General features: G+C 36.8%; 1 long non-coding RNA gene across 1 annotated transcript; it reads left to right on the top strand.

Moving 5' to 3' along the window:
* The first annotated feature begins 54,587 nt into the window (after nt 1-54,587).
* On the top strand, nt 54,588-70,791 carry LOC116551981. Its single transcript, XR_004269145.1, has 3 exons — nt 54,588-54,598; nt 66,227-66,230; nt 70,713-70,791. It is a non-coding gene; the product is annotated as an uncharacterized LOC116551981 (long non-coding RNA).
* Nucleotides 70,792-72,089: the final 1,298 nt, after the last annotated feature.

Here is a 72,089-nt window from a genome sequence, read left to right as displayed (position 1 = left end):
ATGTGCCTAGGTGATGATCTTTTTGCAATGAATTTCACAGGTGTTTTTGTGCTTCTTATATTTGGCTGTCTAGGTCTGTAGCAAGACTGGGAAGTTTTCCTCAATATTCCCCCAAATCTGTTTTCCAAACTTTAGATTTCTCTTCCTCCTCAGGAACACGAATTATTCTTAGGTTTGTTTGTTTAACATAATCCCATACTTCTTGGAAGCTTTGCTCATATTTTCTTTTTCTTTTCTCTTTTTCATTGTTAGATTGGGCTAATTTGAAGACCTTGTCTTCAAGCTCTGAATTTCTTTCTTCCGCTTGTTCAATTCTATTGCTAAGACTTTCCAGAGCATTTTGCATTTTTATAAGTATGTCTATTATTTTCTGAAATTTTGAATGTTTTTTATTTATTCTATTTCCTTGAATATCTCCCTTCACTTCTTGTATCATTTTCTAGATTTCCTTGCATTGGTCTTCACCTTTCTCTGGTCCCTCCCTGATTAGCTTAGAAACTAACCTCCTGAATTTTTTTTTCAGGTAAATCAGGGATTTCTTCTTGGTTTGGGTCCATTACTGGTGAGTGTGTGATTTTTAGGGGTGTTAAAGAACCTTGTTTTGTCATATTACCATTGGTTTTCTGGTTTTTTTCTCATTTGGGTAGCTTCTGTCAGAGGGAAAGCCTAAGGCTGAAGGCTGCTGTTCAGATTATTTTGTCCCACAGGGGGCTCCCTTGATGTAGTTACTCTCCCTCTTTCCCTATGGATGTGTCTTTCTGAGAGCTGAGCTGTAGTGATTGTTTTCTTGCTTTCAGATCTAGCCACCCAGCAAGTTTACCAGGCTCCAGGCTGGTACTGGGGATTATCTGCACAGAGTCCTGTGATGTAAACTGTCTGTGGGTCTCTCAGCCATGGATAACAGCATCTGTTCTGATGGAAGTGGCAGTGGGGTGAAATGGACTCTGTGAGTATTCTTAGCTTTAGTGGTTTAATGCATTATTTTTGTTCCACTTGGGCTCCATCCAGGAGATGGCACTTTCCAGAGAACATCAACTGTATTAGTATAAGGAGGAACAGGTGGTGGGCAGAGCATTAGAACTCCTGAATATGTGCCCTTTGTCTTTGGAGGGTAGGGAAGGACCATCGGGTAGGGGTAGGGCTAGACGTTTCTGAGCTCAGACTTTCCTTGGGCAGACCTTGCTATGGTTGCTGTTGGGGATGGGGGTGAGGTTCCCAGGTCAATGGAGTTATGATCCCAGGAGGAGTGTGACTATCTTTACTGTGTCATGAATGTTATTAGGGAAGTGGGGGAAAGCCAGCAGTCACAGGCCTCACCCAGCTCCCACACAATCTGAAAGGCGGGTCTCACTCCCACCATACTTCCCCTAACAGCACCAAGTCTGTTTCCAGGCAGTGGGTGAGCAGGGCTGAGAACTAGCTCCAGGCTACCCACCTCCCAGCTGCAAAAGCAAATATGGCTTTCCTTCTTCCTCTGCCTATGGAGTCTGCACACTGTATTCATGCCCTCACCAAGTTCTGGCCAGGAGGCTTCTCAATCCGTTCAAAGTGTTACAAAGCTCTGCTGGAGATTTCCTTCTCCCTGTGGCCTTTTCCCATCACCTCTTGCCACCCTCCCAAAGGACCCCATAAGGCTAGGCAAAAATGGCTTGCTAGGGGACCCACAGAGCTCCCAAGGCTTTTCCTGGGAAACACCTGGGAAGACTTGAAACATCCTGATGTCCAAGCTGTACCCATTCTGGTCATTTAAACCAGAATCTCTGGGATGGAACCTAGGTGATAAAAGTTTTTAAAGCTCCCCACATAATTCTAACAAGTAGCTGAAGCTGATGAGAACTCTTTTAAAGAATAGAAAAGGTGTAAACATGCAAAACAGCTGAAAATCGTGCTGGTTAAAATGTTTGCTTCCAGATTGATTCCTCACTTTTCTTTATTCTCTTCCAGTACCCATGATGCTGTTCAGAAACCATATTACCCAGGGGTTTTCTTGGCCTCTGGCTCCTGGTTGGATTCAGCCAATAACAGGTACCACCTGGACATTGAAGGTGGAAAGGGAGAGATAACAGGTTATTTTTTCCATTTCCTCTGTGTGTTGCCATAATTCTGGCAGTAGTTTTGTTTCTCCATAGCTACATCTTTTTTGGGGTAGCTGTTTATTTATTTCCTTAGCTCTCAATGAGGTTCTGGTCACTCTTTATTTTCCAATGTCCCTTCAGGCCTGGGGTGGCAAAAGTTTGCTGCTGTTGCTAGCTAATGTCTTGGTGCTTCAATATGCATTACTGATTCCTCAGCTCTACACACATCTCTGTAAATTATCCTTTAACTTAAAAGTCACTTCAAAAATCCAGGTGAATATGCTGTTTCCTGTGCAGTCACATGGGGCTCCATGCTCAGAAAGGCCCCATGCTTGGTTTAATGCTCTGCTGTAACAGTCTTGGAATTCTTAATATATTTGAACAAGAGGCCCTGCATTTTCTTCTTTCAGTGGGCCCTGAAAATTATGTCATGATCCTGTTGCCAGGATTCTGACTGATATAAAGCTATCCTTGATAGGGAGGAAATGGCATGAACAAGACTTGAAGCTAAAAAATGCACTTGCTGTATTTGAGGAACATTAAGTGTGTCTGTTTGTGACCTGGCTGGAAAGGACAACCCATCATCACATCTACTGGTAAACTGTGGTATCCAGAAAAAGCCAAAGGTCTCTATTGCAAGACAGCATCACCTGGCTGCAGAGGTACCTAATTTGCCCTAGCATAGGTTGTGGTGTGTGCTGGTTTGGGAGTAGCCAGTTTTGTTTTATTTTTTTTAACTTAGCTTTTTTGAGGTGTAATTGGCTAATAAAATTGTATATATTTAAGGTATATAATGTGATGATTTAACATACACATATGATGTAAGATAATTACCACAATCAGGTTATTTAACACATCTATTACTTCACAGAATTATGATTTGTTTGTGTAGTGACAACACTTGAAATCTACAGCACTCGGAAATTTTCAAGTATACAATACACTACTGTTAACTATAGTCACCTGCTGTACATCAGATCTCCAAAATTTATTCATCTTATAACTGAACATTTGTACCCTTTGACCAACATCTTCTCATTTCCCCCAAATAATAGGATTTTATTCCTTTTTATAACTAAATAATATTTCATCATGTATGTATAAAATTAATTCATCTGTCAACAGACACTTGGTTGTTTCCATGTCTTGAGTGTTGTGAAGAGTTCTGCAATGAACATGGGAGTGCAGATATCTATACCTGACATACTAATTTCATTTTCTTTGGATATATTTCCATGAGTGGGATTGCTTGATCATATGATAGTTCTCTTATTAATTTTTTGAGAAATCTCTAGACTGTTTTCATAATGGTATACCAAGTCACATTCCCATTAACAGTGCACAAAGTTCTCTTTTCTCTACATCTTCATCAGCACTTGTATCGCTTGTCTTTTTTATAGTAGCCATATTAGTAGATGTGAGGTAATACCTCATTGTGGTTTTGATTTGTGATATTGAGCACCTTTTCATGTACCGGCCGGCAATTTGTATTGCTGTTGTTTTGTTTTTCTGCTACTGATTGTATAAGTTCTTTACATATTTTGGATATTAACCCCTTACCAGATATATGGTGTGCAGATATTTTCTTTTATTTTATAGTTGTCCTTTTAAATTAATTGTTTCTTTGCTGTGCAGAAACTTTTCGTTTGATGTATTTTCACCTATTTTTACTTTTGTTGCCTATGTATGCTTTTGGTATCATATCCAAAAAATCATTGCCAAGACCAATGTCAAGAAGCTTTTCTCCTATGTCTTTGTCTATGAATTTTATAGCTGCAGGTCTTATGTTTAAGTTTTTAATCTATTTTGAGTTAATTTTTGTGAGTGGTATTAGATAGGGGTCCAATGTCATTTTTTTATATGTAGACATTCCAGCTTTCTCAACACAACACCATTTGTTGAAAAGACCATTCTTTCCCCTTATTCTCGATATCTTTATCAAGTATTAGTTGACCATATATGCGTAGGTTTATTTCTGGGCTCTCTATTATTCCATTGGCCTATGGATAGGATTTATTCCAGGATAAATATGGAACACATTTATTTTGATTGTTTTTAGTGTCTGATTTTATGCCAGTAAGATATTGCTTTTATTATTTTAGCTTTGTAATACAATTTGAAACCAAGAAGTGTAATGATGCCTCTAGTCTTGTTCTTCCTTCTTGAAATTGCTTTGGGTATTTAGGGTCTTTCATGATTCCATATGAACTTTAATAGGAACTTAAAATTTTTTTTTTCTGCAAAAAACATGTCATTGAAATTTTGATAGGGATTCTGTTAAATCTATAGATAACTTTGGGTAGTATGGGCATTTAAACAATACTAATTATTCCAACCCATGAACATCTTTCCATTTAATTGTGACTTCTTCAATTTCTTCCATTAACATATTATAGTTTTTAGTGTGTAGATATCTCTCACTTCCTTAATTAAATTTATTCCAAAATATGTTATGTTTTGATGCTCTTATAAATGGAATTCTTTTCTTTATATCTTTTTCAGATATTTTTGTCATTAATGTATATAAATGCAACGGATTTTTGCATATTGATTTTGTATCCTGAAACTTTACTGAATTCATTTATTAATTTTAGTTTTAGATATTAAAGTTGCTTGGTATGGTCTTTAGGATTTCCTATATGTAAAGTCATGTTATCTGTAAGCAGAATAATTTTACTTCTTCTTTTCTGATTTGGATGCCTTTTATTTCTTTTCCTTGCCTAATTTCTCTGGCTAGAACTTCCAGTACTATGTCAAATAGAATTGATAAGAGTGAGCACTATTGTACTATTCTTGATCTTAAAGGAAACACTTTCAGTATTTCATAGTTACATATATAATATTATCTATGGGTTTGACATGTATGGCCTTTTATGGTAAGGTGCATTATTTTTATATCCAATTTGTTGAGAGTTTTTATCACAAAAAGATGTTGAATATTATCAATGCTGTTTCTGCATGTATTGAGATAATCATGCTTTTTATCCATCATTTTTTTAATATGGTGTATCCCATTTATAGATTTGTGTACGTTGAAGCATCCTTGCATTATGGGGATAAATCTCACTTAATCATGGTGCATGGTTCTTCTAATGTACTGTTGAATTTGGTTTACTAGTATTTTGTCAAAAAATTTTGCATCTATGTTCACCAAGGATATTGACCTGTACTTTGCTTTTCTTATAATGTCTTTATCTACCTTTGGTATGGGTGTAATGCTGGCCTCATAAAATGAGGTTGGAAGTGTTTCCTCCTCTTCAGTTTTTTAATGATACTTTAAGAACACTGGCATTAAGTATTCCTTAAATTTTGGTAGAACTCACCAGTGAAGCCATATGTTCCTGGGCTTTTCTCTGTTGGGAAGCTTTTGATTACAAGTTCAGTCTTCTTATTTGTTATTGGTCTGTTCAGGCTTTCTACTTTTTTCATGATTCTTATTCAGTCTCCATAGATCATATGTTTCTAAGAATTTATCTATTTCTTCTAGGTTATAAAATTCATTGGTATATAGTTGTTCATAGTGGTCTTTTTTGTATTTTTGTGGTATCACTTGTAATATCTCCTCTTTCATTTGTTCTTTTTATTTATTTGAATCATCCCTTTTTTGGTTAGTCCAGCTAAAGGTGTATCAATTTTGTTTATTTTTGTTAAAACTAACTCTTAGCTTCATTAATCTTTTTCATTGCTTTTCTGTTTTTATTTTATTTATTTTAGCACTAATCTCTATTATTTTCTTTTTTCTGCTAACATTGGGCTTTGTTTGTTCTTGTTTTTCTAGTTCCTTAAGATGTAGTTATTAATTTGATATCTTTCTTTTTTAATGTAGGCATTTATAGCTATAAACTTTCCTTTTATAGCTGCTTTTGCTGTATCCATATGTTTTAGCTTGTTGTGCTTTCAATTTTGTTTATCTCATAATAGTTCTAATTTCCCTTTTGATTTCTTTTTGATCTATTGGTTGTTCAGGAGCATGTTGCTTAATTTCCATGAATTTGTGAATTTTCTAATTTTTCTCTTTTTACTGATTTTTAGTTTGTTATCCTGGTAGTCAGAAAATATACTTGATATGATTTCAGTCTTCTTGAAACATATCATTTATCCTAAATAATGTCCCATAAACACTTGAGAAAAAGGTATACTCTGTTGCTGTTGGATAAAATGTCCTATATCTGTCTGCTAGGTCCATTTATTTACAATCATGTTCAAATCCACTGCTTGCTTATTGATTTTCCTATGTGGTTGATCTATCCATTGTTGAGAGTGGCATATTAAACAATTCAACTATTACTATATTGCTGTTTATTTCTTCCTTCAGTTCTATTAATATTTGTTTTATATAGTTAAGTGCTTTTATGTTTAGTGCAGAAATAGTTATAATTGTTATATACTCTTGATGTGTTGGCACATTTAACATTATATGATGATCTATTATCTCTTGTGACAGTCTGATGTAACAGTTATTTTTTCTAATGTAAGCATAGCCACCCCTGCTTTCTTTTGGTTACCATTTGCATGGAATATTTTTTTTCTATTTTTTCACCTTTCAGCCGATGCATGTTCTTCAAGCTAGAGTGAGTCTCTTGTGGGCAACATATATTTGGATCTTGTTTTTTTTTCATCCATTTAGCTACTCTTTGTCTTTTGATTGAAGAATTTAATTCATTTATATATAAAGTAATTATTGATTGGTAAGAATTTGCTATTGCCATTTTGTTAACTGTTTTCTGACTGTTTTGTAATTCCTTTGTTCCTTTTGTTCTCTCTTGCTGTCTTCCCTTACAATTTGATTAACTTTTGTGGTGACAGGCTTTGATTTCTTTCTCTGACTCTTTTATGTATGTACTACAGGTTTTTTCATTGTGGCTACCAAGAGGCTACAAAAAACATTATACTTATAACAACCAATTTTAAGATGATAACTTCAATTGCATATACAAATTTACTTCCCTTCCACACACATTCCAACTTATTGATGTTACAAGTAAAATTTTAAATATTGTGCATCTGTTAACAAATTATTGCATAGTTTCAAAAATACATTTGTCATTTCACTCTTTTACTAGAAAGTAGTTTATGCACCACAATTAAAATATTACAGAATTCCAAACTATACTTTTTTTGCTTATAAGTTTTGTATATTCATGTTTTTACATTTTTAATTAGCATCCTTTTCTTTTCAGCTTGAAGCACTTCCTTTATTATTTTTTCCTTTTTTTTTTTTTTTTTTTTTAAGAGACAGTCTCACTCTGTTACCCAGGCTGGAGTGTAGTGGCATGATCTCAGCTCACTGAAACCTCTGCCTCCCAGGATCAAGTGATTCTCCTGCCTCAGTCTCTAAGTACCTGGGGATTACAGGCACCGGCCACCATGCCTGGCTTTTTTTTTTTTTTTTTTTTTTTTTTTTTTTTTTTTTTTTTAAGTAGAGACAGAATTTCACTATATTGGCCAGGTTGGTCCCAAATTCCTGACCTTAAGTGATTCACCCACATCAACTTCCCAAAGTGCTGGGATTAAAGGCATGAGCCACCATACTTGGTCATTTTTTTCCTATTATTTTTGAGACTGAGTCTCACTCTGTTTCCCATGTGAAGTGCAGTGGCATGATCACAGCTCATTGTAGCCTCAAACTCCCAAGTTCAAGTAATCCTCCCACCTCAGACTCCCACTGTGCTGGGGCTACAGGCATGAGCCACTGTACCTGGCATCTTTATTATTTCTTGTAAGTCAACTCTAGTGGTATTGAATGCCTCCAGTTTTTGTTTGGTAGAGTCTTTATCTCTTATTTCTGAAGAGCTTTGCCAGATAAAGCACTCTTGGTTGAATTTTTTTGCCCTCATTTCAGCGCTTAGAGCATATCATTCCACTCTGTCCTGGTCTGCAAAGTTTCAGCTCAGAAATTGTCTGATAGTCTTATGGTATCTGGTGAATCAATTTTTTCTTCCTGATTTCAAAATTTTCTCTATCTTTGCCTTTTTGACAACTTAATTATATCACGTCTCAGTGTATTCATTTTCTGGTTCAAACTCTTTGGGGATTTTTGCACCATATAAATATAGATGTCCATTTCCCTCCCTAAATTTAAGGAGTTTTCAGCCATTTCTGGACTCTCAGTTTTTGTCCATTGGTCTATTTGTCTGTTTTTTTCAACAACACCACACTTTCTGGAACACTATAGCTGTATAGTAAGTCTTGATATTGGGTAGTGTCAGTCCTTTAACTTTGTTCTTCTCCTTCAATATTGAGTTGACTGTTTGGGTCTTTTGCCTCTCCGTATAAACTTTAGAATCAGTTTGCCAATATTCACAAAATAACTTGCTGAGATTTTGATTGGGATTGCATTAAACCTATAGGCCAAGTTGAAGAGAATTGATATATTGATAACATTGAGTCTTTCTATTCATGAACATGAAATAGCTCTCCATTTTTAAAGTTTTTTTTAGCATCTTTTATCAGAGTTTAAAGTTTTCTTCATATATATCTTATATATATTTTGTTATATTTATACCTATTTCATTTTGCAGAGTGCTGATATAAATGGCAATGCGTTTTTAATTTCAAATTCCTCTTGTTCATTGCTGGTATATAAGAAAGCAATTGACTTTTGTATACTAACTTTGTATTTTGCAAGATTGCTATAATTTTTTATTATTTCCAGGAGTTTTATGTTGTTGTTGACTCTCAGATTTTTTATGAAAGAAATCATGTTATCTTCAAAAAAAGAAAATTATACTTCTTTAATCTCAATCTCTATAACATTTATTTCCTTTTCTTGTTTAATTGCATTAGCAAGAACCACCAGTACAATGTCAAAAAGAATTGATGGGAGAGGACATGTTTGCCTTATTCCCAATTTTAGTCACTATTAAGTATAATGTTATATATAGGTTTTTGCAGCTATTCTTTACCAAGTTGGGGAAATTCCCACTTTATTCCTAGTTGGCTGAGAATTTTTACAATGGATGGGATTAGATTTTTATCAAATGTTTTTTCTGCACCTGTTAATATTATGATGTTATTTTTTTTCTTTTGCTTGTTGATGTGATAGATTACATTAATCGGTTTTCAAATGTTAAATCAGCCTTGGATACATGTGATACATTCCACTTAGTCATGTTGTATATTTCTTTTTTTTTAATTATTGGATTCAATTTCCTAATGTTTTGTTGAACAGTTTTGCATTTATAAATTTATGAGAGGTATTGGTCTGCAGTTTTCCTTTCTTGTAATGTCTGTATCATTTTTGTCATAGGGTAATGCTGGCCTCATAGAATGAGTATTCCCTATGTTTCTATCCTTAAAAAGAGATTGAAGAAAATTGGTGTAATTTTTTTCTTTTCTTTTTTTTTTTTTTTTTTTTTATGGGGGGATTTTTCTTTTTTTTCCCCATGGTGGGGTACAATGGGGCGATCTCGGCTCACCGCAACCTCCGCCTCCTGGGTTCAGGCAATTCTCCTGCCTCAGCCTCCTGAGTAGCTGGGATTACAGGCACACACCACCATGCCCAGCTAATTTTTTGTATTTTTAGTAGAGATGGGGTTTCACCATGCTGACCAGGATGGTCTCGATCTCTTGACCTCGTGATCCACCTGCCTCGGCCTCCCAAAGTGCTGGGATTACAGGCTTGAGCCACCGCACCCGGCAATTTTTTTCTTAAATATTTGGTAGAATTCACCAGTGAACCCATCTGTCATGGTAGGTTCATGACAGATGGGTCATTTCTTTTTTGGATTATTAATTATTGATTTAATTTAATAGCTATAGATCTATTTAGATTGTCTATGTCTTCATGTTTGGGTTTTGGAAACTTGTGTCTTTCAAAAAAATGGGTCTATTTCATCTAGGTTATCAATTTTGTGGGTATAGAGTTGATAATAATATTTATTTATTATCATTTTAACATCTATGGGGTCTGTAATGATGTTTCCTCTTTCATTTTTGATATAAACATTTGTGTCTTCATTCTTTTTCTCTTAGCCTGGATAGAGGCTTATCAATTGTATTTATCTTTAACAACAACAACAACAACAACAACAACAACAACAGCTTCCAGTCCTTTTCTTCTGGCTTTGCTGGTTTTCTCTGTTGATTTCCTGGTTTTAAATATCACTGATTTCCGCACTAATTGTTTACTATTTCTGCTTACTTTGGATTTAATTTTCTCTTCTTTTCCTCTTTCCTAAGGTGGAGACTTAGATTACTGAATCTTTCCTTTTTCTAATATATGCTTTCAATGCTATAAATTTCCCTCTAAGCACTGCTTTCACTTCATTCCCCAAATTTTGATAAGTTGTAGTTTCATTTTCGTTTAGTTTAAAATATTTTTAAACTTCTCTTGACATTTTTTCTTTGAAGATCTGTTATTTAGAAACATGTTGTTTAATTTCCAAGTATCTGGGGATTTCCCAGCTACCTTTTAGTTAGCAATTTCTAGTTTAATTCCACTGTGGTCTGAGGGCAAACATTTTGTAATTTCTATAATTTTAAATATCTTAAGGTGTGTTTTCAATAGCTCAGAATTTAGTCTATCTTCATAAATGTTCCATGTGAATTTAAGAAAAATGTGTAAACTGTTGTTGTTGGATGTAGTAGTCTATAGATGTCAATTATATACAGTTGACTGATGGTGCTGTTGAGTTAAACTATGTCCTTATTGATTTTTCTGTCTGCTGGATCTGTTCATTTCTGACAGAGTGTTAAAGTCTGTAAGCATAGAGTGAATTCGTCTATTTTTCCTTGCAGTTCTATCAGTTTTTATCTCACATATTTTGACAATCCGTTGTCATACATGTTAAAGTTTTTGTATCTCCTTGGAGAACTGACCTCTTTATTATTATATAATGCCCCTCTTATCCCCGATAATTTTCCTTGCTCTGAAGTCTGCTCTGTCTGAAATTAATATAGCTACTTTTACTTTTTAAATTAGTATTAACATGGTATATCTATCTTCCTTCTTTTACTTTTAATCTTACATGTCTTCGTATTTAAAGCAGAATTCTTGCAGGCAATGTATAGTTGGGTCTTTTTAAATCTACTCTGTCAATCTCTGCCATTTAATTTATTTAGATTATTGACACTTAAAGTGATTATTAATATAGTTGTATTAATATTTACTGTATTTTTACTATTTTCTATCCGTTGCAATTTTTGTTTGTTTTTATTTTTGTTTCCACAGTTTTTCCGCTTGTTGTTTTTATTATTTTATATAATTCCATCTTCTCTCCTTTCTTAGCATGTTAGTCATGCTTTGTCATGCTTCTTTTTTTCTCTTTTAGTGGTCGCCTTAAAGTGTGCAATATGCATCATCCACAACGGATCTAAGCCCACATTAAAAAAAACTCTACACAGCGTCACCAGAGTGCAGTTTTTTTCTTTTTGTTTTTTGAAACAGGGTCTTGCTCTGTCACAAGTTCTTTGTAATAACAGGATATTTCTAATCTTCCCTTTCTCCCTTGCCTCATTGCTGTCATTCATTTCACTTATACATAAACACATCTATACTTATATCTACAAAATTGAATACATTGTTATTATTTTGAACAAATTGTTGTGTTATATTAATTAAAAATAAGTGAAATAAAAGTTTTTATTTTACTTTCACTTATGCATTCCCCTGTACTGTTCCTTTCTTTATGTCAATTGGAGTTTCTGACCTATATAATTTTTCTTCTCTCTAAAGAACTTTTCTTAACGTTTCCTTCAAGGCAGGTATACTTGCAACATATGTCCTTATTTTTGTTTTGCTGAGAAATTATTGATTTCTCTTTCAATTTTGGGAATAGTTTTATAGGGTGCAAAATTCAGCATTGATGGTTTTTTTTCTTTAACTCTTTAAATGTTTCACTCCACTCTCTTCTTGCTTGTATACTTTTTGAGGAGATGGATACAGTTCTTACCTCTGCTCCTCTCTAGGTAAGGTGTTTTTACTAAAAAACACCTTACCTAGAGAGGAGCAGAGGTAAGAACTGTATCCATCTTGGCTTCTTTCAAAAAATTTTAAAACTCTTTGATGCTCTGAAATTGGAATATAAAATGCCCAGATTTCATTTGGCAATTATCCTGCTTAGTGTTCTCTGAGATTCCTGGATCTATGATTTGGCATCTGATATTAATTTAAGAAAATTCTCAGTCATTATTACTTCAAATATTTCTTCTGTTACTTTTCTCTTTCTTCTCCGTCTGGTATTTGCATTACACAAATGGTATACCTTTTTTAGTTGCCCTACAGTTCTTGGATATTCTGTTCTGCTTTTTCAGTCTCTTTTCTCTTTACTTTTCTGTTTGGGGAGTTTCTGTTGTCATATATCTTCAAACTCACAGACTCTTTTCTCAGGAATATCCAGTCTACTAATAAGCCATGAAAGGCATTTTTCATTTTGGTTACAGTATCTTTTTTTTTAATCTCTGGTACATCTTTTTATTCTTTCTTAGAATCTCCATCTCTCTGCTTACATTATCAAACATCTGCTCTTGCATGTTGTCCCCTTTATCCATTAAAGCTCTTAGCATACTAGTAATTATTTGTTTTAATTCCCGGTTAAATGTCAACATTTCTGACGTATGTAACTCTGGTTCTGATGGTTGTCAGTCTTTTCAAATCATACTTATTGCCTTTTTGGATACCTTGTAATTTTTCTGTTAAAAGGTAGACATGATACATGCAGTAAAATGATGTACAGGGTAAACAGGCCTTTAATGATGTGGTAGTAAGGTGAAGGGGTTTTCTATATTCCTGTGATTAGTTCTGTCTTTTAGGGAGCCTGTGCCCCTGAACTATGAGCTTTACTAGTGCTTCTCAGTTTTCTCCCCTCTCCCTGTGAGACAGGGTGGGTAGAAAAAGTTGGAGTTGGGTATCTCTGCTTTTCCATGTGGAAAACGAGTTGGGCATTTCTCTTCCCCTTGGTGGGTAAGAGTCTGGTTAAACCCCAGCAGATTAGGATCTGATAAAATAGTTTCTCCTGAGGGCAGGCCTTGTTACTAAGAACAGACTGTGGAGGTTTCTGTTTGTGGGTGTCTATTCTAGTAAATTGTGATTCTTTGTGTTCCCCTGTTGGTCTTTCCAATTTTGAAGTTTTCCCTATGTCCTCACTCCTCTTACAGATACAAGAAGAGTTGTTGGTTTTTTAGATTCTTCAGCTTTTTACTTGATTTGCTTACTTTAACAAGAATAATAATATCAAGTGTCAGCAAGTGTCAGTGAGAGTAAAAAAATGATGCAATCACTTTAGACAAACAATTTGACAGTTTCTTATAAAGTTGAATATACACTTATCATAGAACCATCAATTTCACTTTTAGGTACTTACCCAAGAAAAATGAAACCTGTGTTCTTACAAAGACCAGTACATAAATGTTCATAGGAGCTTTATTCATAATAAGCAAAAGTTGCGGACAGCCTAAATATAACCTACTGATACATGCAACGCAAATGAATCTCAAAACATGATGCTGTGTGAAAGAAGTAAGAAACAAAAAAGTACATACTTTGTAATTGAATTTATATCAAATTCTACAACAGGCAAAACTAATCTATTGTGGCGTAAAGTAGATCAGTGTTTTCCTCGGGTCTAGGGGAGGGGATTGACTGCAAAGGGACATGAGGTAACTTTCTGGGTGATGTGTATGTTTTATATCCTGATTGTGGTGATGGTAGTTCCCCAGATGTACATATTTGTCAAACTCATCTAAATATATACTTAAATTGGTGCATTTTTCATGTAAATTATACCTCGATAAAGTTGATTTTTTTAAAAAGTAACTTCTCATGGTAACTGAGAAACTATGACAATAATCTAATTCTCCAAACCACTGTGACATTCTCAAATCTAACTTGCCAATGATAAATTAACTCCTTACACTTAAGGAAGACATTTAAGTACCTAGCTTCCTTTATTAATGAACTGAAATAACTTCCCATAATACCATCAGTAAAATAATTACATTCATTTATCTTTCAGACTTATGAAAGAAATGCTACTACTTTCGAATACACTAAGGAACAGAAAAAATTTATATTTAAAGTGTCTGGAGAGTAAATATTTTACAGTATTTATAACATTCCCCAAGTAAATAAAGCATTTAAAAATTACTTTAAATATTTATATTTTATCTATTTTAAATATTTATATTTAAAATATAAAATTACTTCCTTTATATTTAAAATATAAAGGAAGTAATTTTATAGACTGGCCTTTAAACACAAAACACATGAAAAGTTCCAAAGTGTCATCTACATCTTCACTTCTGTTTCTGCTACTGAGTTGTTATAGAAAATTCCTTATATTTTTAAATTTAGAGTTCATGAAATTATACAAATTCTATTCACAGTTTTGTGTGGGTAAAACATATGAGCCTAATGAGAATGATTTTTATTTAAATCATAAAGAATTCAATGAAAAATTATTAACAATAACATATAATATTTTCATGCTATGGAAGAAAAAGGACAACCTAATACTTAAAACATACTCTTAGGTTTTAAAGATTAGCCTCAAAAGATAAGATATTGTTACCATCTTGTGCAAACAAATCTTATTTTTCCTTGGACATATCCTGAGTAGAATACAAACCCTTATGGTACTGTCTAACAGGCTTTGAGATTTTAACACCAAAATAAATTCTTCATTCATAATTGTTATAACAAAACAGCATTCTGTTCAAAAGGAGTCAACTACAAAAAGGGAGGGAGACAGGCTGGGAAACATGGTGAAAACCCATCTCTACAAAAATTAGCTGGCTATAGTGGCACATAACTATATTCCCAGTGACTTAGGAGGCTGAGGTGGGGGATCACCTGAGCCCAGGAGGTCAAGACAGCAATGAGTCACGATTGCACAACTATACTCCAGCCCGGGTGACAGGGTGAAACCCTGTCTCAAAAAAAAAAAAAAAAAAAAAAAAACGAGAGAGAAAGGAAGAAGAAGCAAAAGAGGAGAAAAATCTCACCTAGAATGTCAGTTTCAGGATTATGTTCTAGCGACCTGAATCTGTACATTCATCTGCAGAGACGTGACTTCCACAGTTTGTTTTGTAGATAGCTGTAAAGTAATTACACAAATTACACCAAGTTCTTTCCAGATGAACTGAACACTTAGAACTAGAAAGTGTTGCTAATTTGATCAGATATTAGTTGTGATTCTGAGATTTCGAGAAAATTGCAGAAATATGATTTTTGATATTTTGAGAAAATAATTCTTCTTTAAGTTGTACAATGAGATCTATAGACAAAGTAAACTCTTCTATCCATACGGAATAATGTTATCTCTAAGACTTTTGAATATCTATGTTTGAATTATATATAATCAGGAAACTCAGGGCTTATCTTCCTTTAAAACCTCTCCACTAAAATAGAATGATTTACTGGAAAGTTATTTGCCATATTCCACATCTTCAAAGACAAGATCTTCTTTATTTATGTACTACAAAATGCTCTTTAGAATTTTTCATTGTATTGATATGAATTAATGCCAGTCATTACTACACAAAAGATCAAACTGCAACCTCTACAGAAGTCCAAGTAACAGGACTCACACAGGGAGAGACAGATACACTGATGTGCTCTTCAGTGACTGATGGACTGTGTTTTCTGTTTAAAAAAAAAGTACGATAATTGAACAAGCCCCCAGAGCATTAAAAAAAACTGTAAAAATAAATATAAGGAGAGTAACTAAGAAATTTAAAAATATATAATCAATAAAGATCGGTGAATATGGTAGCATTTCAAGATAAAACTACATTTTCAACTATTTTTAAAATGTTTTCCATTTGGCAGAACCCCAAATGGGCTTTGCCAAGCACTTTTTCTTCTTAATTTTTAAATGCGTATGTATTTCAAGGAAAATTTAATCCATATGTTCTTCTCTCATTTACACAATTTATCAAAATGTTGCTTTGAATGAGCCATTTAATGTCTAAAACTGAAGAACACTTCTTTTTCCCCCCATTACAAGATTTTAGCTTTTCTCTTCCTGAATTAAATACGTGTTCAGTACTACCTACAGAGCTAATTGAAAAATATTCAACTCTGCTTTAATATCCAGAACCAAAGTCTAATAAAATTCAAAATAACAGAAGAGCATATAAAATTCATTGTGATACTATACTTTTAAGCTTTGAGAGCCTCCGTTATTTGCACGGTTCCTATAAATCACAGAATATTAGAACTTAAAGATATCTTAGAAATGACAAATTTTTTTTCTCTCACTTTAAAAACTAGGAAACAGAATCCCCAAAAAGTTAAAGAATATGCCAAATATCAATAAACTAATTAATGGCAGAGCCAAGACATGCATCTTCCCATTGGAGTCACTTCTTTTTTTTTTAAATTTTAATTATGATTTTATTCTATAACATATAAAAGTGTTAGCATAATCCTAGATTATAAAAAAAAAAACAACAGTGGAACTCATTTCTGCATGAAATTTACTTGCCTGTTTCCAACAGCCTGGACAACCAGTGGCTAGGAATCAATGGCCCAATTCACCATGTAATCCTAATCATATCTACCTTTACTATGCCCACAAAGGGAAGTGATGTTTAAAAGAAAAATTAAGTCCAAGTACACTCTTAACCCTTACCAGCAAGATGCTACAGGAAAACAAGCTGATTATGCATAAACTGATAAGAATATTTCTTCTTCCCTTTCTTCTCCTCTCCTTCTTTCTTTTCCTATTTCCAGAGGGGATCATTCTGGGATACACAGAAACCTGGGGCTGGGCATGCCATGAAGTCTGGAGGGGCTCAGTAATCACATGTGCCCATGGGATGGGGTCAAGATACTCCTTTGCTTTAGCCTCAGTCACCAGTGTTGTTAGACACCCTAGTTTCTTCAGGTAGGGGAAAAAGCCCACAAGAATAAAAGACTAATATCCCTAGGGAAATGAAAGAAGAGAAAAGGCTAGGTGTGGTGGCTCCTATCTGTAATCCCAGCACACTGGCAGGCCAAGGCAGGCGGATTACCTGAGGTCAGGAGTTCAAGACCAGCCTGGCCAACTTGGTGAAACCCAGTCTCTACTAAAAATACAAAAAAATTAGCCAGGGGTGGTGGTGCATGCTTGTAATCACAGCTACTCAGGAGGCTGAGGCACAAGAATCACTGGAACCTGGGAGACAGAGGTTGCAGTGAGCTGAAAGCGTGCCATTGTTCTTCAGCCTGGGTGACAAAGAGTGAAATTTAGAAAAGAAATGAAGGAAGGAAGGGAGGTAAAGAGGGAAGGAGTGAAGAAGGGAAGAAAGGGAAGTAGGGAAGGAGGGAGGAAACAGAGAGGATTATGGCTTCCTTTTGTCAGGTCAGGAGGCAGTCATAAACTACAGACCACAAATCACATTCAAAAGAAATTTGTAAGGTCCTGTTACCTTATAACTAACTAATGTTTAGATTGTGTTACTCTGTTTTGTAGCAGTAATTACCAGCAAAATCCTATTCTTTCAAATGTGATATGTAACATGTGTCTGCCTCTTGGGAGTAACAAAGGAAAAAACTGGGAGAAACCAAAATGACATACTGCAGAGCAGCTCAATCACTTTCTTGTGATTTAACCTGCAAAAATTACTTAACCTGTGTCTCAGTTTCCTCATCTAAAAATGTGGAATAATATAGGACCTACCTCATAAGGATTGGCAAAATAATGCACGTAAAGCACTAAAGACAGTGTTTGTGTATAACAAGTGTTCGATAAAGATTATTGTGGTTGCTCCATCATCTTTTTAAATAAAAATAGGAAAACAAGCTGAGTTTCTAGGACTTGTGGTAAATAAAGAAAAAACACACAGGAGGGTAATTTAGGACTGATAAGGACCCCTGAATCTAAGCAATCAAAAAGCTATTATAGATTTGCTGAATTGTGATTCTAAACCCAACTGTATACTCTAAATGAAAAACAAGGACTCAATTAATAGTACTATAGCACATGCCCATGTTACTCATACATGTGACATTTGAAAATGGTCACACTACCCTTTTCTATCATGACATCCAACTGTCAAAAAGAACTTCGTATATTCAAAGATTGGACAGCCATTGGAATCCAATGCAAAACGCTCACAAGTCTCCTTAGAACTCTTGGTTGTAGGAATGGTAGCTTTGGCAATAACCTTAAAGATGTGATACCACTGGGGATCTAGTGAAGTGGAGTTGCTTTTCCTTGGTGGAGTTTTTCTCTTTTGTCTGTGGTATGATTGGTCACACCAGATGTAAATGCATTGGAAAGCACTCTGGCTTGAGGAGTGGGGACTGTGATTGCAGCCTAAGTGCCACTCTGAAGATGACGTTCTATTTCTAGCAGGCTTTTTTCTATGTAAAAATGAGGTTGAATTTGGTGATCATAAATGCCCTACCACTCTAACATTTTACGGACTTATATGGATACAGTTATAAAATAGTGAGTTGGTTTTCCTGTCCATTATTGCTCTAACTTCAGAACTGATTTTTATATAGCACCTTTCTTTGAAAGTTGTAGGCATTGTGTACAGTCAAGAAAATGGTGAGGAATAAATGGTTGAGATAAAATATACTTTAGAGTTGGATCTGGGGGTTGGGCATGGTGGCTCATGCCTGTAATCCCAGCACTTTGGGAGGCCGAGATGTGAGGCTTGCTAGAGAGCAGGAATTGGAGACTAGCCTGTGCAGCATAGTGAGACCTTGTTTCTGCCAACAGCAACAAATGTTAGCTAGGTGTGGTGGCATGCACCTGTAGTTCCAGCTACTTGAGAGGCTGAGATGGGAAGATTGCTTGAGCCTGGGAGGTCAAGGCTTCAGTAAGCTGAGATTGCACCACTGCACTCCACCCTGGGTGACAGAGTAAGAACCTGTCTCAAGAAAACAAAATAAATAAATAAATCAAAGAAAATAGAGTTGGATCTGGGTTCAGATGTGGGCTCTTCCACTTTATTAGTGACTTGATATTGAGAAAATTAATGTATCTGAGTCTATATTTGTTGTCATGAAATATGATTATTTTACCTTCTTCATAGGGTTGCTCAAGGATTAAATGAGAAAGCATAAGCCTCATATTAAGTGCTCTGTAGAAGGGAGCTATGAGAGTGGCAAGAAAGGAAGCAATGAACTCAAACATCTGAAAAGTTCTCGCATCAGAAGAGAAAGACAACCCAGAGGAAACAATGTGTTGGTGCTTGCTGACAGCACTAATGAAGAGTTCCCCTTAGAAGCCTTGGGCTTTACTGAATACTTTCATAGTTGTTGATTTAAATTACATCACACACTTTACCACATTGTATTCACAGTGCTGGACATTTTGGACCTAATGGAAACAAACATATGTTATATTGATCAATAAATGAAAAGTCTCATATTTAAGTGATAAAAATCTTATTTTTAACTGTAAAATGAAGCTTAAAAATTGATGCGTCTGAAATACCTTAAATATTTTTTTTCATAAATAGGAGGGGGTACCTGAGAATATGCCCAAAGAGGTTGATTCTACACTGCACATAGCAGTAGTGAACAAATGCCCTACAATCAGGAGGTCTTCAGAGATGAAAACTTCTCCCTCAATGCAAGGAGACATTAATGATGCAATCTGCATAGTATCTCCAGGCTTGGCCAATGAAGAACCCACTTGACCTTCAGATGAGGGGGTCTGGGAGCTGAGATCTACCTTCAGAGATAATAGGCAATGCAGGACTGCTTTGTTCAAGTTTTCAGTTGACAGAGGAAGTAACGAACCAAGAGATCAGGGGTTACTCTGCCACTACTCTGAGACCTCCCCTTGGTTGTTATTTTTGTTGTCCCAGTCAGTTTCCTATTATTATTATTACAAATAAAATATCTAAAATAATATTTTAAAATAATATGCTTTCTGAAGTAGTCATGAGTAACTGCCTCACACTGAAGCCAGACTTAGATTTGAAGACAAAAATTGCAAAAAGTGGAGAGAAGCACTGTGGAAGAATTAAGGAAGCAGGCTGAGTTCCCAGGGGAACTCAGGAAGAAAGGAGAAAGAATCAGATCTGGGCCAGAGAAGAAATTCTGGGAATCCCAGATACGATGTAGGATCAAGCAAGGAAACTGTTGTATCTCAGATTGTAATAATTCAAGCTTTTCTTTTTTTTCCTCTAGGCTTACAATCTATTTTAAATCTGTACTCTAGTATGTAATAATTCTTTCTTACAACTTTTTCACAGTGCTTTCTGAAAGAATTCATTTTGTGGGTTTGGGGAATGCTGAGAAGTCCAACTCACTAGGAAATAAATTCAACTTAACCAAACTTCCTGGATAACCAATATATGAATTTGTCTTCCAATTCAAGAATGAACAGGGCATTGTTTTACCAATATCATGGTTTTCTGCCTTTGAGAAGAGACTAGGAAGACTTGAGATGAACCAATTCAGAATACTTTAGAGAGGTCTTCAGCTGAAATCTGGAAATCAAAGCAAAAGAGAAGAAAAATAAATAAATAAAAACAAAGTTTGTGAGCTTTGGGAAACAAACAGTTTGGAGTAAAAGCTAATTTGCGAAGGTTTCCATCTGCCCCATGACCACTCCCGTCTCTTCTAGGACCCTCCCACCTCTCCTCATTTTAGTTTTTAGTTGGAAATACTGGAACTGATCATTTTTCAGCCTCAATAAGTCCTTGCTAATTATTTTAACATTTCAGGTTCAGGAAACCCAAACCCAGTGTTTGTTAAGTGCTCTTTGCCTTGATTTGTGTGCCCTCTTATATTTCAAGGGAAGTTGAGTCCATGTGTTTCTGATTCGTTTTTATTTAACTCATCAAGACATTGTTTCATAAAGGCCATTTGATGTCCAAAGATTCTGCTGAAACTTTTGTTTGTGAAACCATAAAGCCAGTAAAATAATACATGATTTATAACAAAAGAACAGAATTAGCAAATCCAGGAATGAACTATTCTTACCTCCATCCTTGATTTGCTTTTATGCAATGCTGGGTCACTTTTCCAGATGTTATCTACATAATATTTTATACAAGATTTGGGGAATTTTATAATAAAATATCATTTTGGAGAGTCTTAAGAGAAAGGCATATTATAAACCAGTATCAAAATAGCTCTCAAATTAAAAGAATGAGTTTTTTTTCCTAGTTTTGAGGTTGATATAGTGACTCTCCTGGGCAAGTACCACAATTCAAAATTAAAATTTCAAATGGCGATTACATGAAACATAATGTTTCTACCTGCAAGCACAATCCTTTTATGGATTTATACCTGGGAAAAGTACTATATTTCCTTCTGGTTTCCTTTTTGAGCCACCAATCCTTTTAATAATTTGCAGAAAGATAATGGGTAGATATTTGTAATAGAGAGAACTTTCTGATTCTGGCTTAAAAGCAGAGATTCTTATTTACTTTTGGAATGCCAAATACTAGAAGCCACCTGTAAATGAAGTGGCAACAAATTTAGCAGGCATCAACAATGAAATTTTTAAATTTTAATTTATTTCAGCTTTCCAGTAGGTGCATTTACCTTCTGTCACTTTCTGGTCTCTGGGTTTTTAAGTGGAAACCCTGATTATTTACAAAGGCAATATAGGACTCAAGAATCAACTTTGTCTAGGATCAATGGCAGAAATCAAGGGACTTTTTGATCAAAATAACAAGGAAGTTGCAGAAAACATCTTCAGGCGAAGTAATAAGGTCTTTCTCTCTGAAGAAAGAACCAATTCAGAATATTTTAGATAGGCCTTCAGCTGAAACCTGGAAATCAAAGCAAAAGAGAAGAAAAAGAAATAAATAAAAGCAAAGTTTGTGAGCTTTGAGAAACAGTTTGGAGTAAAAGCTTGTTCCCCAAACTCACAGACTTTGTATGTATGTGTGTGTGTGTGTGTGTGTGTGTGTGTGTACATCTTCTCTTGATCACCCTATCTCCATGCAGTGGCCTAATAACAGGCAAAGGCCCCAGTTGAACATGGCACGAGGGACACTAGAGCAGACTCTCTGCCCAGGCAGAGAGTCAGCAGACCCATAGCTCCCCATTCCTACTAAGAGGTGTCGTTAGATCAGCTAGATATGGTACAGAAGAGGGGCCCAGTCCCCTCTTCGTCTATCCTTCTATAAGGCTGATATGATAGAGTCTTATGAAAAGAGGGCGAAATAACCTGAGTTTTACTACTAGCTTCTCAGAAGAAGTACACACCAGTGCTGGGCAAACCAGCTGTCCAGTATCAAAATCCTCAGGAGACTTTGTAGCAAGTTGAGATTAGCCACTGCCCCTCCTGTTGAGGTCATAATTAACCCCAGCTGGCTCTTGCCAGGCAAGTTAGAGAAGGTCAGTGGAAAACCCTATCTGTGTTTCCACAAATGGCAAGTGTCAAGACCCGTTAGGAGAGTACCTACTGCTTGCCCAGGAAGTGGGAAGAGGAAACCAGGAAAGGCATAATATCTGTATTAGATCCACGGCAAAAAAACAAAACCAAATCAGCTAGCCTTCTAGGAGCTCACAGCCTAGTGAATGAAGTCAGAAAATAAATAATGACCATGCAACATGGAAAAGGGTCTTGTAGAGGTCTAAGCACCATCAGTGATATCACAAATGAGGTGGTGATCAACTCTGGTGGCAAGAGGGAAAGTTCTTAGAAGCCACCCCAAGAAGTATATGCTTATGATGGGAGCGCAGCCTAGTGAGTGCAGATTGGGAGACAGGCATTCCAGGCAGGGGGAACCACATGTAGGCAAGAGCCCTAATTGCAAACAAGCCAAAATAAGTTTGAAAGAAAAGAAACTTCCAAACTGTCTTACATATCCTGGAAGAGTCAAGTCATGAGAACCTGAAGTTTGACCATATGTAAAAGTTTTTCAAAATTCCACAGACAACGAACAAATGCCAGGTCCTTTTCAAAACTGAAGATTCTTTTAGGAGCTCCTAAAATCATGCACTGACTCTCAAATGTCTACTGTCCCCTTCTAGCTGAGTGGTCAACGTCCTCTTCCAGATTGATTGAGCTGGGACAATATTAGCCCAGCTGTCCTGCCAGTGGGCTTTCCCGACAATCTTTTGGCCAGGGATTGTCTCTGGCTCATCCAGAGTACCCAAAGACCTGAGCGCCACATATATGTTAAGAGGAATATAGAATTCTCTTCCTGTCAGAGCAAAGAACACAGTTCTTGTAACAAACCTCAAAGCTCTGAAACTAAGAAATTCCTTCTTTTTAAGTTTTATCATATTTGTTTATAATTGTTCCTGCTTTGGAACCTCAGATCTTAACACGAGGTGGATTCACAATGCTATTGCCCAGATTCAGACTCTCCAATGTTCTGGGTCACAGAAAAGCTGATATTCTATCTTCCTAAAAAAGTTACACGTTTTTGCCCTAGAAGACTGCACTCTGTTTGTACCAGGGATACCAGTGTGCTGCCATCACCTGCCGATTGACTTCCATAACTACCTGGAACAATCTCTCCTTTACTATCCCTCTTCCTTCCAGCCAGGTGTGAATGAGTTACATTCTTGTAGCTCTGAAAGGCTGCAAGTTCTGAAGTTCCATATTCATAACTCTTAAACTGACAGGAGAGGGTCTCTGCTTTAGCTAATCAGGGATATACACAAAAAGTGGGAATAAAATTTAGAAGCATATAAATAGATTTACTACATGTAAGTCTTAACATGTTTTGAAAATCATGATGCACTTAAATAGATGAATCTGGCTGATTTTAGAGATGATAATTTAGTGAGAGTATGTATCTATGGCTGTATAGAAAATCACCCCAAAACTTAGTAGTATAAAATAATAAAAATCATTTATTATCTTTCAGGTTTCTGTGGCTCAGGAATTTGGGAGTGGGGTAGCTGGGTGGTTTGGGATCTAATGAGGTTACAGGAAGACAGTGGCTGGGATTGGGGTCATCTTGAAGACTTCTTCACTCACACATCTGATACCTGACCCTCTGGCTGGAAAGATTCAGGCAGCTGGCAACTGGAATAACTGGGGCTTCTCTAAGTGATCTTCCTGTCCTCTACATCAGGGCAGCTTTAGGGTATCTGAACTTCTAACATAGCAGCCTGGGCCCCAAAAGTCACATCTCCTAAGAAATATCGTCAGCCAGAAGCTGTATCTTTGCTCCTAACCCAGCCTCAGAAGTGTTACAAGGTTGCCTTCCTTTCATTTTGTTTGGTAGAATTAAGTCACTAAGCCTGACCCATGTTCAGAGGTAGGGTAATTAGATTCCACCTTTTATTGCAGGAGTATTGAAGAATTTGCAGATTATTTTTAGGCAATCACAGAGAAAGTCAGAAAGAGGTAAGTGTCAACTGCAAATGAAAGTCACAAAATTGGCTGGGCACAGTAGTTCACGCCTGTAATCCCAAGACTTTTGGAGGCCAAGGTGGGTGGATCACTTGAGCTTAGGAGTTCGAGACTAACCTGGTCAACATGGCAAAACTCCACCTCTACCAAAAATACAAAAATTAGCTGGATGTGGTGGCACCTATCTGTAATCCCAGCTACTTGAAAGCCTGAGGCAGGAGAATTACTTAGACCTGGAAGGTGGTGGTTACAATGAGCTGGGATCCCTCCACCGCACTCCAGCTCGGTCGAGAGAACAAGACTCCATCTCAACAACAAAAGCAACAACAGCAAAAGAAAGACACAAAGGGCCGGGCGCGGTGGCTCACGCCTGTAATCCCAGCACTTTGGGAGGCCGAGGCGGGTGGATCACGAGGTCAAGAGATCGAGACCATCCTGGTCAACATGGTGAAACCCCGTCTCTACTAAAACTACAAAACATTAGCTGGGCATGGTGGTGCGTGCCTGTAATCCCAGCTACTCAGGAGGCTGAGGCAGGAGAATTGCCTGTACCCAGGAGGCGGAGGTTGCGGTGAGCCGAGATCGCGCCATTGCGCTCCAGCCTGGGTAACAAGAGCGAAACTCCGTCTCAAGAAAAAAAAAAAAAAAAAGACACAAAGAACAAAAGATAATCATAATTTCCATTGACATTTCCTTAAAATTTTTCATGATCAAATTCAGACCTTCCAAATATTCTCAATATGATTTCTACTCTTGTGTAGTTTCTAATTTTTGCTAAATACTTTATATTTTTCTCAGTGACATCATTTTTGTTTTAATTTAATTGGCAAATTTTGTTTTTGCACTTACTATATGCTAGGCATATACTAAAACAATTGGAATACAGAAGCAAATTCATACAGTCCGTTCATTCACAGGAAATTCACAGTTGAATTTATAATTCCATGGACAACTGCAACATTAGACGCATAAACAAGACATAGAGATGAAATAGATATGAGAAAGAAAAACAACCTGATAAAATCATGTCATAGAGTGTCATTCTTTTTTTGCAGACTTGCAAAATGAGACTTTCAATTATGTCTACTTTAAATATGCCATAAGCCATATTATTAATATTAATATGGAAAGTATTCCTGAATATAGTCCTTCAGGGTTAAAGTCAGAAAAAGATTTTCCAAGTTAAAATACAAAAACATAAGCTTAGGACCCCAATCTAGAAATAAATTTTTGAGATGTCATTTGGTTCACCCCCATGCATCCAGGTAGGTTTTCTCAGCCCAGCCCAAATCTATGGAAATCTATCTGCTATTTTCAAGATAGTGCTAATAGAAACAAGTCTTACATTTTATATGACAAAAGATATTTACTATGCTGCAGGAGGTCCCAATGTACCAGCAGGTATGAAAACCCTCAGAGGGAGCAGTTGTCAGAGGAGGAGGTCACAGGGAAGCACTGGGGGAAATCTGCATTCTGAGCCTAGAAGAAGGAAGAATGTCACTGAGGAGACAAAATAATGGTCATCAGGGAATTGGGTTGTAAAGAGGAAAAGAAGAATCAAGACAGTACAATGCCATGACAGCTCAAGAGAGAAGACTTTTCATAAGGAGAGAGGAGACAACCCCATGAATGAGCTATGTAGATCAAGAAAAATGAAGGCTGAGATCAGTGCTACAGAAATCACAGGTAGCACAAGGTGGTGATTGGTGATCTTCACATAGCAGTTTCCATTGAATAGCAAAGCAGCTCAGATCCTCCTAGATTACCCAGCACACTATTTCCAAATAAGTAGCTCTACAATATTATCTGGATTGCATCACTCTTCAGTGCAATTTAACAGCTATGTATTTGAGCATTTTCTGTGTTTCTGGCCACTTTCAGTGGCTCCATACTCCTCACCAGAGATTAAATTCCTTTGCCCAGTATGCATTGCTTTCCAATGTCATTTAGCCTGTCTTAGCAACTATGTCCTCACATGCACACTTTATTTTGCCAAAATGTAATTAGGCCAATAAAAAACGCTTTTCAACAAATTTATTTATAAGGACATATCTAAGTTTTTATTTCTTATGCTGCCAGGGAAGAATTCCAGTGAGGCTAATTCAAAGATTCACTTGCAGTAGGGATGTATGATGGAAATGAGACTGTTTAGATAAATATTTTAGACAAAATTCAGGAAAATAATCTGGTTAAAGAACATCAATAGAGGAGGTAAAGAGCTGACTTCCCAGAAAAGCTTTTAATTGCATTAAAGTTTCTCGGAAAATTGCTTAAGTGTGTATCAGGAATGCTAATTTCATTGCAGAAGAAAGTTGGTTGTGAACTGTCTCACACACAAAAAGTTTTATCCCAGACCAAATTTGGAACCATTTTTCATCTACTGACCCCTTTTTATGGACATTCATGCTTTCTCAATGTCGTCAGAATGTGCTTTGTGTCTGTGATTATCCCTATCTATCAGTTTCTTCCTTGTTCCCTTCTCCTGGTAGTTTTCTTCTCTTCTAAACTACAGTTCCTTTATTGTTCCACTCCTGCTTTTAATTGTTGTAGTTTGTGTGTGTATCTCCTATTTTAACTATAAGTAATCATCATTTTTCCTCTCTGTATATCCATTAGTGTTCAATAAAGGTTGGAATAATAAGTGTATATAATTAAATCATAGCATATAAGATTTTATGATGCAATATTCAATATATTATACTTTAAATTTTTTCACAATTAAAATTAATTACAATAACTGCATTAGTCATGTTAGATTCAGTAGTGAATAACTGAAAACTCAAAATTACAGTGGTTTAACAAGATAGAAATTGATTTTTTTTTCTCTCTCTCATAAAGACAATCTGGAGCTTAGCAGTCCAGAGCTGGTATAGTGACTCCATGGTCCTTTTGTCTTGGCCCTTCTGATGGTGGCTCTATCATCCTCAGTGAGTGGCTTCTTCCTCATGATTCAGGATAGATATTTGATCTTTGGCCTTATTCCTGCCAGCAGGAAAAAGGATAGGAAAAATGGCATACCCTCCCCCAATCTCCTTTTTTGAGACAGGGTCTCATTTTATTGTCCATGCTGGAGTATAGTGATCATAGTTCACTGCAGCATCAACTTCCTGGGCTTGAGGGATCCTCCCATCTTATCCTCCCAAGTAGGTGGGTTTACAGACACACACCACAAAGCCCAGCTAATTTTTAAATTTTTTGTAGAGACAGGGGTCTCACCATGTTGCCCAGGCTGGTCTCCAGCTACTAAACTCAAGTGATCCTCCTGCCTTAGCATCCCAAAGTGCTGGGACTACAGGCATGAGCCACCACAAGTGGCTTCCTTTCTTTTTAAGGACACGTCTCAGAAGTTACATACATCTGATTACATCCCATTAGCCATAACTCAGTCACATATAGCATTCAATAGTAATAGAAACTGAGGAATTGTGCATGGTTTAAAAAATCATGGGTTCTGCTACTAAGGAGGAAGAGAGAACAAATACTGAGAGACAACCAGAAGTCTCCCTTTCTATGGCCCATTCTAATGTTTGTCAAACATTGCTGGTCAATTTCCATTTTCATTTAAATTGGTTTTTCATACTCTAGCATGTTTGTTCTTATTGAGTTCTCAATAAACATCAATAGATTCCACTTTTTTATTTTTATTTTTATTTTTTTGAGATGGAGTTTCACTCTTGTTGCCCAGGCTGGAATGCAATGGCATGATCTCAGCTCACCATAACGTCCGCCTCTTGGGTTCAAGTGCTTCTCCTCCTCAGCCTCCCAAGTAGCTGGGATTACAGGCATGTGCCACTATGCCTGGCTAATTTTGTATTTTTAGTAGAGACAGGGTTTCTCCAAGTTGGTCAGGCTGGTCTCAAACTCCTGACCTCAGGTGATCCGCCTGCCTCAGCCTCCCAAGGTTCTGGATTACAGGCGTAAGCCACCACGCCTGGCAATTCCACTTTTTAATGAAGCAAAATATAAGTTCCAAGTTCTGGCAGATTACATATAATAGATATTATATAGAGATTACATATCATAATTACATACATAGATATTACATATAATCAAGAACGTTGGGGGCATTTTTATGTAAAACATCATGGTCTCCAACTTTTTTGATCATGAACCACCATTAATACATTTTAATCCCCCAATATATTTACACTTATTTATCAATAAGCTTTATAAAATGTACCACTATATTAATATATTATATATATAATAAAACATGCACAAAAATTAAAATTGATGGGATAAGAAATAATCTGTCAAAGTTTGAATATTTTCTTCCTTCACATCAGTTGATATTCTTAAGCAAATGCTGATCTAACAGTTGGTGGATATCCTGACTTATGTTCTTCAGTGATCACATATATCATAATTTCAATTGAGAATTCAGACAAAACCTAACAAAGAAGGCTAGAACAAAATGCTAACAATGTAAGTTGTTATATTGTTATGTCCCACATGGAAAAGAAATAATGATTGTTGCAACCCCCACATTTTGGGTCCAACAAACAAATTAAGCATCTCGACAAAATGTCTGCATTGGAAAACCCATTTGGGTTTTTTTTTCACAACATACTTGACTTTGCTAAAGAGTTCAATATCTGCTTGTTTATGAAGCTTTAATTTTACTACTATTGGGTTACACAGATGGAATAAACAAGGAACACCGCTGCTCTGCTCATTGTGGTCATGAGTTACAGGGCCCTGGAGAAGCGTGTTGAGGTACTGTGGAGTCTTGATTTCAATGTGCTTTGTGTGTACTATGTATGCTTCTATATAACATGTATGTAGATTTGAAAGCTTTTCAAATGAAGCTATAGCTGGACTAGTCACGTTGCATTTCCCTAAGGCCAAAACCTAAAATTGACAGCTTTCACTTTGTGTTACAGAATAAAACCAAACAATCAGGACTAGGCAGACCCCTGCCACACAGCTACTCACTGATATCAATTACTTACCCTAATTATCTTGACAAAGTATACTATTCATTTAAATCTTTCATTTTCTGAGACCATAAAAACAACAGAGACTATAGAAAAAAGTGATCATGCCATCTAGGAATTACTAATATTTAAGATGTTGACTTTTGGTCAGAGTCCAGCACGTATCCAAGGCCTTAAGACTAAAGAGATTTGAAAAGTAGTTTAAAGGAAGTTGAAAATATAGCTTTATAAAGAGAGAGCATTGTCTAAGAGAGATGGTGGGCTCTAAAAATGAAATTCTGACCATGTTATGATAAATAAATGTGGAAATAAGTAACCAGTAAGACTGCCCAAAAATCACCTGATGAGTTTAGATTTTGAAAGAATACATATATAAAGCAAGGAAGGTCATATAACCAAGGACACAAATTGTGAAATGTCTAAGAAAATTGTCAGAATCGTTAATGTGCTCATAAGCCAAAGCTTACAAAAGCAACAAAAGCAATAAAACCAATCATTTCACCTCTGTTTAGATCTCTGATGTGAACGAGAAAGTAAAATGTACAATACTGGAGATGACGGTACAATGCTAATAGATGAGAGAAACAGTTCCATCGAGAAAAATTATCTTCAAAACTTAAAAGTCAAGCATGGGTTAAAAGAGGACACAAATTTCTAGAAAAGAGAGGGCTGCTTAAATGAATCCTACCCTAATTTTCAGAGAATTCTATAGGAATTCCTAGGCATAACTGTGAGGTAACCATTGAAACGAGGACAAACAGAAATATATCAAGAGACAAAACAGATTTGCTTTGGATTTCCAGAAGGTAGGAGATAGGGGGTGTGGAAGTAAATTCTAGAAACAGTAAATAAATAAGTACACATGATGTTATTATCTTGCAAAATTCCAGAGAGGACAATAAAACAGGTGGCTTGTGGACCTCACAAAACAAAATGCTGATTAGTAGGATCTCATGAGTATTCATAATGAAAATTCATTCCAAATGGACTTTTAGTAAGATAAACATTATCTTTTTAGTAAGGTAAATATTTTTTAAGTATGAGGACACAGGATTTCCTTGACTTTAAGATGTAATTTATTATGAGATAATCCATTAATTCAAATATAGATTTTTGGGTTGCAAAAAAGATTTATATTAAGTGTATAATTTATCCTAATTTTAGAATCACTGAAATATAAAAAAGTATCTTAGAATTGAGAAAATACATACACATGTACACAAACACATTTACAGAGTTGATATCATACATTTTATTCACTTGGCATTTTATTGTAGTTCTTGATCCCATGTCATAAAAAATTCTATAAACATAATTTCTAGTGAATCAGTTACATATTACAATTCATTTAATTACTATTTTATTGTTTTGAAATTTTTTATTGTTTTTCTTATAAAATTGCAATTTACTTTTTAGAAATATTTATCTGCATTTATGATTATTTCCTTGGGGTACATTTCCAAAAGTTGAATTATTGAATGAAACAATATACTATGTTTTAAAGATTCTTGATATACAAAGTACCAAAGTACTTCTCAGAAAGGTTGTACCAATTCACATTGCCACCAGCACTTGTTTGAAAGAGGATCCATCTTAATGACATTCAAAATGTTATTTCCTTTTCAAATTATTTGCTGATTTAGCAGGTTGAAATAAAATATAATTTTAATTTGGTCTGAATTTCATTAAGTACATATTTAATATTCAATATTTTTATATGATTATTATTGTTTGTTTCTTCTGTGAATTGTCTGTTCTTGCCTTTTATTCATATTCCTTATCCATTGTTATGTCATCTTTATAATAGGAAAGATATTAACAATTTCTGCCTTATCTGTGGCAATTTTGGTGTTTTTAAAAATTAAACATTTATGTTGTTTTGGTTTAATTCTGTCTGCACTCTTATTTATCTTTTATTAAAAACTTATCCTAAGGAGTATGTGCCTTTTCATTGGAAAGGTTACAAAATTTACCTCAATTCTTATATCTGATATTTGACCTTACCACTAGCATTTTGTTTTTTTTCCTTTTGCTTTTGGGTAATGTCTTGCTATTTTGTGTGTGCCTGTTTTTCTCTGTTTGGTGTTTTGATTGCTTTTATCTTCCATGCTGATTTGGAACATAGACTTTTTTTATATATTTTATTTTGTTGGTGGTTGCTGCTAAGTTTTTCAAATTGTATGTGACCCTATATTTTGTAAAATATCAAATTCATGAATGGAACTAAACCTTTGATTTTCATTATGTGAGATTAGGAATTTGGTATGTTTTTACTCCCCTATCCTTTCCTGCATTTGATTTCTTGTCTTCATTGATATCATCTGGGACTTCAGTCTAGATCATTACTACTAAATTATTACTTTTCTATTTATAACTTTTAGAGTAATTTTACAGTAATTTTCAAAGAAATTATTGTATATATGTATTCAGCTTTGTATGAATGTAACATCACTTATTTTAATTTAAATATATGTTTGTGTGGTTTTGTTACTCACAGTCACTACTAGTCCTTTTATATTAGAGCTTTTCTGTTCCTCAGTCCTTGAGTTTTTAATGTTATTGTCAGGCAGCTGGATTGTAAAAAGGCCGAACAATAGATTGACCAGATGACATTTAACAATGAAACTGGAAAAGTAATGCACTCAGGTTAAAAGATTAAATAAATACAGGATGGAGGAATCTGTTTGGCAATGCTTGTAATGAAAATGGCCAGGAGATTGGAGTTTGTAACCTCAATATAAGCAAACCATTGTAATGTGATAGTTTAAAAAGCAAATGCAAATATGGTGGTCACGTTAAGAAGCACAAATCATAGAACAAAATGATAACAATTCCACTTGAGTAGGTACAAGCCAGGGAATCTTGGTTAGAATGTTAAGCCAGTTTAAGCATCTCAACATTTAAAAACTAGGAAACATCAAAAGGGCGACTAAAATAGAGAAGATTCTGAAAATCATATCATATAAATTTTGACTGAGGGAACTAAAGGCTTGAAACCAGGGGGGAAAATGAGATTTAGGAGCTCTGCCAGTGTTTATGTATTTGAAAAGCTATAACAGAGAATAAAATTAGACTCATTGTTCCTGGAGGCAGATGTAAGGGGATAAATAAAGTTTCAGAGCAAAAGATCGTGATGCAATAGGAGGAAATTTATCATAGTTGGAGCAGTCCAAGATTGGCATGGGCTGCCACAGACACTCTCATAATTTCCATCTTCAGAGAGTAGATGGTATCTTTTGAATATGATGCATAGCCTATATGATATTGGCAAAGAAATGGTTAATTAGAAATATGTTTGGGACAAATATACTACTGGGTATGATTTCCTAGACCTCTTGCTACGCAACGTTCCCCCTTGCCCCCCACCCATAATGCCTCTACTAAAGAGCATGTTGCTCTCACCTGCTTGCTTTCTGTACTACTTCATCTTTGAGGAGAGTTCTACTTTTGCAGGTCAGAGCTCTGGCCTTCTTATATAGAGTTACAAGTTCTGGAAAAGTGGAAGAAAAGTGAGAAATGCTCTTACGTGCTGGCTCGGTTTCCAGAATTGCTTTGTTATTGAGAATACAGGTAAAATGTAAATAGTTTTTAAAGGGTTGCTTGATAACTTTAAAAAGTTGAAAGGATGGAATGGTGTGAGAAAAGAGAGATAGAAAAACCAGGCTTTCAATCAGGCACAGTGACTCACACCTGTAATCCCAGCATTTTGGGATTCTCAGGTGGGTGGATCACCTGAGGTCAGGAGTTCAAGACCAGCCTAGTCAACATGGTGAAACCCTATCTCTACTAAAAATACAAAAAAAATTAGACAGGTGTGGTGATGCACACCTGTAATTCCAGCTACTAGGGAGGCTGAGGCAGGAGAATCACTTGAACCCAGGAGGCAGAGGTTGCAGTGAGCAGAGATCGCACCATTGCATTCCAGCCTGAGCGACAAGAGTGAAACTCCACCTCCAGAAAATGAAAAGAAAGAGAAAAGCCAGGCTTTCTGTCTCAATGTTTGCAGGCTTGGGAGGGTTGGGAAGCTCTGAAGCCTCTAATAAGGAAGAGCAAGAGAGACAAGAAAAGGGGATGAGAAGTTTAGAAGCAGAGTCAGTCCATTGTCCTGAAGTAAGGAAGTATGCTCCCTGCATAGATTGGCTTCAGACAAGAGTCTCATGGGAGAAACAAAAGAGGATCATGAGAAACTAGAAGAGTCTCTGGATATATTTCCATAGGCAAAAAGTCACAAGACTCTTAGTGATGAGGAATCAGAATTTTACATCAGATCTCTTTTCCCACTTTAAATAGCATACAAATGGTTCTATATACTGGTGCTAGAATTAATCATGCAGCACTGTCATTCCGAAGTGTCAATTCACCCCTTCTCTATTAACCATTCTCTGCTTGCATAAAGTCTAACTATGGACTGCTCCAAGGGGTGTGAGTGTGTGTGTGTGTGTGTGTGTGTGTGTGTGTGTTACTTCCCTATTCCAATCAAAATTTGGTTACCCAAAGAAGACAGAAAGGGAAAAGCAACAGTCTCTCCAAATGCTGTCTCATTTTTGTTGTTGTTGTTGGGTGTTGAGATGGTTAATGTTATGTGTCAACTTTGCTAGGTCACATTGCTCAGAAATGTAGCCAAACACTATTCTCGATGTTGCTGTGAGGTTATTTTTAGATAAGATTAACATGTACATCAGTGGACTTAGAGCAAAGCAGATTGCCTCCATAATGTGGGTGGGCCTCATCCAACCAGTTGAAGACCTGAATGGAACAGCAGACTGTATGTGCTCCTTCAGCAGGACAGAATGCTGCCAGCAGGTGGCCTTTGAACCTGAACTGCAATGTTGGCTCTTCTCTGGGTCCCCACCCTGTCCACCCACACTGCAGGTTTTGGACTTGCCAGCTGCCATAACCATGTAAACCAATTCCTTAAATTAAATCTTTTTCTATGTTTATATACATTCTACCAGTTGTGTTTCTCTGGAGAACCCTGACTAATACAACTGTGCTGTACATTGTGGGTATAAAAAGCCTGAATTTGAAAGGAAATCAGGCTACATGAACCCAAAAATACAGCCCCACTCTCATATCTTACATACTTTTCTATCAGTCTCCAGATTCCATACAGAACCATAATATATCGTTTACCATACACAGTGTTTGTATGAGCAGGGTTGTAACTCACCAAAACTGTCAAAATATCTTAATCTCTTCAGAAATTTTGTAATTAGCAAAAATATGCAGGAAAGTATTGTTTAATTGAGTGATGATAATAAAGACATATGTATTAAGTATAGTAGCAAAGAATGTGAATAAATGGATACAGAAAAAAGTTTGGTAACATATAATAGATTTCTCACTGTCCTGTGTAGACTTTTCATTAAGGTAATACTCACCTAAACAGAGAGAATTTTATGTAAGAAGTATTTTGTAGGTTCTTTTAAGAACATAGAGAAGATGATCTGTCCCCAAGAATTCATATTCAAGACAGATTACTTAATGAATGTCATCATTTGGAGACCCCATTCTACACTTGTAAGGAGAGGACACAGTTTTTCTTCTTCCTGTACTTCTTTCAGGTTTTTGTTGTTGTTGTTGTTGTTGTTGTTGTTGTTGTTGTTGTTGTTTTGAGACAGAGTTTCACTCTTGTTGCCAAGGCTGGAGTGCAATGATACAATCTTGGCTCACTGCAACCTCCGCCTTCCCTGGTTCAAACGATTCTCCTGCTTCAGCCTCCCAAGTAGCTGGGATTACAGGCCGCCATGCCCAGCTAGTTTTTCAAAGACTGAAGTCCCTTTCATCTCTTTCTTGCTGTACATTCCATTTAGGTCTAAAGTTTTGCACCTAAAATTGAATGAGCTTTTAAGCTTTATATATGATTCATCATCATCTTTTACAAGAAGAATGATCTTCCAGTTTCTTCCAACTTAAATCAGCAATAGAAGTCCATTCCATGAAAACCCCACTGACATATAAATTGGGATTAATATATTAAAACAGAGTTTGTATTTGAATGATATTGTCAAAATAAAGAACAGAGAGGACAAATGACCATTAGAAGCCATGATGCATATGAAAGGACCTACACTTACTGCTTATACATGCTAGAAAGTTAATAAACGTTGAAGTTCTTTCTTGCTACTCAGTATTCATATTTCCAAGTAAATCCAATTTCAAATCCAGTGTCTCACATAGAGGCACATTAAAATTTAAATTCCCTACAACTTTAATAGGCTTATTTTTAACACTACCAGTGATAATCCCAGCTGACTGAGATTTCCATATAGGTGGGAAGTTGGCTAAGTGGCCTACGAGATCTCTGCCAAATCTGATATTCTTGAGCTTTCTTTTAGGAGCCCACAGTTGGCTGCTGTAAAGCTGGAGCAGCCCGTACACATTCCTGACAGTATTTTCTTTTGATCCTAAATGTATTTTGCATTCACAAACCCATAAGATAATACCTGGGATGAGGCATTAAGGTGTTACCTTATGAGTTTGTGAATGCAAAATATCTTTAATTCCCTGTGGAAATCCTAATCTTGTATCTTCTGTCCTAGAGCTCACATTGTCTATATCAGTTTAGCTAAGGGTATATGGCAGCCGGCAAAGTCATGATGTTTGAAAACCAGGAGAATTAAGACATGCTTAGTTTGTGCATTCAGTAATCTGCTATCTGTTCTCTCTTGTAGGTGCACAGAGGGCAAGGTCTGGGCCCACTTTAATTGCTGGTACAATCCATAATATAGAGCCAGTGGCCTATGTTTGCTTAACAAATATCATCAAGTAATTTGGATGATGATGAGTAACTGTTGTTACCACTTGCCAAAGAATTAAACTACACTTACACTTTCGGTAATTATCTCCCTGCTAAATAGTTCCCAGGTGGACTCAAACATTGCAATTTTAGATGGATTCACACCATAGCAGCGATTACTTAATTATTCTACTGTGAGCAGAGCCTGGTTTTCAAAAGAAACAACTTTCACAACTCATTAGACAAATCTTCTGTCTGCTGTAGGTATTATTACCCAAATAAGTTGAGGACGGAGGTGGGAGTGGGATTCAAAAATTTTTACTGAAGACAGATGGCGCTATAAATACCCTACTTTCCAGAGTCATGGCACTTACATTCGCTTCCTTTTAAATAAAGCAGTTATAGTGCTAATTTACTCCCAAGTATGTAAATAAATTATACGCACATATGCATTACATCAATAACATTTTGGATTGAGGTCTGTGCAATTTCAAAGACAAGATCTACAGCATTGATTAGGATAAGACACAACTGTCATGGACTCAGGCAGGTGGAGTGGGCCATAGACAACCCTACTTCCTTCTCTTTACTTAATACTGGCAACCTCCAAATCCCCTGGATCAATTACACACAATATTGCATAAGAACTTTTTTATTAAGTCTCAGATTAAGTGTCAAATTAGCTGGCAGAAGGGAGTGTGTTAGGGGAAGGGCAGTTCTTGCAGTCTATCAAAGTCACCTCTAATCTTCAAGGAGCAATTCACTTTTACATAAAATTTCTTGCATGAGGATATGTAAAATTTCTTTCTAGAATTTATTAATTCAGTAAGGAATAACATTTGATAAAATGTATACTCTCAAAAAGTGTGGCAAGAAGACAGGTGGCACATCTAGGAATAGATTTAAACTGTACAGGATGGATGTACATAAGCTTCTTCACAAACAGACTGAAGTTTCTGTGGTTTTCCTTTGTCCCATGAGTCTGTAATCCTTTATGATGATTATTTCATTAAAATTTACTGCATGCTAATTTGCATTTTCTCTTTGGAGCTAGTACTTCCTCCATGTTAATGTAACTTTCCCTTTCTCTGGGCTAATCTTGGTTTGATTGAAATAATGTGGAGTCAAAATGATGGCCTGAACATAGAAAACCTTTTATTCCAGAATATGATAAAATTGCTTTCAGGAATCTACAAAGGAACCTCTGAGACAAGGGGAAATGGCAACAGAGAGACCTGCAGGCAAAGGAAATACCCAGTCCACATGAATCACCCTTTTTGTGCCTTTGGCAAGAATATGACCCAGGTGATAGGATTTTGGAAATAGAGCCTTAGAGTGGGCCTTAGAGTGGACCAAAGTGCCTTTACCATGATACTGCACTACTTCCAGAGCCACCTAAGACCCTCCTCTCCATACACATCCTCTTTCCGACCTTACTTCGGGCCATCTATCCACTCTACCCCATGTTCATTCAACTGCACAGTTTTTGTTTTTTTCTGAACCAAGAGCCTCCCAGAATTGATAGGTAATGACTTATCAGGGTTCTTACTGTGTGACTAATCAGGGTTACAGTCTTGCTGAAATTGCAATGTGTTTTTACATGCAAATATAAGAAGAAAAATTAAAGGAATTCTCTAAGTTATCCAGACAAGTTGCAATCAATTCAAATCCGTTAATAAGCATTTTTAAAATCCTGTGTTCCTAATCCAACACTGTGGGAACACAGAACCTGGTTTATAACTCCAAGAGTTTTAAATAAACCAGGTGCAGAATATAACGCCACAAACGTGAAAGTGACAGCAAAATAACTTATATTAGAACATGGTGTTACAGAAGTTGAGAGAAAGGAGATCTAATACACAAGAGATCAAACCAATTGAAGAAATCACAGACTCCTTTTGACCTGATGTGTTCCTGGAAAGCCCTAGACTTCTGTTTACTTCACATGTGAGAAATCTCTGACCTAGTCTGGAGCATGAATAGTTACAGAACATAAATTCTACATTTTATTATTGGGAAATGAGTAGACCCTTTGAGAAATTTTCATTTAATAATTGGAATCTAATGTGGGGCATGGAAGAATAGCTGGTAAACTATTCCAAACTTACTTCAAACCCCAGAATGAAACCAGTGGGCTACCTCCACTGTTCAGTGTGGGTGTGAACAGAGGTATGATCATAGTGGTAAAAACCAATTGGTTTTCTAAAAAGAAACTTTTAGTAGTCAAATTTATTTTTCTTTGTTATTCACTATGAATAAAATGATACTTAACATCACTGCATAGTTTAAATTATTTCCTGGAGTGCAGTTGGGCTTTGTAACTTAGTGATCTCAATTTTAAACTAACTCTTGGGGGTGGGGAGGAGTTGGCACTTCATAGTGAAGCATTTCATCACCTACACTCCCTTGCCCAAAAATAACTATTTATATTTTAGATATAAAAATTCCATTACTTTAGCCTGAGATTGAGTTTCATCATTCCATAGGTTCAGTTAACACACACAAAATGAAAGAATCCAAACAGATATTTGATAAGCTATCTACCATGTATCAAATTCATGCCAGTTGATTGGAAGAATATATTCTGAAATGACTGACAGTTCTTTGAAAATAACAATTTATTACCTGTCACACTGTTAAAGTATGCTTTTAATATACAGAAGTGAAATAATATTGAAAGAAAACTAACTCTAAGCTGAAACAGGAGTTATAATATTCCAAATAGATCCCAGATGACTATGAAAAACATATTTGTCTGGGTAATAATTAAATAAGTGATAAATGGTTATTACATAGATAACAGATTTCAATGCAATATACTATATAAGTGCTCCTATTAACATAAAAACAACACTGAGCTCAGTAACTCAAATGGAATAGATATTTGGAATTCTAAATTTGGAGAGCAATATATAGCAAAAGTTTGGTAATTACTATCAAGAATCTGACTTATTTCCTGTTAAGTCAGTGGATTTACCTCTAAGTTTTAGGCCCATCCATTACAGGAAATTTGTTATAATTGGTTCACTTTGGGTTAAATGGTTGATATTTTTAGCATCTGAAACCTGTTATTTTGTAGCTGAGGTTTATCCTGTTTTCCTATCCTTTCACAAACTTTCCATTTTAAATTACAGAACTTCCATGCTAATTATAAACTTTTATCTTTAAAAGTGGTGCTACCTTTTAATCATTTGCTGTAGTTGTTTTTTGTTTTTGTTTTTTTTTTCCCCTAAAACCTTATAGAAGATGGCACTGTTCTTAATTTTGATCAGGGAATTTTGTAGAAAACAGCAAAAATTCAATATATTACTAATACTCTGGTAAGTCTTGGTCAAAAGCAGAACTTAATGCAAAGCTAAATGTCTAGACATAAGAATTTACACTTGCAATAGACATGTATGTAGAAATGTTTCTCTACAGTAGCAAAGGAAATGAAAGTTCTGATTTTGAACTTGCCATAGAACATACTGAGTGCTCTCTCTCCCTGTATTAAAATTAGTCACAGTCAGGTTGGCTCAGGCAATGAATAAAGCTGGGGTCAGCACACAGGTGAGTCAGTTAATGGTATTCCCTTTGCCTCTTTAGACATCGGCTGTGCTCTTAACTTGAAAATCTGTGCATCTGGCAATAGAAGTTGTAAGTGCAAATTCATCACTGAAGGGGTCTAAACTGCTAAATATATATATAGTCCAGGGATAGTTTTTCACTAACCTTAACCTGAGTGATCAAAAAAAAATTTTTTTTTAAAAACACAGAAATGGAATTGATCATGGGAAACTATATTGACTCTGGTCATTAAAGTATGAGTAAACATAAATAAGAATCATAGTAACAACTATAATTTATTTAGTGCTCCTTAGGACCAGGCATTGTCTACGTATTTCCTCCCTCTTTGTAATGTATGTGTTTTCATCTCCATTTTACAGATGAGAAAACTGAGGCTCAAAGAATTTGTATCATTTGCCCAGTGTTACATAGGAAGTAGTTATGGAACCACAATTTAAATTGGGCATGCCAATGGGTCAGGTGTGGTGGCTCACGCCTGTAATCCCAGCACTTTGGGAGGCCAAAGTGAGTGGATCACTTGAGGCCAGGAGTTTGAGAACAGGCTGGGCAACATGGCGAAACTCCATATCTACTAAAAAATACAAAAATTAGCCAGGTATAATCTCAGCTATTCATGAGGCTGAGACAGGAGAATCGCTCGAACCTGGGAGGCAAAGGTTGCAGCAAGCCAAGATCGTACCACAGCCTAGATGACAGACAAGACTCTGTCTCAAAAAAAAATTAAAATTAGAAAATAAAAATAAATAAAAAATGAAAAATAAAGTGGGCGTGCCTCATCCTAAAGCCTATACAATGATCCAGGGCCCTTGTGAACTCGATCTGTAAACCAAGAACATCAGCATCACCTAAGAAGCTTCTTACGAGCATATTTCCAGGTCCCGGGAGCCAAAGAGTTTTATTCTGTAAACTTAGGGCAAGCCTAGGAATCTGGTGCCTTTTTAATTGTTATTTTTAAACAGTTCCCCAAGTGGTTCTGACCCTGAATAAGGCTTGGAAACCACTTCTTGAAGTGGTTTCCCAATCTCATTCACATCGATAATGGTACTATCTGTACAATTCACAGGCAGAAGTAGACAAGGCTGTTCTCAGGCAGTGGAGACAGGCCTGGAGTCTGGTCATTCTGGTCCTCCCCAGGCCTTACGACTCAACATGACAGCACATTCCTTGCCTTGAGCAAGACTCAGTTTTTTATTTATAAAACTGGAAACATTGGACAGGAAGACCTTTTCTAGCTCTAAAATTCTGTGAACTATCAGAAAAAGTGCATACGATTCTTGGAGGCAGTCTCAGTACAGTTGTGCCTCGGGTTGAGAGTGAATTCCTTCATTTAAGGGCGTTATGATAAAATGCCTGCTCTAGGCTTTCCTATATCCTCCACTTTTTCCGCAGTGCTTCTTCCTGCCCTCACCATAAACACCACATAAAGAGCTTTGCCTAGTGAAACTACTCTGTAAATGTTCTCTTATGAATAAAGCAAGGTCATTTTTATGTAGTTAACCTTAATGAAAGAATGTTTCTAATGGCTTGAGTCTAGGCATTTAGATCAAGAAAGTTAAAAAGTTGTTGATATGAGGAAGAGGGAATTAGCCAGAATACACATTCCTAACTAAGAGTCCATAATGAAGGCCTGAATGGAATTGAGTTATTCCCTCTGCATGCTCTCTCTCTTAGGTATATCCGTGGGTCTTATCACCCAACACAGAAAGCTGAGCATCATCCCAGACACCTGCCTTTTTTTGATCTACCACCTTTAATGAGTCATCAATTATTCTCAACTGAACTACAGGAACAGCCTCCTTATATGTCTCCTGGCCCATAACCTCATCCCTGTTCAGTACAATGCTCAGTTTTCTGGGGGGTAACTTGGCAATACATTATCAAATTCATGATGAATTGCTTCTACTTCTTCAATCAGCAATTAGACTTTTAGGAATATATGTAAGAACATAATTAGAACATACACAAAGATGTATGTGCACAATGATGTTTAACAGAGCATTATGGAAATAATATAAATGTCCAACGATTGTTTCTCGATTGGTATATTTCTATATGCTGAAATACTGCATAGTTAATAAAAATCATCTTGCAGAAAAGAATTGATATGAAAATGTTCAAAACACACCTACTGTTAAGTAAAAGAGCAGGTTATTGAGTAGGTATTTCTAAACACATATATGTGCATATAGATATTTACATATATCAGACACACACATAGAAAAGTGATCAGAAGGATCTACCTCAAAATGTTAACAGCAGTTTTCTGAGTTGTTGGAGCATAAGTACATTGGGGTTTCCATTTTATGCATCCAGTGTATTTTATCTTATAAAAGAAAGTGTATTATTAAAATATATCCACACAGATCTGATTTTGTCAGTTCCTTGGGAGATCCATATTATATTAAGATCAAAGTCCCAGACATGATACCCAAGAGTGGAGCCTCTCAGCTTAGCTCCTGCCTAGCCCCGGCATCCTCAAGGCCTAGGCCCGTTCCATTCACTCTTCTGTATTGTACTCTCAGACCTGCTTCTTCTCTCATAGGCTGTCACTTTGCCCTTGCTGAGTCCTTTCCTCACAATGTCCTCTGCCTTTCTGTGATTAGCAAACTCAAACTGACCTTTCCAAGACCCCCTGAGAGATGCTACCTTGTCCCACTCCTTGGAGGTGGTCACTAGCTCCTCTGGGCTATCTACAAGTATCTCCATGTTTGCATGCACCCCACTTGACTATAGTTTTAGGTTGACTTTTCTTTCTTTCCTCCGATTCCCTAAGAAATTGAGCCCTGAGAAAGCCAGGACCAGGTTGTGATCTCTCCTGCATCAAACACTGAAGGAGGAACATTGTAGAAGCTCAAAAAATATATGTTGGAATGAAGCAAGTGACAGAAATCTAAAGAAAGAATTTCTGTTTCCTATGCATTTTTGAGTTATACTTCAGGTTCACAGACCACTTTGTCTACTTTTATTTACTCCATGTTCTAAACTTTTGGAACCACTGAAATTTGCATGCCCAAACTGTACAAGTTTAAACACCTTGAATAACTAATTTTCATCAATAAACTTATTAAGAATAGTAAAATGGGCCGGGTACAGTGGTGCACACCTGTAATCCCAGCACTTTGGGAAGCCGAGGCTGGTGGATCACGAGGTCAGGATACTGAGGCTATCCTGGCCAACATGGTAAAACTCCGTCTGTATTGAAAATACAAAAATTAGCTGGGCGTGGTGGCATACACCTGTAGTCCCAGCTACTCGGGAGACTGAGGAAGGAGAATCACGTAAACCCAGAAGGTGGAGGTTGCAGTGAGCCGAAATCAGGCCACTGTGCTCCAGCCTGGCGACAGAGTGAGACTCCATCTCCAAAAATAAAAATAAAAAAGTAAAATGACTCACATATACAAAGGTAGGCCAAAAGACAAGAAATAAAAAATAAAGAACAATTTATTTCTACAAGTAAAATAGTTTTGAGGTCTAAATAAAAGTGTGGAACTTGCTATAGTGCATTTGTTCTTGGTTAAATATTTTGATAAGAAATAAAGGGGCCAATTTTATCAGCACTAAATAGTTACAGTTGACATAATAGCCACACATTTTAATATTATATTTTTCTAGGTAAATGTTTTCCTCCTAAACAATGAAAAATCACTTTAACCATGTCAATATTACAATGGTAAAGTAGGTCGAAAAATATCACAAACTGGAAATAAAAATTGTTTTTAGTTTGTTCCCTTTCCCAGAATTTCTCAAAATTGGGATCGAAATATCATCAGCACTTACAAAACTGTTGTATACCATACTTTCATCATCATAATGTGGGTGAATCTTCCTTATAATTACGGTCAATCATTATCATGGTAGCAAATATACCTCAAATCTCTTCCTCTACACTACAGATGTGCATAACTTGATGAGATTGATAATTAAGGAGCAATTGTCTTAATAGTTTTTAAAAAACAAATTATTAACCAATCAGCAGCAGAGCAAGAGACACAAAAGATTTTACTAATAGGATTCATTAAAATGGAATACTGGGCTGACTCTGAAAAAAATTCTCAACTCACGTACTTGCATTATTAAAATAGCTTTTATTAAAATATAGCAACACTCATAAGGTACATTTTATACTGTTACCTTAAAATGTGGGACACACTAGGGAAAGCAGCAGAAGAGAATATGTAAGACCAAGAATGGCAAAAGATGAAATTATCTAGAATTTTTTTCTTTTTTGAGGTATCATAGATCAAACCGGTTTCATTCTTTTAAGGCCTCAATGATATTCTACCAAGCATTAATTTAAAGCCTCAAGCCACCTTGAGTCACTCAATAGAAACAAAAATCTAAGCAGGGGGCAGAGAAGACTAGCAATTTTTAAAGAGAGAAATGTAACTGGAGAGAATAAGATGTGTTTTGTTCCACTAGAAATATGACTCCACTTTCCCAGTCTAACCAGGGTTTGTTTTTTATAATATGAATGATATCACTATCACTCATTAGAATTGTCTACATTTTAATTTGCAAAATAGTTTCTATGTTAATCTTAAATAGTCTGTCTTCTGGACCCACAGAAAGAGTTACAAAAGAAGTCATTTACAGTGGCATAATTAAGGCTTGTGAGAAGCATATTTAGTAATGCGTTGCTGTTCTCCTTCCTATCCAATGGGCTTGTTGGTATATAGATCTACCATTTGATCAGTGCATCTGGCCCCAGGGGCTTCATGGTCTGCAAGCCACAACTTACTAATAAGCACCCTCCAGCTTGTTTGCTAAACAGATCAGTCCTGGCAGGCACCCAAAAACTCCAGTCCTTGAAACTTGGAGCTCTTTAACTTGCATGGCCCATTGTGTGGCAAGCAAGAGAATAAACTATGTACCTCATAAATGCAGAGCAATTATAGATGAGTTAGTAATACAGCTGTGGCTCAAAAGATTGCTTACCTAAACCAAATCGAGGTCTAATTTATTTTTGTATTGTCTTTGTTGAAAACCAAACAAATAGCTCTACAGTGCTTGTATACACAATAATGAAAATGGCTGTGTTTCCCATACAAACAAGATGGCAACTCTGGCTAAAAGAAATCATCCTCAGTAGCTGAAGGTTTTTGCATTATGGTCTGAACCAAGCCATTGCTTGTTGTATTTATCAGATTGTTTGAAGAGATGGGTTAGAATGCTTTCTTTATAGTAGTGCAATGTGTTGGGGGCTGGGCATTGTACAGTACATTCTGCTTTTTGTTATAGATACCAGATAAAATACTGTCAACTTCAAGCACAAGAATGTAAAAATGAAGTGGACAGAAATGGCCAAGTAGCTTGAGTTTGTGTTAATCTGCCAATAATTATGATGCATAAAGTAGACTTCTTTCAGAAAACACTGTTATATGCATATTACTACTTGCCAATTTGTAAATTCTTGTAATACAATAGCAAAACAAAAAAGCAAAAATCAAAAACATTAGGTTTATGGAGGTATCAGTTACCTGGAAATGGCTTAGTAAAATAATAGCATATACTTTTTCCTCCATTACTAATGTTTTCATACACTTTTAGCATCTATCCTGTGATAAGTGCATTAAGTAACAAACCTTACACTCTTGAGAAAGTACTGTGAGAGACTTAGTATCTTCATTTTAGGAAGTCTATAACTTTGAAAATGTCCACACAGATAATTATAGGTAATAAACATTGTAAGATTGGTTCAAAGGAGATAGCATCTAGACATCCTTCTACTGTTTATTCACCACATGACCCTACTGGACCTCAGTAACCTCATCTGTAAAACGGAATAACTTCTTCTGCCTATCTCAGAGGGATGCTGAGCAAGGGAATTAAATTAACAGAGTGTAAGTACTTAGTAATGTGTGGACATTACTTAGTAATGTGCAGACCTCTACACATGCAAACTCTTGTTGCTAAACAGAACAAACTTAGAGGACAATCAAGTACATATTTATATGGCTGTGAACCACTGGACAGATTTCCTTGAAACCAACTGTTAATAATACTAATCAGCTTCATCTGGGGATTGGAATGGGTTTAGGATGTGTAGAGAATTTGTATCATCTCATTTTAACTTCTGATGTGGGAAATGCCCCCAACAACTGGTGCTTTGTAGACTGGCCTGACAGCAGAAAGGAGTAAGGATTGTGCATTTAATGCCAATGCCTATGGCCACCCCTGGGACTGCAGACAAAAGGAAAACATGGGAGAAAAGAGGTTTAAAATTACACTAAGAATGTAAGTTATCCTGGTCCCTGAGCAGTTTTAGGAAAGCTCAGCCTGGGCACGTGCACTGGAGTAGGCAGGACGTGAGGCTCCTGCCTTGGCCTGTCCAGGGCAGCTGTTCTGCTTATATTCAGGCCCACCAGGTGTTTTGTCGTTGTAGTCATTGTGTTTTATTTTTCAAATCCCTGATTTTGTTCTGTAAGTGAAGATATTTGAGATGAAAAGATGACTAGATGCTCCAGTTATCAGCTACAACTTTTGGGGTACCCAATCTGATGTACACAAGTAGGTATCAAGTGGATGAACATTTGGGCTTTTCCCTGACATGTGGTCACTGTTTGCCTTCCTGCTTCTAATCTTAGGTAGTACATTAATCAGCTATTGCTTCAATAATGCTATATAATAAACCCGTCCCAGAATTCATTGACTAGCCAGGTGCAGAGATACACCTGTAATCCAAGCACTTTGGAAGGCTGAAGCAGGATTGCATGAGTCCAGGAGTCTGAGACCAGCCTGGGCAACATAGTGAGACCCCATCTCTGCAAAAAAAATTGAAAATTAAAAAATTTGCCAGGCATGGTGGCATGTGCTTGTAGTCCCAGTTACTTGGGAGGTTGTGTCAGGAGGATCTCTTGAACCCTGGAGGTTGAGGCTGCAGTGAGCCATGATCGCACCAGTACACTTCAGCGTGGGTAACACAGTAAGACCCTGTCTCAAAAAAATTTAATTAATTAAAAAAATATTCACTGGCTTAAAGCAGCAAGCATTTATTTCTCACTAAGGTCTATAGCCAGCTCCAACTTGACCGGACAAGGCTGAACTCCAGGCTCTGGGATCTGAGCTGCAGGTTGGGTATAGATATGTTTCATATATCTTTTATCCTGCTTGGGTCAGTGACTACCAAGGAAATGGCCTTTTCATATAAAATGGCAGAGGCTTACGGCACTAGCCCAGAATGCACACACTAACATTTCCATCCGTATTCCACTGGCCAAAGCAAGTCAAGTGACTAATTCCACATCCATTGAACAATAAAATATGTTTCATTTTTAGTAGAAAGAACTGCAAAATCACAAGACAAAGGGAGTTAGTGAATAATTCTAATAGAGGGAAGGCAGGACAAATTGGAATAATAATCCAGTCTACCACACATTTTATCAAAGGGAGCTTTTATTGTATATAACTAATTTTTAAACACCACTAACAACTTTTACTTACACCTGAAATCATAATTTAAATAATCCATGTGGCTTCAGCACTTGGAACATGGCTAGCTGAAACTGAGATGTGTTATAAGTGTAAAATGCACACCAGATTTTGATGACTTTGTATGTAAGAAAATATTGTAAAATATCTCTCAATAATAAATATAGGGAAGGAAGTCATTGAAAGTGGATGGAGAGAGGACACAGACCCTAGGCTGAAGGGAGAGGAAGCTGGGAACCCTGCATTGGGTTCCCGAGCACCAGGACTCATTCCAGGCCCCAAGCAGTTCCCGGAGAAGGGGTGACTTGAATGAGTGTAGGGTGACCCACTATCACCACAGACATCCGGAGTCCTAGCTGCAGGAGACCCCACAACCCCCACAGATATCTGAGCTGGCAGGGAGAGCTGCCTGGAGAGTTGAAAGGAATAAGACTCCAGCCTGTATGAAATCCAAAGGGTTTGGTGCAGGGCCAGCTGCATAGGAGCAAGGCCAGGGATACCCATCTCCAAGGCTCACCACAATTCTCTAAGTGGCTTTGGCCTTTGTTGACTGTCAGAACTGGAAAGAACAGGACTACCTTGTCCATGGGAGCAAGCCAGCCTAATCTGAGCACACTGTTGTGTCTCCTGGAGTTCTGCCTGGCTACACCTACTTACAACACAGCCTCAGGTGCCCAACTGGGGCACTTCCCAGCAGCCAATGCCATAGCTCCTTTACCAGCAGACCCTGCATAGCCATTGGAGAGTTTCCACAGATGGGCTCCCATCAGTATGCGCTCTCCCGCAGCTTCCCCCACTACTTTGCCAGGGCACACACATGCACATACCACCACCCTGCCATTAGGGCAAGCATGCATGGGCAGCCCCACCACCCTGCCATTGTTGGCTCAAGCATACATCCATAGATCCCACAGTGCCACCACCCTGCTACCACCAGCACACAAGCACGTGGGCCCCACTGCTGTTGCTCTGCTGCAGCCAGTACACATGAACATGGACCCTGCTGCCATCAACTCGATGAAGGGTTTTTGCCAGTAACCTCCCTCCCCTGCCATTGAAGTGTTGTTGCCTGCAGAATGGGGACACCTAGGCTGCCCCTTCAATACAACAGGGCCTTAACCTTCTGGGGCCAGAGAAGAATGAGATGATCCTGGTCTCAGTGCCCAGGGTTAGAGCACACATCTCAGGAGTGATAAACTGAGCCTTGGACCCCTGAAACTGTGCAGAAACAAAGCCAGTCAACTGAATCCAACTTATAACACCAACCGTTAAGGACATCAAAGAATATAAAAACAAAAAACCCCATCCAAAGGACAGCAACTTCAAAGATTAAAAGAATATCAGTTTACGCAGATGAGAATGAACCAGTGCCAAAACTCTGGCAACTCCAAAAGCCAGAGTGCCTTTTTACCTCCAAATGATGGCACTAGCTCCCCAGCAATGGTTTTTAGTCAGGCTGAAAAGGGTGAAATGACAGATGTGGAATTCAGAATCTGGATGGCAATGAAGATTATTGAGATTCAGGAGAAAGTTGAAATCCAATCCAAAAAATCTAAGGAATCCAGTAAAATAATACCAGAGCTGAAAGACGAAACTGCCATTTGAAGAAAGAACTAAACTAATCTGATAGAGCTGAAAAATCCATGACAAGACTTTCATAATACAATTGGAAGCTTTAATAGCAGAATAGACCAAGCTGAGGATAGAATCTCAGAGTTTGAAAACTGGTTCTTCAAGTCAACTCAGTCAGATAAAAATAAAGAAAAAAAGAATGAACAAAACCTCTGAGAAATATGGAATTATATAAAGAAACAAAACCTGTTACCCACTGGTGTCCCTGAAAGAAGGGGCAAGAGAGCAAGCAACATGGATAACATATTTAAGGATATTGTCCACAAAAATTTCCCCAAGCTCGCAAGAGAGGTCGAAATTCAAATTCAGGAAATTCAGAGAACTCCTGCAAGATTCTACATAAGATGACTATCTCCAAGACATATAGTCATCACATTCCCCAAGGTCAGTGCCAAAGAAAAAATATTAAAGGCAGCTAGAGGGAAAGAGTAGGTCACCTAAAAAGGGAACCCTATCAGGCTAATAGTGAACCTTTCAGCAGAAACCTTACAAGCCAGAAGAGGTTGGGCAACCATATTCAACATTCTTAGAGAAAAGAAATTCCAGCCAGTAATTTCATATCCAGCCAAACTAAGCTTCATAGGCAAAGAAAAAGCAAAATCCTTTCCAGACAAGCAAATGCTAAGGGAATTAGTTACCACCAGACCTCCTTTAAAAGAGATCCTTAAGGGAGTGCTAAACATAAAAAACAAGAGACTGTTACCCAACACCATAAAAACACACTTAAGTACATAGAACATTGACACTATGAAGTAATTACACAATCAACTCTACATAACAACCAGCTAACAACATGATGACAGGATCAAATATGCACATAATCAATATTAACCTTAAATGTACATGGACTAAATGCCCCACTTAAAAGGCAAAGAGTGTCAAGTTAGATAAGAAGCAAGAAGCAAGACCCAACTGTATGCTGTCTTCATTAGGTTAATCTCACATGCAATGATACCCAAAGGATCAAAGTAAAGAGATGAAGAAAAATCTATCAAGCAAATGGAAAACAAACAAAAGCAGAGGTTGCTATTTTTATTTTAGACAAAATAGACTTTGAATCAACAATGATAATAAAGGACAAAGAAGGGCATTACATAATGATAAAGAATTCAATTCAACCAGAAGATTCAAATGTCCTAAATATATACATACCCAACACTGCAGCACACAGATTCATAAAACAAGTTCTTAGAGAACTACGAAGTGACTTAGATGACCACACAATAATAATGAGAGACTTCAACACCCTACTGACAGTATTGGACAGATCACTGAAGCAGAACACTAATAGAGCTATTCACACCTAAACTTGACACTTGACCAAATAGATCTAACAGACATCTACAGAACATTTCACCCAACAACAACAGAATATAAATTCTTTTCAGTTGCACATGGCACATACTCTAAAATAGACCACACACTTTCCCATAAAACAATTCTCAACAATTTTTTTTAAAAAATGAAATAATACCAAGTACATTCTTGGACCACAGCACAATAAAAATATGTCAAGAGGGTCTCTCAAAACCATACAATTACATGTAAATTAAACAACCTGCTCCTGAATGACTTTTGGGTAAGCAGTGAAATTAAGGTAGAAATCAAGAAAATCTTTGTAACTAGTAAAAACAAAGATGCAATATACCAGAATCTCTGGGACACAGCTATAACAGTGTTGAGAAGGAAATTTATAGTGCTAAATGCCCACATCAAAAAGTTAGAAAGATCTTAAATTAACAACCTAACATCATACCCAGAGGAATTAGAACAAGAACAACCAGTTCCAAAGCTAGCAGAAGAAAAAAAAATAACTAAAATGAGAGCTGAACTGAACAAAATGGGGTGAGAAAAACCACACAAAAGAGCAAAGGCAAAAATTGGTTCTTTGAAAGAATAAATGAGATTGATACACTGTTAGCTAAACAAAGAAAGAAAGAAGACACAAATAAACACAATAAGAAATGACAAAGAGGATATTACCACTGACCCCACAGAAACAGAAAAAACCCTCAGAGACTATTAAGAACGCCTCTATGCACAGAAACTAGAATACCTAGAAGAAATGGATATATTACTGAAAACATACAACTTTTCAAGATTGAACCAGGAAGAAATTGAAACTCTGAACAAATCAAGTTCCAAAACTGAATATGTCATAAATATGTCATAATATGTCAACCAACAAGAAAAAGCCCAGGACCCAATGAATTCACAGATGTATAAAGAAGAGCTGGGCCAGGTGTGGTGACTCACGCCTATAATCTCAAAACTTTGGGAGGTCAAGGCAGGCAGATCATTTGAGCTCAGGAGTTTGAGACTAGCCTGGACAACATGATAAAACTCCCTCTCTACAAAAAGTACTAAAATTAGCCAGGTGTGGTGGTGTACACCTATAGTCCCAGCTACTTGGGAGGCTGAGGTGGGAGACTCACCTATGCCTAGGAGATTGAGGCAGCAGTGAGCTGTGATTGCACTATAGCACTCCAGCTTGGGTAATAGAGTGAGACCCTGTATCAGGAGAAAAAAAAGTAGCTGGTACCAGTATTATTGAAACTATTTCAAAACATCAAGGAGGAGGGACACCTCCCTAGTTCATTCTTTGAGGCAGCATCATTCTGATACCAAAACCTGGAAGACACTATTAACAAAGAAAAATTGGGGCCAGTATCTCTGATTAACATAGACACCAAAATCCTTGACAAAATGCTAGCAAGCCAAATCCAGCAGCACATAAAAAAGCTAATTCACCATGATCAAGTGCGCTTTATTCTTGGGATGCAAGGTTGGTTCAACATCTGCAAATCAATAAATGTGATTCATCACAAAAGCAGAAATAAAACCAAAAATCAAATGATTATCTCAATAGATACAGAAAAGGTTTTCAAAAATTCAACATCACCTTCATGTTAAAAAGCCTCAACAAACTAGGCATTGAAGAAACATACCTCAAAATAATAAGAGCCACACATGACAAACCCACAGCCAACACCATACTGAATGAGCAAAAGCTGAAAGCATTCCTCTTGAGAACCGGAACAAGGCAAGGATACCCCCTCTCACCACTCCTATTCAACATAGTACTGGAAATCCTGGCCAGATAAATCAGGCAAATGAAAGAAAGAAAAGACAAACAAATAGGAAGAGAGAAAGTCAAACTATCTCTCTTCATAGACAATATGACTCTATACCTAGAAATCCCCATAGTCTCTGCCCAAAGGCTCCTAGATCTAATAAACAATTTCAGCAAAGTTTCAGGATGAAAAATCAATGTACTAAAATCAGTAGCATTTCTATATATGTATAACGTCCAAACTGAGAGCCAAAGCAAGAATACAATCCCAGTTACAATGCTACAAAAAGAATAAAACATTTAGGAATAGACCTAACATGGAGGTGAAAGATCTCTATAAGAAGAATTACAAAACACTGCTCAAAGAAATCAGAGACAACACAAACAAACAAAAAAAAAAAGCACTCTATGTTAATGGATAGGAAGAATGAATATCGTCAAAATAATCCTACTGCCAAAGCAATTTACAGATTCAATGCTATTCAATGCTATCAAACTGCCAACAACATTTTTCACAGAATTTTAAAAAACTATTCTAAAATTCATATGGAATCAATAAAGAGTCCAAATAGACAAAGCAATTCTAAGCAAAAAGAACAAAATCAGAAGCATAACACTACCTGACTTCAAGCTATACTACAAGGTTACAGTAACCAAAACAGCATGGCACTGATACAAAAACAGACAAATGCAGAAGATTAAAACTGGAACTCTTCCTTTTACCATATACAAAAATCAACTCAAGATAAAGACTTAACTCATTTCTCATCTAGAAAAAAAAGGTCAATTTCCTGCCAGTGCTCACTTAATTTTACATAAACACGCTCTGTGAGGCTAAAGCAAATCTGACTGATATTCAATGTGAAAATAAAATATAAAAACTGTCCTTAGAGTTATTTCTAAGCAGAACTAACATCCAAATCATGTGAATCATCTGAATTATCTATTGCAGAAAAATCAGATTCATCAAATGAACCTTTGGCCAACAATTATTTGAGAATGATGTTAACCTCATGCATAGGAATGCTACATTTTCTAGGATTTGACCTTCTCAGCAATCAAGAATAACTATATTTTGTAGATGGAAATACTACTAACAACAGAATGTTATAAATAGAATGATTTTTTTTTCCCCAAAGTCAATATACTACAGCAATGTGAAAATAATAATAAAAGTGAGATATTTCATGGCAAAGCTATCTCAGAGTAAACTGCAGCTGCAAACACTGCCAGTATTCTTGGCACAAACAGAAAAAAAAAAAAAGGTTAAATGTAAAACCTAAAATTATAAAAACTCTTGGAAAAAAACCTAGGAAATAGCATTCAGGACATAGGCCCCAACAAAGAGTTCATGATGATGATGCCAAAAGCAATTGCAACATAAAACAAAAATTGACAAAGAGGACCTAATTAAACTAAAGAACTTCGGCACAACAAAAGAACTGTCAATAAAGAGTCAACCTAGAAAATGGAAGAAAATATTTGCAAACTGTACATCTGACAAAGGGTTAATAACCAGAATCTATAAAGAACTTAAACAAATTTACAAGCAAAAAACAACCCCATTAAAAAATAGGCAAAGATACTTCTCAGAAGACATACATGTAGCCAACAAGGATATGAAAAAAATACTCAACTTTGCTAATAATTAAAGAAATGCAAATCAAAACTACAATGAGATACCATCTTACACCAGTCAGAATGGCTATTATTTGAAAGTCAAAAAAAAAAAAAAAAATCACCAGATGCTGGCAAGGTTGCAGAGAAAAGGGAATGGTTATAAACTGCTGGTGGGAATGTAAGTTAGTTCAGCCACTATCGAAAATAGTTGGGAGATTTTTCAAAGAACATAAAACAGAACTGCATTAGACCCAGCAATTCCAATATTGGAATTGAAAGAATATAAATTATTCTACCATAAAGACAAACACAAGCATATGTTCATCACAGCACTGTTCACAATAGCAAAGACATGGAATCAACCTAAATGTCCATCAGCAGTGGACTAGATAAAGAAAATGTTGTACATATACACCATGGAATACTATGCAGCCATAAAAAATACAATCACATCCTTCACAGCAACATGGTTGCAGCTGGAAGCCATTAGCCTAAGCAAATTAATGTAGAAACAGAAAGCCAAACACTGCATGTTCTCACTTATAAGTGGGAGTTAGGCTGAGCACAGTGGTCCATGCCTGAATCCCAGCACTTTGGGAGGCCAAGGTAGGCAGATCATGTGAGGCCAGGAGTTCGAGACCTGCCTGACCAACATGGTGAACCCCCATCTCTACTAAAAATACAAAAATTAGCTGGGCGTGGTGGTGCAAACTGGTAATCCCAGCTACTCAGGAGGCTGATTCATGAGAATCACTTGAACCCAGTGGGTGGCGGTTGCAATGAGCTGAGACTGCACCACTGCACTCCAGCCTGAGTGACAGAGTAAGACTCTGTTCCAAAAAATAAAGTAAAAATTAAAAAATAAATGAGTGCATATGGATACAAATAAGGGAACAATAGACACTGGGGCCTACTCAAAGGTAGAGGGTGAGGATCAAATACTACCTGTTGAGTACTATGTTTATTACCTTGGCAATGAAATAATCTGTATATCAAACCCCTGTGACATTCAATTTACCCATGCAACAAACATGCACATATACCCTTGAACCTAAAAGTTGGAAAGAAAAAATATTAACATTTCCACCAAAGTCTTACCAGAATTTGAGCCATCACATGGTAACAAAGGTGGGAAAAAAGAAACCCGAGAAGACCCTTGCCTCCCCATGTAACTCTTGCGACTTTTGTAGGAATAATTCAATTTTATTCTAAACCAGTGTCTAAGAATAAAAAATACCAGAATGTCAGACCCTCAGCATACTCAATAGTCTCCCAAATGTATAATTCAATTTTTGGTAAATGAATATTAGCATGTCAATACAATCCTAATATAAAAATATGGTTCCTTCTTCCATTCAACAAATATTTATCAAGCTTCTTCTATGCATCAGTTATTATTCTAGGTTCCAGATTTATAATGGTAAATAGCACAGATCTGTGCCCTTGTGGAATTTACAATAAACAAATGCATAAAAATGTGTATAACATAATGGCAAGTAGTGATAAAGCATCGTAAAGAAAAATAAAACAGGGAATAGAACATAGCCAGAGAAGGCCTTTCTGAGGTGGTGACATTTAAGGAGAAAGTAAAATGAAGTGAGAATGGAAGCCCTGAAAAAGCATCAGCCATCGAAGAAATAGCAGATGGAACAACCCTGAGGTGAGAACAGCAAGAAATCCAGTGTCAAATCCAGAAATCAAGGAGGGTGATTGAGTGGGAGATGGAAAGGAGCCAGATTATGTAAGCCCTAGAGGCCTGGAAAGGACTCTGAATTTTATTCTAAGAGTAATAGGAAGGTATTAGGACTGTGCCATCCAGTAAGGTGGCCACCAGCCCATGTGGCTGTTGAGCACCTGAAAAATGGCTAAACTGAGATGTGCTGTAAGTGTCAAATACACCCAAGATTTTGATGACTTAGTATGAAAAGAGAAATATTAGATACATCAGTGACATTTTGTTATATTGATTAACATTGAAATCGTATTTTAGATATACTTATTGGGTAAACTATATTGATCAAATTGGTTTTTCCTGTTTCTCTGTACTTTTTAAAGCCATATGTCTGGTAAAAAGTTTAAAATTATGTTTGTGGCTCATATTATATTTCTACTGGACAGCACTGCATTAGAGGGTCTGAGCAAGAGGTGTGAAGGTTAAAAAAAATTGCCTACGGGGTACTATGCTCATTGCCTGGGTGACGAAATAATTTGTACATCAAACCCCTGCAACTGGCAACTTACCCATGTAACAAACTCTCCCATGTACCCCCTTAAAAGTTATTACTGGGGGCATGGAGCTTATTAAATTATTTCTTTATTATCGTATGTATTTAAATGTTTCTATAATACGAAGTTAAATTTTTCTATAGTATAAACCTTTTAAAAACGTGTAAAAATGGGCTAAAATGATAGAATCGCCCTCCTTTTCCCATACCTGTTTTTAGGTATGGACAAAGGTCTACAGAGTAGGCTTTACTCTACCCCTCTCCTAAGAACACTGAAGCCTGGATTCAGAAATGATCCTGAATCAGTCCTGATTTCAGAGGACTGTTTTTCTGATGGCCCCTTAGAGGACAATTGAATCTTGCCTCTAGAATACAGCTCTTCCTGGAAATAACCTTTCATAACCAGTGCTGCCCAAAGCCCAAGAGGTCAGGAACTAAGGAATTCTATAACTGGAGTAATAGTTGCTGTATCAGTTTGTATTTTCCAACAAATTCTCCAAAAAACAACTCAATGAAGAATGGCAATAGTAAAGAAAGCAACATAAAAATATGTCCTTGGCATGAATAAAAGACAAAGAAAATCCAAACTTCCAATTATCGTAAGTTAAAAAGACAAAAACAAAAACCAAGGAGAAGGAGACCTTGGCACATTACCCTACATGGTCCTGCTGCCCCAAACCTTGGGGTTGGGGGTCGAGGGGCAAGTACTGTTCAGGGAAGACTGCGGGAAAGAGGGAAGAGAGGCAAAGGCCATAGAGGGATCTAAAGTCACAGAAAGAGAAAGTCCTCCCTACATGCAAAAATGCTGAAAAGCATTGTGTTGATCAGAGTGAAATGGAAGAGACTTGTAAGTGTGTGCAGGACTCGAGGTGGCATCTTGGAAAAGCAACTCTTCCAAGAAGAGCTGGATAAATGGGAAGGGAGAATCACCTTCAGAGAACTGCACAGTGCAGACAGAAAAGGTAGGAATGGGAAAGTTAGGACCCTTAAAACAGAAAAATGCACAACTCTTCCTCCCATCAGTGCCCCCATCCCTCACACACAGCCAATCAGCAAAGAAAGCAGCCACACTTTGCTGCACTGACAGCAGAGGGAGCTCTTGAACTAGGAATCTTGTAAACCACCCCAAATTGTAAACCATCCCTATCCACAGAAATAGAGATGCAAGCAATCATTAGGCAAAATATATTATAAAACGAAGATTGAAACAATTCTGTTGATGAAAGTTTCTCCCCACTAAGAGAACTGAGGTTCTGTGGAAGCCTTCATTCAGGAGTCAGGACCATTCTGCTAGGACACCCTGCTCAGGTACATGTTTGTCTATGAGCTCATGGGGCCACAGAAACAACAAATGACAGCTCAGAGGCCAGTCAGAATGTCATACAAGATAGGTGGACATGAATTGCTCTAGGAAAAGTAGTGAAAATAGTAGGATTCAAGATACATTTTAAAGATGCACTAGACTTATTGATAGACTAGCTATGTGGTAAGAGGGGGAAAGTAAGGAATATATCCTACAGTTCTAGTCTGTAACTCTAAAAGAACATAGGTACTATGGGCTGAGATAATACGGGAACTTTGACCCCAGGAGAGGGTGAGAATCAAGAATCTGATAACGTTAAGTTTCAGCTAGCTTCTAAATGTATCCTATAAATGTCATCATTTTAATGCTATTATAAATTGTATTTTTCTTTAATTTCAATTTCTAATGTTTTAGTTCTAATGTTTTGAATTACAGTTCATTTGTGTATATTGATTTTGCATACTACTACCTACTACACTTAGTTCTAGCAAGTTTTTATAGTCACCTTAGGATTTTCTATATAATCATCTGTAAATAAATTATATTTTGTCTTACCTAATTCATATGCTTTTTATTTCTTTTTCTTGCCTTACTGCTCTCACTACAATATTGAATTGGAGTACTAAGAATGCACTTATTGTCTTGTTTCCTACCTTCAAGGGGAAAACAGTCATTGTAATGTTAGCTGTAGATTTTGTGTCAATACCCTGTATCAGGTTGAGCAAGTTTCATTCTGTGTCTTTTTGGCGCCTCAAAGAAGCAGAGGCCAAGATGGCAAATACTTGTGAAGGATAGAGGAGGAGGAAGTGGAGTAGTCAGCAGAGACATCATATCTGCTGCTGTGAAAAAAGGGCAGGAAGTCTCAGTGGCCAACCAGGTGGTATGAACCTGGCCTTCATTCTTGAGGGCTCTGGGCCTAACTATACCTCTCTTGGGTTGGGATTGCTAACCATGTCCATTCACAGTTATAACAGGGGAAGGGAGGTTCTCAAGTGCATCACCTGACCTCCATATTTTCTATCCTTTTCCCATTTTTTTAAAGGCAGCCTTAAGTCTTTCTGTTGATTAGTGTCTATTATCCCTGCCAAAAGAATAGTACCTCTTTTTGCTGCTATTCCCTGAATACTGGAAGTCTAGAATATCCTGGGGACAACTGTAAGTCTTAGTTTGATGTGACTTTTGCTGTGTCACCTGGTAAAAATGCACCCTCTTTAGGTATTAGAATCCTGAAGAACCCAGAGATGCAGGGATGGAAACCACAAAATCCCAGTAGGTAAATCAGGTTGAACATTCAGAGATAGGAATAATTGGATTGGTCTTGGAAGTAGGAGGTTATGCTCTTGAGACCATGCATAGCCTCCATTTCTGCCACCATGGGCACTGCTACTGCTCCAATTATGCTAGTTCAAGGTAGGCCAATATTCAAAACTGCTTAATGCCGACTGGTTAAGCCATTTTAACTACCGACTGAGTCTTTTTTGTCAATGTATAATACAAAACCCTCACACTTCAGGTCCACTCCCATATGTTCATCAACATGCCTTTATCCTAGACCCCTTATCTTCCAAACTTTCCTTTCCAGGTCCCTGACCAGATGGCAAGGCCATTGGTTACTGTTCATGAATACGAATACATTATCACCTTGGGCCATGTCTCCTTCCATAAAGTGAATGCCAGCTGCATGACTCATAGCTCTGTCCACTGAGGTTTCTTCTTTTCACTGTCCTTCAAGGCCACCCCCAAATGTGGCTATAATGCAGCTTTCAACCATGTTTAGTTGTTCCCCATACTTAGCTGTAATCCAAGCTCAGGCTTTTCCGTCCTACAGCTAAACCCCATAGGGCTATAGTTGCAATCTGGGGAAGGAGCTGTGTGCTGGGTGACATAGGGATCTGGGCTATCTGCTCCTGGTCAGCTTATTTGTACCCTTTGGTCATATTTGAGCTTTCTCAGATGTACCATTTTCATCTTATGATGAACTACTGATGGGTATGTCAGACATTATCACTTGGTGGTTCAACATATCCCAGATGATAATAAACACCTAGTTACTTAATGTCCCATGGTAAAGTGTTTCTGGCATGTTACTTGACTCCCAGGTTTAGAGACATAACACTTGACCAGGAGGCATAGAGTTGGAATGTCCTCTCTACTTCTCAATTTTCTGAAATAATTTGTATGGTATTAGTAGTTCTTCCTTGAATATTTGAGAAAATTCACCAGTGGAGCCAACTTGGCCTGAAGATTACATTGTTACAAATTTTTTCCTTATAAATTTATATATATATATATATATATATATACACACACACACACACACACACACATACATATATATATATATATATTACATTAGTATTTTCTATTATTTCTTGTATACGTTTATAATTTAGAAATGTCTTTCAAGAAATTTGCCCATTTCATCCAAGACACTGAATTTATTGTCAAAAAGTTGGGAATAATATTCCCTTATTTTCTTTTTAGTTAATGTTAGCTCCGTAATGATGCTTCCCCTTTCATTCCTCATATAGATAACTTGTTTTTTCTCTCTTTTCCTTTAGCATTTATGTATGTCTCAATTTGGTAAGGTTTTCTTTCCTCTTTAACATATCTTGCAGAGCAAGTCTACTGATAACAAATCATCTCAGCTTTTGTTTAATTCAAAGCTGTTTTTTCTTCATTTAAAAAAAAAAAGCCCAAAATAACTATAGAATTCTAACTTGACAAGTTCTTTCAGGACTTTAAAGATATTATCCCATTGTCTTTTGACTGACATAACTTGTGAAAGGAAGTCTGCAGTAATTTATGTCTTTGTTCATCTACATGCAGTGCACCATTTTTTCTCCTCAATATTTTAAAATTTTCTGTGTTTTTGCTTTTTAGAAGTTTGATTATGATGTGTCTTAATGTGTTTTTCTTTATGTTTATACTGTATCCTGGATCTATAGATTGATAATTTTTATCAAATTCTAGAAATATTTGACTGTTATTCCTACAAGTTTTTTTCTGTGCTTCTCTCCTTTTCTGCTTAGACTCCAACTATATTTATTTTAGATTATTTAATATTGTCATATCACTGAGACTCTAAGGCTTTTTTCTGAGTCTTTTAAAAAAATACCTGTATGTCATTTTGGATAAGTCTACTACTATGTCTTCAAATGTATCTTTCTTTTATTCAACATTGTTTAATCTGCCATTAATGCCATCCAGAGAATTTTTCATTTCAGATATTGTGATTTTTCATGACTAGAAGTTCTACATGATCATTTTTATATTGTCAATTCCTTTCCTCACCATGAAACTTTTTAGAATAGCTGTTTTAATGTACACATCTCCTAATATCATCCCCACTATCATTTCTGAGCTGGTTTCTACTGAAAGCTTTTTGTCCTGGTTATGGGCCAGATTTTCCTACTTCTTGAGATATGTAATATTTTTATTAATACTAGACATTGTGAATTTTATCTTGTTAGTACCTGAATTTCATTATCTATCTTTAAAAAGTATTAGGCTGTGTTTCGTTAGACAGTTAAGTTGCCTATGAATAAAGCAAATTCTTTCAAGGCGTGTTAAGCATTTGTTAGGTAGGCCTACAGCAGCCTTTTTTTCCAGGGGAATTTTCACCTCTACTATGAAGACATAACCTTCTGGTATCTCAATTACTATATTCTTGTGTATTCAACAAGGGTTCTTCACTCTGACTACTGAAAGCTTGACCATTTCTTGGAAGACTTCTATTAACTTAGAAACCATTCAGTTCCCTGTTCAGTCTTTGATCAAATGAAGTTTAACCTTATTTGTGCATGCTTTAGTATTTGGTAAAAACTCAATGCTATCCATAAGTACATTTCTAGAGTTCTTTTTCTTTATAGCTCCTTCCTTTCTGAAACCCTGCTTTATAAATTCCAAATCCCTCAGCTACCCTGAACACCAATCTCTGTTTGCCAAGACTTAGAGAAATCAAAGCCATGACAGTCTACTTGGGATCTCCTTCCTGTTCCTCCAAGTGAAAAGCTAGGATAATTCCAAGGCAGATGCAATTATTTCTCTTCTTGTTGGAATCACAAACTATGCTCCCTATTTTCAAAAACTTAAAAACATCTGCTCCATATCTTTGTCCAGTTCTTTTGCTGTTTAAGGTAGAAAGTAAATTTATCCATGTTACTCCATCATGACCAGTTGTAAAAATTGGTCTGCTGGGCAGTTAAATATTTGAGTCTGACTCTAACCCTGAGCACAGAGAAGCCTAACATGAAGCTATAAATTTGAAAGTCATATAGTACAAATGTTTCTCCAGAACTTATTACGTTGTCTGGAGATAACACTCCTTTTAACCCAGGGCAGCTAGCCCTACCCAACAGTAGCCCCCTTCATTTTTCACAGTATGAATTGTTTAAATCTATTTCCATCTGTGCTACTAGAGAGAGAGAGAAGAGAGAATAAAGAGAAAAACTGAGCCCTAAGGAATTTTAATATTTAGAGATGGATTACAGGGAAGGGAAATTGACAAAGGAAATTGAGAATTGCCTACGGAGTAGGAGAAAACTAGGAGAGTGTATTATATTGAAAACCAAATGACGAAGATGTTTCAGAGGGCTGGGGTGATTAAATGCTTTTAGAGGTTAAGTCAGATGAAAAATGAGAATCTGCCACTGGTTTAGGCAAGATGGAACTAGCATAAATATTTTCAGTGACATGGTGAGGAAAGGGAGGTGAGAAAACAGAGACAAGTACAAGTTTTGCTGTCGAGGAAGCAAAGAAAATACCTGGAGAAGAATATAAGGAGTAGAAAAGGTTTTTGTAAAAACAGGCATTCTTTACAGAAAACATCTTATTTACTTCTTTAATAAGAGGTGCTAATATTGTCACAATACCTCTGTTGTACCTATAATTTTTCCCATTCATATATTTGTTAATCTCCTTTTCTACATTCAGTTGATCATCATTATTCTCAGCGTCCATATTTACACATTTGCCTATTTACTAAAATTTATTTGAAATCCCAAAATTAAACCTCATGAAACTTTTGCCGTGACTCATAGACAAAAACAGAGTGGGAAAATATTTGAGTTGTCCAAAGTGCATATTCCTAGCTGAGGTGAACAGGGCTACACTCTGCCTTCTTGTTTCAGCTCTGATACCATCAACGAGTGTCTTTTTTCACAATCTACTTGGTTCCACATGTGCTTTTTTTTTTTTTTTTTTTTTTTTTTTTTTTGTGTGTGTGATTTAAAATGTTCTTCAAGTAATGCTGAAGTGCTGTCTAATGTTCCTAAGAACAAGAAAGCTAGGAAATGCCTTATGGAGAGAATATATAAGTTTGAGAAGCTTTGTTCAGATGTGAGTTATGGTGCTGTTGGTCATGAATTCAATATGAATCAACAATATATATTAAATAAGATGTCTTTAAACAGAAACACACATATAACAAGGTAATGTGTCAACTGGTTGACAAAAATGTTTTGCCTGGAGGGCTCGCAAGGCTCTAAGCTGGTATTCCCCTTGGGAGCAATAATTCAGTTGTTTGGTAGCTCAGTGTTCCTAGTGACTTTATAGAACATAATTATCACAAATTAATGAGATTTGAGATTCAACTGTATAATTTTTTACAAAAAGAAAGTATGGTACAATAGAAAAGGCACTAGACCCAAAATTTTGAGATCTTGGTTCTAGTTCTAACTCCTTCCCTATCTAGCTGTGTGTCCTTTAGCAAGCCTTCGGGCCTCACTTGGTTTCTTTATGAATGTAACTCTTTAAATTAGATTACTGCTAAGGCCCCTGAAATTGTAGCATTCTATGAACTTGAATCATCCGTAAGGGAAATTCTCAAAAATAGCCTTTTCCCGAGAAAGTCTCCTCTTTGCTTTAGCACAAACCATCCTGCTCCATATGAGGAATTAGGGTGGCAATAATGACCTTACAATAAGATAAGAAGTGAGCACTATGTTCTATAGAGTGCCACAGAGATTAAGTAAAATGCACTGATTTTTTTTTAACCTGGGAAGTTTTCCCAGGAAAAGACTTGCTTATCACTTTGGTAGTCATGTCAAAATAACAGTACATGTCACATTAAGAAATAGATATTAATAAAGAATTTTACAAGAAAACAGCCACAGTAGGCTTCAATAGGGTGCAGCCTTCTGATGACAGCTTTGAATACAGAGTGCTAAAATGCAGCCAGACTGAGCGAGGTGTGGGCACGTTACTAAAAATACAGGAAGAGTACGGTCAGGTGGCAACCTGAATTCACACCCAGGGTTTTTCATATAAGAATCAAAAAGTCATTTACAACTCTTTGCTAAATGATGAGGCTCCGCTGAGTGTAAAGTATACAGACCCATATGTGTAATGACAGAAGGTGACTATCTAATGGGGGTTGTGAGGGGGCAGACAGGGGATTGGAAAATGAATTCTCTGCATAATTTGGCTTTTCTGCTTTACTAGAAAAACATGTATTAATGCTCCCTTGAAAATCAGAAGTAAAATTTCTTCAATCATTTTTTCCTCAGGAGTCTTTGTTACGGGCTTTGATATTGGATTGTTTTGGACCTACCTTATTCTATTATGGTCTTTGGTTCCACAGGGCTATACCATTTTGCAACACTGAGAGTGAGCTTTACCAACTGATCTGTACCAGTCATAGTCCTAATAGGAATAGATGGAAAAATAAAATTAAGATTATTCCAGAAGAGCTTTTAAAGGGACTGTGGAAAAAAGGCTATGGAAAACTAGAAGGGACATTGCAGTTCTCTAGGACAAGTAGCAGCGGAGCTGTCACCACACACGGCTGGAAGCAACCAAAGGGATGGGCTTCCAATTCCTGGATTTCCACAACTTGGAATTAGAGAATCATGATGAGAAGGTCACGTTGAGAGGAGCAGTGATGTTTGATCAATCCTCAGCCAGTCCAAGAAAAGTCTACAGGAAGAGAACTAAAGGAAAATACCTCAACCATCTGTTGGCTTGCCTTTGTTCCCCACTGCCCAACCAGAAGCCAGACAATAAGATGCCCAATGATGTAGACCAGATAGGAGGCGCCAAAAAACTTCTATACAGATGTAGAGATAAAAGTACCCCTATCTTCAAGGTAGAGGTACTCTGAATGCACATATCGGTCAAAAAAAAAAAAAAAAAAACGACCAAAAATAAAAACCAATACCCAGCCAAAGCTAAAAATCATCATAATAGAATAAACTTCAGGTTTACAAGAACAAATCTAAAATTTTATTCAAAATTGATTAATTTTCAAATTTAGTGTTAGTCAAATTTTAATAGGGCAAGACAGACAATTTTTTTTTAGAACGCTCAGCTGCTAACTTTCTCCTGCTGTCACTGCACCATTTGGGATATTAAATAGACACTAACTTCAACTGGCACTTTTAATAATATCACTAATCTTTTTATATGCGAAGATATATAGTTCAGAAAAATATTTTGAGTAGCATGTTTGCTAGAAGAAGCCTTCTACCTAGAATGTACTACTGTTCAATTCTCCAGCTTCGAAAACCAAAAATGGTTAGCAAACTATAAGAATCATTTTAATAACTTTAAAAAATATATAATTTCTGAATGAGACCAGGGCTGCCATAACAAAGTATCATAAGCTAGATGGCTTCAGTCAACACAAATGTAGTCTCTCCTGGCTCTGGCAGCCAGAAGCCTGATATAAGACAGCAAAAGGGCCCCACTGTCTCTGAGTCTGGGGAGGATCCATCCTTGCCTCTTCCCAGCTGCTGGTGGCTGCTGCCAAGCCTTGGCGTTTTTTGACTTGCAGCTGTGTCACTCCAACCGCTGCCTCTGTCATCACATGGCATTCTCCCCTCCATGTGTCTGTGACTTCACATTGTCTTCGTCTAAGGACACCAAGTCATACCATATAAAGGGCTCACCCTACTGCAGTATGACCTCACCTTCACTTCTTCCAACTGCCAAGACGTGACATCCAAATAAGGTCACATTCTGAGGCACTGAGGGTTAGGACTTCAAAGTATCTTTTTTGGGGACACAATTAAACCTATAACAGTTTCCATAGATTCAAAATAATAGAAAACTGCTTCTGAAATCATTCTGTAATGTAGTTTTGCAGTTTAGCGAGAACTAATTTGTTTCGAATTCCTCATTTTTTTTATTACATTTTTTTCTACTGTATTAGGTCCAGATCTTAAAGTTAATTTGCCATGAATGCTATTCTACTTTATTTAGGAGATTTCCTTCCTATAAATGCTTAAATTTATAGGACTGCTAGTCAAGATGGAATAACAGAGACCATATTTATCCTACTGCATGAGAACCTAAAACACCAGACAAAACAAATGAAACTTTTTTTTTTTAAGACATTGGACATCAAGGAACAAAGGACAATGACCTTTGAGAAATGGGAAACAAACAAGGTGAGGCCGCAATCCTCTAAGCTTACAATTTGGGAGAGCTTCCCAGACATGGCTCAGGAAATGGGAAGCCAGGCAGGGCAAACCAAAGATCTGCCTGAGTTGAGAAGAAAGAACTGGGGATTTCCTAGCTGAAACAGCATCTCTAATAGTCATATTAACTCTCAACTGAGTTTCTTGTTTCAGTATTTTAAAGTTCTTAATAATTATTTTTAATCCATAAAACTGGTATTCTGACAATCACTATCAATTGTTAGTGTGCCATGTTAGTCTTAAAATATTTGCACATTTATACTATAATAGAATTTCAGAAGGTAAAGAATTTTTTTTCTTACTAAAAGTTATACCCAAGATGCTTAGCTATATTTGAAAGTAAGGATCTAGATATTAACAATAATCTGAACAATATGCCTTGCTTCTAATACCATTATTGGACCCATTTTATATTAAAACTTATTCAAGCACATAATCGAACATGCACAAGTTCAGGGATGCCAGAAATCACGACGAAGTCTCACTTATTTTGACTTACAGTGGCTGAAACCAAAACCTAATGGCAAAATTGGGTCAAATACCAAGATAAAAGCCAAAGTATAGTATGTCCCATAAAAAGGGAACGCAAATCAGATCGGCTTTGTATGTCAGAAGAACTTGATTCTAAAAGTCAACAGAGCCATGCTTTCAAAAGTCTGAAGGAAAACTATTTTGAATTTAGAATTCTATGAAATTCAGACTAGTGATTTTGAGGACAAAATACCGACATGTTTATGTACACAATGATGCAAATGATCTCATGCCTACTTTCTGAAAACAATAAGGATAAGCTCCAGCAATGCAGAAAGAATCTAAAAAAGGTAAAGACATGAGAGTCAAAAAACAGTGAAAAACTCAGGGAATCAATGCAAAAATAAGTCCAAGATGACAGCTGAGAATCTGACTAAAAAAAAAAAAAATACGTCCAAAATTAACCATCAACAATGTTTATCTCCTATTAACATGCGTCATGAATAAACTATTAAAGATAAGTCTGGTGACAGAATAAGATATAAATGCTACAAATTATAACAGGGTAAAAGTTAATAGCAAAACAAAGAGAAGCTGGGGGAAGAAAGCAGAGGAAGCAAAGGAGAGATGAAGGCAAGCATGGGAGGTTAATTTCTTTTTTTTTTTTTTTTTTTTTTCATTTTATTTTACTTTAGGTTCTGGGGTACATGCACAGGTCATGCAGGGTTGTTGCATAGGTGCATACATAACCAGGTGGTTTGCTGCCTCTATTCCCCCTTTGACTATATCTGGCATTTCTCCCCATATTATCCCTCCCCACTCCCTGCTGTCCCTCCCCCAGCCCCTCCCAACTGCCCCCAGTGTGTGATGCTCCTCTCCCTGAGTCCACATGTTCTCATTGTTCAAAGCCTGCCTATGAGTGAGAGCATGTGGTGTTTGGTTTTCTGTTCTTGTGTCAGGAGGTTAATTTCTTAAAGATGGTCTAGTCACCATCAACGCCTACATGTAGATTATATTCTCCTTTTTTCTAAATGGATGTTCCCAAGTTGATAGTGAAAAGAAACTCCCCAGGCAAAACAAAGCTTGGCTGAGAAGCACTGGGAAGTCAGCTGTGGCCCAGGAATGGTGGGGGGGCTGCAGAGGATGTGACCACCAGAGGAAAGGGAGGGTCACAGGTAAGGGATGGGCAGGCTTTGCTTGTACAGGGACGGCAGAGGAGAAACACAGACATTGCAATCCTGTTAAAGCTGCCACACCAGCCCTGGGTGCCTGCCATCAAACTTTTCATAATTCAAATAATAAAAACATTTCTACTTTGTTTGAGCCACCGTTATTTTGTCTTATATATATGCAACAAACTTAATTCCATCCCAAATCTCATCTTGAATTATAGCTCTCATAATCCCCATGTGTCATGGGAGAGACCCAGTGGGAGGGAATTGAATCATGGAGGTTGGCTTTTCCCATGCTGTTTTTGTGATAGTGAATAAGTCTCATGAGATTTGATGGTCCTATTAAAGGGCAGTTCCCCTGCACATGATCTCTTGCCTACTACCATGTAAGATGTGCCTTTGGTCCTCCTTTGCTTTCTCCCATGATTGTGGGGCCTCTCCCAGCCCTGTGGAACTGTAAGTCCATTAAACGTCTTTTTCTTTATAAATTACCCAGTCTCAGGTATTTCTTTATAGCAGTATGAAAATGGACTAATACAACATAACACACAATAAATTATCCATTTAATCATCCCTACAAAGGATAGCAACCCTATTAGATGCAGAGTATCATTACCTTTACAGATGAGGAAACTGATACACAGAGAGTGTAAGTTACTTGTCCAAAGAAACATAGCTTATAAGAGGGAGAGCCAATGGGACAAGAATAATGGAGGAGGAGAAAAGGGCTGGTAAAATGGCTATTAGAATAAGGATATAGGAACAGGCCCCCAGAGCAGCAGATTAATCCTCAGATTAATCCTGTCCTGAAAATATGCTATCTTTACATTTTCTTTATATTTCATCCAATGAGCATATCAGTCCTAAATTACCCGGTAAGTTATTTGGAAACTTATTCTGCATGTGAAAACAGGATCCTGAACTCTACTGTCTCTAGTTTAAAAAAAAAAAAAAAAAAAAAAATGGAACACAAATAGCAGATTTTAGAGAGCAAAAAACAGTAGCTTTAGCATATTCTGAGTGACAGTTCTCTTTAATGCAAGATTGAGCAGCACTCTTTCTGTTTTCACTGTCCTTTCAAAAATGTATTAATTTTCTTGCTTTACTAAGTATAAGGAAGTGCAAATTTTATTTGGCAAATGATAATCTGGAAATTGCTTCAGGCCATTACACCGAATGAAACAGTCAGTTTAGAAATGAAGAGGTCTGTGTTCTAGGTCCAGCTCAGCCCTGATGAGCTCGAGATTTTAGACATTACAAATTACATCTGGCTCCCTGTATCCTCATTTATTCAAAAAGGCGGTTGGACTTTAGGTAGTTCTTGGACGACATTTACCAAGGCCTTTTTTAGCCCCAATTCTCAATGATTCTGAGAGTAATTTTATCATCTGTACATGAAGAAAATGTGAAAGGCATATCCTGAAAGGTGTTTTACGCCTTTTTAACACCTTGTGATGAAATTGTTTAATTGATTCCATTACCCTGCCCCACTCCCTGACAAAACAATGAAACGTAGTAAAAACACTGCAGATTAATGTAGGCTTCTGATTATTTAGGAGCTGCTTAAATAGGATTTTACTATAACGCTATTTACAATGAAGCCTGGGAAAATTGGTGGGCTTAGGGTTATAGCCTTAATAATTTATCTTTATAGATTTAACCTAAAACAACAGGCAAAGGACAAATAAAATTAGCAGTTTCCTGGATAATTCCCGGATAATGTAAGTGTTAAATCCTTTTGGGAAAAAAACACAAGTTAGTAGCTCTGGTTCAAAAGAGACATAGATGGGAAATGGCTAAGGTTACTCTGACTCTAATTAAGAGCTTGGCAAAGTTCTGACTCCGTAGCCTGACACACTCTGGGCTGTTCTGCTTCGTTTCTTGGAGTGTTAGGTGTCAGAGTAACTAATGTCTTTCTTTGTGGGCAATCTCTCCCAGATGGAACTTTGCCAAAAATCTAGAAATAGGCAAAAAGGAAAAAAAAAACGGTCTCAGGAGCCCAAACAGCAACAGAGAATATGAACATGGCTTATGTCTTTAATACAATCTCTTTCATTCATGCAAGTGCCTCCTTTTAGATTTAGAAGCTACAGAAGATATTGCCATGTCAGGCATCAGAGAAATGACCATCCATGCAGTCTGTATCACTGACACTTCAGCTTCCCATCAACACAAGGATGTCTTTTTATAAAGTCATTTTCACATTTGTACGTTGGTTCAGTACTTAGTAATGTTCATGTTCATCCTTATTCTGTACCTTTGCCTCCCAAACTTCCCTCCTTATGTTTCTTTGTTGTTTATTAACTTTCCCCAATGTTTCTTTAGAATTGCTCAGCAGCACGGGACACTCCCGGCAGCAAATGCCTACATTACAAGGGAGAGATTTTTTTTGCCTCCTTACGCCTGGCAAGGCCTCTGCTGTTTTCATTTCATAGAAAAATATACAACAAACAAGGACTACGTCCAAGTCTTCATAAAAGCCCCTCTCCACTAAGAGGGAACTTGAGGCTTAGTGGTCATGGAGGCCACAACTGATCTGCACGGGCTCCCTCCCACAAGACAATGAGGGCGAGCAGGGCAGGGCTTGACAATGCTATTCCAGGGGGCATCTTCACTTCCAGGGCTTGACAGATTAAACTCACATTACTACTTCCAGCACTTGTCATCAACTGTGTATAAATATCCTTGCCCAGTGATTTTTGAAGAACAAGATCCCAATCGCAAATGTACCCAAAAGATGCACAATGAACTCTCTAACATGCTACTTATGGAATAACAAAGGCAGCAGCAACACTGTCATCCCTGGATTCACTGCTTTAAAAACAAGAAAAGAAATCCTGCAAAATGGCCCCAAAATTTAATTTTTTTTTTTTTTTTTTTTGAGACGGAGGTTCACTGTTGCTGCCCAGGCTGGAGTGCAATGGCTCAATCTCAGCTCACCGCAACCTCCACCTCCCTGGTTCAGCGATTCTCCTGCCTCAGCCTCCTCAGTAGCTGGGATTATAGACATGTGCCACCATGCCTGGCTAATTTTGTATTTTTAGTAGAGACAGGGTTTCTCCATGTTGGTCAGGCTCATCTCAAACTCCTGAACTTGGGTGATCTGCCAACCTCGGCCTCCCAAAGTGCTGGAATTACAGGGGTGAGCCAACATGCCAGCCAAAAATTTCTTTATAGATTTAGGGGTACAAGTGTAGATTTCTTACATGAATATATTATGTAGTGGTAAATTCTGGGTTTCTAGTGTGCCCCTTGCCCAAATAGTGTACCTTGTGCCCAACAGGCAATTTTTCAACCTTACCCCCTGCCCACCTTTCCATCTTTTGTAGTGTCCAATGTCCACTATTCCTCTCTGGATGTCCCTGTGTACCCACTGTTTACCTCCTACTATTTGACTTTCTGTTTTTTAGTTATTTCACTTAGAATAGTAGCCTCTAGTTCCATCCATGTTGCTGCAAAAGACATGATTTCATTCTTTTTAAAAGCTGAGCAGCATTCCATGGCATAAATACACCACGTATGAAATTTATACTATCCCTCACTGATGGACACTTAGGTTGATTCCATATCTTCATTCCTGTGAATAGTGATGCAATTAACATACAAGTGCAGATATCTTTTTGATATGATGATGTTTTCCCTTTGGGTAGACACTCAGTAGTAGGATTGCTGAATCTAATGGTAGTTTTATTTTTAGTTATTTAAGAAATCTCCATATTGTTTGCTGTAAAGATTATACTCATTTACAATCCCCATAACAGTGTATAAGCATTCTCTTTATTCTGCATCCTTACCAACATCTGTTATTTTTTGAACTTTTGACAAAAGCCATCCAGACTGGTGTAAGATAGCATCTTACTGTGGTTTTAATTTGCATTTCTCTGAAGATTACTGATGTTAAGCATTTTTTTTCATGTTTCTTGGCCACTTGGATGTCTTGTTTTCAAAAATGTCTATTTATGTCCTTTGCCTGCTTTTTAATGGGGTTATTTGGTTTAGTTTGGTTTGGTTTTTTCCTTCCTGAGTTGTTTAAGTTCTTTGTAGATTCTGGACTTTAGCCCTATGTCAGATGCATAGTTTGCAAATATTTTTTTCCCATTCTGCAGGTTGTTTATTCTGTTGACTATTTCTTTTGCTGTCCATAAACATTTTAATTACATCTCATTTGTCTATTTTTGGTTTTGCTGCATTTATCTTTGAAGACTTAATCATAAATTCTTTGTCTAGGTCAATGTCCAGAAGGGTTTTTTCTAGGGTTTCTTCTAGTTTTTTTTATATTTTCAGGTCTTATATTTAAGTGTTTACTCCATCTTAATTATTGTATATAGTAAGAGGTATAGGTCCAGTTTCATTCTTTTGCATATGGCAACCCAATTTTCCCAGCACCAGTTATTGAATAAAGTGTTCTTTTTCCAGTGTATATTTTTGTTGACTTTATCAAAGATCAGTTGGGTTATAGGTATGTGGCTTTATTTCTGGGTTCCCATTGATCTATTTGTCTATTTTTATACCAGTACCATGCTGTTTTGATTACTATAGCATTGTAGTATAATTTGAAGTCAGGAAATGTGATACCTTAAACTTTGTTCTTTTTGCTTGGAATCGCTTTGGCTATTCAGACTTTTTTTTAATTCTATATGAATTTTAGGGTTGTTTTCTCTAATTCTGTGAAAAAATGATGGTAGATTACTTTAGGCAGTATGTTTGTCTTTTTTTTTTTTTTTTTTTTTTTTTTTTGAGACAGGATCTCACTCTGTCACCCAGGCTGGAGTGCAGTGGCGTGATCTTGGCTCACTACAGCCTCTGCCTCCTGGGCTCAAACAATTCTCCCACCTTAACCTCCCAAGTAGCTGGAACTACAGGTGTGCACCACAACACCTGGCTAAGTTTTTTGTATTTTTTGTAGATACAGGGGTCTTACCATGTTGCCCAGGCTGGAGTATGTTTATTTTAATAACATCGATTCTTCCAATCCATGAGCATGAAATGTTTTTCTATTTGTTTGTGTCATCTATGATTTCTTTCATCAGTGTTTTGTAGTTCTCCTTGTAGAGATCTTTCACCTCCTAGGTTAAACTTATTTTTATGTATTTTATTTTCTGGTTGCTATTGTAAATGGAATTGCCTTCTTGATTTGATCCTCAGCTAGATTTTTGGTGTATAGAAATGCTGTTGATTTCTATACAAATCTAAGAGGTTTTTGGTGGAGTCTT

Source organism: Sapajus apella, unplaced genomic scaffold (assembly GCF_009761245.1).
Source record: "Sapajus apella isolate SASKATOON/1434 unplaced genomic scaffold, GSC_monkey_1.0 scaffold10, whole genome shotgun sequence".
In the NCBI taxonomy this organism is placed as follows: domain Eukaryota; kingdom Metazoa; phylum Chordata; class Mammalia; order Primates; family Cebidae; genus Sapajus; species Sapajus apella.
Note: the sequence above shows the minus strand (reverse complement) of the source record. Positions and strands in the feature narration are given on the sequence as shown.